This window comes from Taudactylus pleione, unplaced genomic scaffold (genome assembly GCF_031769625.1).
Source record: "Taudactylus pleione unplaced genomic scaffold, aTauple2 ptg000032l, whole genome shotgun sequence".
NCBI classification, from domain to species: Eukaryota; Metazoa; Chordata; class Amphibia; order Anura; family Myobatrachidae; genus Taudactylus; species Taudactylus pleione.
Window position 1 is genome coordinate 37,161,302 of NW_028284434.1, and position 72,089 is coordinate 37,233,390.

General features: G+C 44.2%; 2 protein-coding genes across 3 annotated transcripts in view; both read right to left on the minus strand.

The window, feature by feature from the left end:
* Positions 1–20,902: 20,902 nt before the first annotated feature.
* TMEM184A (transmembrane protein 184A) lies at positions 20,903–58,220 on the minus strand. Its single transcript, XM_088451885.1, has 9 exons — positions 57,897–58,220; positions 41,386–41,640; positions 36,793–36,958; positions 34,205–34,295; positions 34,046–34,121; positions 31,915–32,006; positions 31,325–31,494; positions 27,100–27,297; positions 20,903–24,075 (listed from the first exon to the last, which is right to left on the minus strand). Exons 2-9 carry the CDS (start codon positions 41,638–41,640, stop codon positions 23,828–23,830), a joined length of 1,296 nt encoding a protein of 431 aa, XP_088308011.1. The 5' UTR covers positions 57,897–58,220; the 3' UTR covers positions 20,903–23,827.
* A 13,552-nt stretch (positions 58,221–71,772) lies between these two features.
* Positions 71,773–72,089, minus strand: part of PSMG3 (proteasome assembly chaperone 3) — a 5,883-nt gene continuing 5,566 nt past the window's right edge. For both annotated transcript variants that reach the window (XM_088451886.1, XM_088451887.1), the window contains exon 3: positions 71,773–72,043. In XM_088451886.1, the coding sequence (XP_088308012.1) occupies positions 71,891–72,043 (153 nt within the window). In that variant the 3' untranslated portion in view covers positions 71,773–71,890. The remainder of the gene's footprint in view (positions 72,044–72,089) is intronic.

Consider the following 72,089-nt stretch of genomic DNA (forward strand, 5'->3'; position numbering starts at 1 on the left):
TGCCACATGCAGTAATGCCCTGTATAACACATTATGCCACATGCATTAATTCCCTTTATAATACAGTATCCCCAATTCAAATTACGCCACACATTAGTCCCTTATGCATGTTATGACACACAGTGGTGCCCCTTTTACACAATGCCCAAATTAGTGCCCCTTATACGCAAGGCCCACAGTACTGAGTAGTAGTGCCCCAGTAATAATGCCCCCTATAGTAGTGCCCACAGTAGGAATGCCCCCTATAGTAGTGCCCAAAGTTGGAATGCCCCCATTAGTGCCCCCAGTAGGAATGCCCCCTTATAGACTTGTCCCCAGTAGTAATGCTCCCTTATAGACATGCCCCCAGTAGTAATGCCCCCTTATAGACATGCTTCCAGTAGTAATGCCCCCTGTAGTAATGCCCCTTATAGACATGCCCCAGTAGTAATGCCCCTTGTAGACATGCTCCCAGTAGTAATGCTCCCTTATAGACAAGCCCCCAGTAGTAATGCTCCCTTATAGATATGCCCCAAGTAGTAATGCCCCCATGCCTCCCTTCTGAAAAATAAAAAATACAAACAAGACTTACCTTAGGCCCCACTCCTGCGTCCGCTGCCATCCGGTCCGACCACGGCTCCACCACGGATCTATGGGAGAGACGTCATGACATCCCTCCCATAGTGCTCTATGCGGGAGCCGGAGCTCTGGAGTGAGCTTCGGCTGCCTCTGCAGGGAGGGAGCCGGGTGCCCACTGATAACAAATATCAGCGGGTGCCCGGCAACACGGGGGGGGCTGGCGCTATTTTATTTTTTTTTATTATGGGATTTAATTTTTTTGTTTACCTTCTGGGGACTCAGTGGCGCCCTCTAGGGGCCGACGCCCCGGGCGACTGCCCTGTTAGCCCACCCCTAGAACTGCCACTGCCCATTTATGACGATGTAGGGGTATTCCTAGTGAAGTGGGCAGAATGGAGAGAATCTTACCAGCAATCTGCGTTCTGTGCAGAGGGGGCGGGGCCTAATGACCCAATTAAATGAATCAGTTATTTGTCCCCTCCCCTATTCAAATATATGCGATTCACGGGATTACCTACACAAGATAACTGTGGTGCACTGAGTGACAAGCATAGTGAGCGATTCCACCAAGACATTTCAGCAATGGAACAAAGATATCAGGGTAGGTGATCACTACTGTTGGACAGTGACAAGAGATGCCCCAGAAGAGGAGTACAAGCGACAAGCGAAGAGAAAGAACCCCCATGAATAGGCCACTATATTAGATAGTACTTTCGTATGCTGAATGTTTGTATCGTATGCTGTATGTTTGTTTCATTTTGTGTTCTTATTTGTAATTGATAGAAAATAAATAACAGTTGTTTTAATTCAATCAAGAAAATAGATTATTTTAAAATAGCTTTTCACTATGACTATGTTACTAATGTACATACAGTATAGTGCAAGTAGTGTAGCTCAAAAAATAGAGCTAGAAAAAACATTCTGAAATCATTTTAGGTTTTCTTGACCTCAAATTAGTAATGTATGACTAGTTTTAGAAAGGAAACAAATTAAAAACATTAAGTTCAGTTCATCAGGTCAGAGTATTTATGGCTGACCGTATAGGTCTGCCAGTGGCAAAGATGATTACTAAGCTCCATTTTTATTTAATAGAATTTATACTTGTAACCATCTCTGGCCTTATTCCTAATGCAAGGGATGAAAGCATATATTTTACATCCATGTACTCAGTAGAAAAAAGTGGTTTGTTTTTTTTAACCTCCTATTGTTCCTCAGCAGACTGAATTGTACCTGCAACAAATACATGAAGACTATATGGTAATAGAAATTCAGAGATATTAGTTGCATGCATTTGCAAATCCATGGGAAGCTGCTAGGCCACGTCACGGCTTCTCTGTTACTAGCAGTCCCTAACACTAAGGGGTTCACATCCAAGTACTCGCCATCATAACGTGTCATTGTAGACAGGTGAGGGCCTGCCATCACAGAAATTACATTTCTGCCAGATCTCCTGCTATGATAGCGATAGTTGATGTGTAGTTTTGCAGAAAATTAAGTTTAATGCCAAAAATCAGGGCCGGCTCTAGGGGTGTTCGACCAGTGCAGTCGAAAGGGGCGCCACCCATAGAGGGCGCACTCCTCCCCAACATCCCGATTTCAGCGGGATAGTACTGTCCCGTTGTTACACCCATGGGCCGAAGTGGCCCGCGGGTGGTCAGTTCGGGAGGTTAGGGACCCCCACGCCGCAGTTGTGCATCGGTGCCGGAGTCTGAATGGATGCTGCGCGCATGCGCACGGCATCCATTCATTGAGAGAGGGCTGGGGGAAGCTCAGCTAGTGAGGCTCCCCCCCAGCCTGAGGTTGTTTGGAGGCGTGTCATGCAGGCACACCTCCAAATAACGTCACGTAGGAGGTGTGGTCTATGGCAATTAGGCTACGCTCTCATTTTTGAGTGCGCGTGGCTGTGCCGCGCACAATGCAGGGGCAAACTAGAGAGAGCCGGCACAGGGTGCTCCGACCCCTGGAGCCGGCCCTGCCAAAAATATACTCCATTAAGTTCACCTAAAAAGTTCTGGCATTTCCATGGGACAGCTGTTCCACGTTGGGCAATTATTTTTCAAACCTCTCCAGTGCGATCAAAAGGGGAAGGTGGAGTTGTGGGGACAAAGCATTTTAAACCCTCCTTTTTTTTTTTTTTTTATTATTATTCTAAAGAGAGTTGTCATTTTGGGGACAATCTAAATAGATTGACACTTATTATTCAATGCTATTCCCAGCTACTTTCTATGTAACTGAAGTGTAAATTAGTACACACACAAGATAAGAGTGCTACTGTAGGTGTGCAAAGCAGCTAGTGAGATAGACTTCTAAAGAGACTTTCCTCTCCACTCCACCAGGACACACACAGAATTAGAAGAAACCACTAAACTAGCGCTATACAAGAATAATAGGAATATTGTCATTTCTTGGGTTAGCACTTCTCACAGAGGGGTAGATGTACTAATACTTGGAGAGAGAGATAAAGTACCAACCAATCAGCTCCCAACTGTCATCTTACAGGCTGTGTTTGAAAAATGACAGGAGCTGATTGGTTTGGACTTTATCTCCAAGGCTTAGTACATCTACCCCAAACTCCTGTGCATGTGCACCAAAACAGAGGCGAAAGTGGATAATAGTGTAATACAATTTAATAAAACATATTCAAAGCCATAAAATACATGGACATTCAGCATATCGGATATCCCCAAGTAGCCGAAAGGAAACCATTACCTTTGAATTTCTGAAGGATTAAAAGGGCGGTTTTGTACTATTTTTCTTGTATAGCGCTGGTGTAGTGGTTTCTTTGTGAAATGTAAATGAATCTGTTTTAAACCCTATTTTTTTCATTGAGCGTTTACCTATTATTGTGTTTACCTTTTTTATCTGTATCATGGAGACTACTTTGTCATATTAAACCCTATTTATTTCTGTTGTATCTTTAAATGTATCCATGTGCTAGGGAACTCTTGGTAATGCTACAATATAAAGCTGGGTACACACTTTTACGATTGCAGGCTGATCAGGTAAAGCTGTCCCAATCAGCCGTGCAGTCTGTCCACAGTGTGAACCCCTGACAGCCGCGTACACACACAGTGTGTAGGGGCTTCTATGGGATCGGGAGGTCAAACCGACGAATATTAAACTGTACATAAGATGCGACCTCCCGATCCCAACTGTTGCAGGGGCGTTAAAAGCCGTTTATCAGCTAACGCTCCTGCATCGGGACAGGGTACACACCGATACAATCCAATGGCCGTTCTCTCGATATTGGATGAACGGCCCGATGATTGTATAGGTGTGTACCCAGCTTAAGGCAGGTCTTGTCAGGATAAGAATAGATCTGATAGATAAGTGTGGGCGAACTGAAGACCCTCTAAGCCAGTGTTGGCTAACCTTGACACTCCAGCTGTTGTGGAACTATATATCCCAGCATGCCCTGCCACAGTTTTAGCATGCCCTAATAGCAAAACTGTAGCAGTGCATGCTGCGTTATGTAGTTCCATAACAGCTGCAGTGTCAAGGTTAGCCAACACTGCTCTAAGCCAACTTTTCGATATGGGAAGAATATGGGAAGACCAGTCTTGTGCTGGCAGATTAGACTACATAAAAGTAAGTGTGGGCTATTAATGAGGGTATGTTAAACATTACACACCCTCACTTGTCACGCAGGCTCGGGTGAGTCAAAGTTGTGACGGGTGTAATCACCCTACTGCCAGCATGGTAGAAGGATATGAGTTTCAATTGGACTGAAGGGAACTTTTTGCTCAAGTTCCTTTCAGACCATTTTTTGTGGCTAAAGGTTCAGGTTTTTTTTTTTTATGTATTTCTTTCAACCAGTACTCCTTCATTGTGACTCTCACACAATGGTTGTTTTTGTGAAAATGCCTTGGATGACCCATGTATACTATTCACCATTGCAGCCACTGGGGGAAATTCAAATGTTTAGCCGGCGGCTTGTTTTTTTAGATGCCCGACAGAGCAATTCAATTGTTGCTCTATCGGGGTGCGATAGCCGCCGGCATTTCTGCACGCACTCAGGAGTGCGTGAGCAGATATGTGTCTAAAACACCCTGGTTAGGGAGCGCTAACCGCAGATAGCGCGCCCTAACCAGGAATTAAGACTGGTTTAGCCATTTTAGATGGCTAAACCTCGTCTTTTAGGTGGCGAAGAGGGTGATAATTAATGAGTGCCCAGAACAATTGAATAGCAATCTGGGCGCTCATTAATTGTCACTCCCAAAAAAACAATTGAATCGCCCCCACTGACTGCTGTATCTCATTCAGGGGTATATTTACTAAAGAGCATTTTTAGAAATGGAGATGTTGCCCATAGCAACCAATCAGATTCTACTTAACATTTAACTAGCACCTTCTAGATGATGATAGCTAAAATCTGATTGGTTGCTATGGGCAACATCTCCACTTCTGAATACTCTCACTTTAGGAAATATACCCCTCAGTGTCACAGTTGTTGACAAAGTAAGATTAGTAGGTGGCCTAATCTAAGCAGTGTAGCTGTAGTTTCATCCTTCCATTTCTTCACAGAGCTTTGAGAGTTATTGTAAACGCACCGACAAGTTAGATATCTAAACATATCTAACTTATTTTAAATACCCTTCATTTTCCAATTTTGTGTGGAGCATGAAGGTTCTGCAAGGCTGCTATACTTAACAGAGGGTGGGGTCAGTGATGGAACTTCCACCAGAGCAGAACATCTGGCGAGTGTGGCCTGGTGATGCCAGTCCTACGGAGTACCCGTCTCTACCCTTTGAATATGGGCTTTCAGTTCTAGGTCAGAGGGAATTGTTACCTCCATTCCCCCACAAAGCAAAACTGTACTATTGGGCCTGGTGATTTAATGCAACACCCCTTCAAGGATTACTTACACAAGAAACAGGAATCAGGAGACTTACTAATTTATTACATAGGTGGGGTCAATAAAAAAAATTGTGACTTTTGAGTTATTGTGTTACGTCTTGCTATTACAAAACCTAATCATTTAGGCTTGTTATTTTTAGCAATTAGTGGAAGGTTTGGAAATATTTTGTTTGGATATGTTACTAAAACCTATACTAATATATAATTATTTTTTTTTGAGAGCTCTGACTATGGGCCTGATTCAGAGCCGTTCGCTATTTGTGGTCGTTCGTTCAAAAACAAGGGGTGGCTATTCAAATGATCCGTTCGCAAATTGCAGTCTGTTCCCACCTCTAAGTCTGAACAAGCGAGCAAAACATACGCTCGTTTATTTGATAAAAACGCCCCCTGGCCGCACGCACCATACGTCATGTCCGCTATTTATTAGATTAATCGAGTACATCGTACAGCGTATGAACTGCTCGCTATTCTTGTGGTTGGTGTTTTCAACCGCTATTTTGCGAGCAGTTCTGAGTTAAAAAAAACCAAGTGACGTGGTCAATGACGCTGCTGTATTAAATATGCACTCCCTTAAAACGCCCGTTTTGACCTTTAAGCACGCCTGCGTTCGGATCTCCACTCCCCGTTTTCAAGCACCTTCCCCTGTTACCACCCACATACGCCTCATTCTGTCACTCAAAATAGCAGGCCCTCGCTATATTGCGTACCAACGATTTTCGGCCGCACTGACTGGTTCGCGCATGCGTACTAAAAACCGTACGCATGCGCAGATGTGCAAACATCGCTCGGAACGAGCGTACTGCCGCTAGCGAGTGGCTCTGAATGAGGGCCTATATCTGCTATGCAGTGTTCTGACAGGAGATGGCAGTGATGAGGTTTGAACTTATGTGCAGATTGTGGAGTTATGTCTTTAAGAATTACCAGAAAGAGACAACACCTCAGTGTATATTATTATTAGTGACCTATTGGTGAGGCAACCAAAAGTAAACTGTATCAATGGGAATTGCCTTTATTAATATAGATTATATAGCACGATTTCCTACTGCTGTACTGTTTTACATAGTATACATAATACACGAGGGCCTAGATTCCTTGAGTGCACAGCTGTTTGTTTAAATGCAAGTGAAAACAAATATAAACTGCCTTGCATTTATGCACAGTTGGTATGCATTTACAAATATATTCAAATTCACTTCTAAACATACCTCTGTGCTAACTCTATGTCTGTCTTGTGTTTTATTTACTGCCAACTTATTTTTTCACCAAATATATATATATATATATATATATATATATATATATATATTCCATAGGCAAAAAAAACTTTACGGTTCTACATGTCCCATTAAGGCCTCTTAGACATGATCTGAAACTTCACAAAACCTGATTTTTGTGCCACTCAAACTAAAAAAAAGCAATGAAATTACGATCATTAAGAATGACACCTTAATGGACGTGTTCCTTGCGCAATACAGATATGGTATGCCATCGCACCCTGTGGTTAACTGCAGGTTCAGCACTCTCACAGAATGAGATTGCTGTCACTCACAAAATGGTGGAGCTGCTAATTCACAGAATTGTGTGCTCATTGGAATACACACATGCAGTCTATGCAACTGAGGTTTGAGCAGTTATGTGGCACACACATCCCACTCAGTGCCCACAATCTTCCCATTTGATCACCACAACAATCTCACTGGCTTCCAACATCCTTCTCACTGCATACATGTATCTCATTTAGAATACCCTTATTTTAAAACTATCATACTCTGTCTATGCATGTACACTTTCTTCCCATATATGCCTCCATGCTGCTATATATTCCCCAATCCATACTGCTGTGTGGTCTCCCAACTGTGCTAGTTTGTGTTCCCTCAACCGCACCACCCTGCATCCGTGCCTTCTCCACAGCCATGTTGCTGTCTTTCTCTCATCTGTGGCACTCTTTCTTCCTCCATCTGCACTACTCTGGTCCCCCCAACCGTGCAACTCTGTCTCCCCCCACCACCCACTCCACGTTGTCTTCCCCATCCACACCAATCTGTCTCCCCCAATCCCTACTGCTGTGTGGTCTCCGAACTGTGCTAGTGTTCTCCCATCTGCACCAATCTGTCTCCATCCGCACCGCCCTGCATCCGTGCCACTCTGTTTCCTTCTGCACCACTGCCTTTCCCTAAGCCACGTCGCTTTGTCTTCCTTTCCTCTGTGGCACTCTTTCTTCCTCCATCTGCACCACTCTGTCCCCCCCAACTGTGCAACTCTGTCTCCTCCCCCCATCCTCACTACTGTGTCTTCCTACCCATCCACTGAATCTGTTTTCCCCAATCCCTACTGTTATGTGTTCTCCTATGTGTGCTACTCTGTATTCCCTTATCCGCACCAATCTGTCTTTACCCATCTGCACTGCTCTGTCTTCCCATGTCTATGCCACTCTTCCCCCATCCACGTCGCTGTCCCCCCCCAAACTGTGCCACTCTGTTTCCCCCCATCTGCATTACTTTTTTCCTCCACCCCATCCGCACCACTGTTTTTCACCCATCTGCATTACTTTGGCTACCCCCCCCCTCTGTACTGCTTAACCTTCCCACCTCTACACGCCTTTTTGTCATGCCTATCCACGGTGCTTTGTCTCCTCCCCCCATCCACACCACTTTTATCCCATCTGCACCGCTGTATTTTCTGCTTAGACCTCAGTTGCATAGACTGCATGTGTGTATTCCAATGAGCACACAATTCTGTGAATTAGCAGCTCCACCATTTTGTGAGTGACAGCAATCTCATTCTGTGAGAGTGCTGAATCTGCAGTTAACCACAGGGTGTGATGGCATACCATATCTGTATTGTGCAAGGAACACGTCAGCCTTAATGATCGTAATTTCATTGCTTTTTTAGTTTGAGTGGCACAAAAATCAGTAGGTTTTGTGAAATTTCAGATCATGTCTAAGTAGCCTTAATGGGACATGTAAAACTGTAAGGTTTTTTGTCTATGGAATTTCATAGCTTTTCTAAAATGATTTACTATCAGGGTTTGGAAGAGCAAACCGGGCCACCTGCAAGGGAGAAGGGCAACAAAATGGTACACTAACGCAGGTTGAAGAGGGGACAGCACACAGGAGGTGGTTTGGGAGGTGCAAAGTGCAAGACGGCTGTAGGCATGCGGGGTAGCGGCAACAGGTGCAGAGCTGTGGTAGCGGTCCAGTGCAAAGGGGGCATCAGAGGGCTCACTGGTAGTGCGCATGCACCTGAGAACTTAAAATCAATAAGTCACAGATGCATGAATGCAGCCGTGAGATCCATCTATGTTAAAAATTGAATGTGTAAAATAAAAAAAGGTGTCTTTCCCCCCCACCCATATCCAGGGCTTCCGCGGCATCTTCTTGCTTCAGCCAGTCTTCTCTCCAGCTCCCCGGCTGACGACTGACTGGACGGGGCCTCACGCTGGCTGTATATAAGCCAGCTGAGGGGGCGGGGCGTTAACATTGCGAACCGTTATTGGCTCGCAGTGGCCATCTTTGAATTTCAAAAATGGCGCTGAGGCACCATTTTTGAAAAGGGCACGCTCGGTCTCACCATTGAAGTCAATGGTGATAACAGCTCATTGGCTGAGAGGCGGAAGGCTCTCCTCTCTCAGCCAATGAGCGCTCCGCACCAGGATTTCTGGACTGAAATCCCACAGCTGAGCTGTCATTCGGGTACTAATGTCTGTGGGCTCGCATAATTGCGGGGTTTTTTTCTTCCTCGGGGTCCATGGGGTCCACAGCCATTATGTTGGGGTATGAATCCCGGTCACCAAACAGTTAATACAAATGAGCTCCTCGCTCCCAGAATGCATCGGGTTTCCTCCTCATATACCCCACCTCCTGCCTCAGGTAGCCAGTTCTTCCTGTTTGGTGTGTTCACCACATAGACAGCAGGACTGCTGGAGCAGTCCTGCAGACGAGTACAAAAAAAAAAAAAAAAAAAAGAGAGTTTTACTCTCTATCTCAGCGGGTGGTCTGAGCTGTCCTGGAAGCAGCCTCGCGCCTGATTGAAGGCGCACCGGCCACACGCTGCAACTACCACCGCTAGCCTCGGCAGGTCCTTGGCAGGGGATTCGGCAGGGGCTTTCTGGCCCTGGACCGCAACCGGATCAAGGGGATGGCAGGTAAGCAGGTGGTCGCGGCGGCGCCGGAGGCGCGCTGCAGTCAGGAGGCATACGGTTTGTTCTCCTAGCCTAGACCGCCGGGATTTGATGTTCCTGAGCAGCCGAGGCTTGTGGCGGCGGCCAGGTCAGTTTACCGGGCAGGTCCAATTAGAATAGGGGAGGTACGCTTCCCTGGCGGCCCCTCCCCCAATCCACACGCTAGTTCAGTCCTCTGGCACAGTTGATTGTGGATTGTTCCTCCCAGCCTCCATATAGGGCAGCCAGAGTGTATGTCAGTTGCTATCTGAACGCTGCTCCTACAAGAGGGACGCTGGGCAGTCTCCCTGTATACCTTGCCTACTACTGGTCTAGGTTTTTACAGGGCTCTATCCTACCTAAGCTGAGGCTGATTATGGTAGTGAGAGCTTATATGCATATGGCTCGCAGAGTATTTATGCATGACATGTGATTGTTGTTTATGGATACTGTTTCTTCTGTAAAAGAACTGTAATTCCTGTATACTGTCACTGTCTCTCCCCTTCCCTTGCTACAGGTGTGTGGGTTGAGAGTAGAAAGCAGCACAGACACTCAGAACCAGTGGCATAGTGTTATGTCTAAGGAGTCTGAGGGTCAGGTGGCGGGAGCCCCGTTGCTGACATCCTGTGTAGCCTGCAAGGCAGGTTTGTCCCCACAGGACTTTCTACAAAATGGGCTTTGTGGGAACTGTTTCAGACAGGCACCACACCACTTAAGTTTGCCTGTTTCAGGCCCTAAGTCTCCTTGGGCATCATTTTCTCAGGTTATGGCTTAGGTGGCGGAAGGGCTGGCTGCCCCGGTACCACCGGTTTGGGGTGTGCCTCAGCAGATGCATCCTATGCCCATGATGTGGCCGCCTTGGATGGACCCTGGTGCTGGTAAGGTTATGGCATCATCCTCGGGGGTTTTTCAGCCTCAGGCTGTCAAGCCAAAGCAGCCTAAATCTAGGCGCCATGTACCGCCTTACAAGGGTGAGTACTCGACTGCCTCCTCCTCCGAGGAGGAACAGGCACAGGACTTTTCGCAGGAGTCTAGCTCCGAGGAGGGTGATGATCATTTCCCAGTAGCCGATGTCCCTTTTCTGATAAGGGCTGTAAAATCAGTGTTAAATATCGAGGAAGGGGATCTTCCGCTTAGGAAAACCCCACTGTTCAAGCGCCAAAAAGTGGTTATGGCAAAATTCCCAAAGTCTGAACATTTATTAGAACTTATGGAGGAAGCCTGGGTCCGTCCGGATAAGATAAGCCATTCTTCTAAAAGAATGGTGCTTCTATATCCTTTTCCAGCAGAGGACTGTGCCAAGTGGGAGAATCCACCATCAGTTGATGCGCATGTGGCACAGCTGATTAAACGTAACACTTTGCTAATCCAAGCAGTTTCGCTGAAGGAAACCCCGGATAGGAGACTGGAGTCTTGTCTCAAATCAATTTTTTCGCTGGCAGGAACAGTCACCCGCCCAGCTATGGCCACTGCCTGGGTAGCAAGAGCTATTGAGGAGTGGGCCAAAACTCTAACAGAGTCTTTACCAGATGCCTCTAAGGAGCAACAGGATATGATCTCCTTTATTAGAGAAGGGGCCTCTTATTTGGGTGATGCCGCCTTGGATGCAAGGATCCTTTCCTCTAAAGTTTCAGCTGAGTCTGTGGTGGCACGTAGGATCCTCTGGTTGAAAGATTGGAGGGCAGATGTCGGGTCCAAAAAGGCCCTAGCATACCTTCCATACCTTCACAGGAGGTGTGCTCTTTGGTCCAGAACTGGACAAAATTGTATCCTCCATGGCAGCCTCAAAGACGGCAGGTTACCATCAGCAACCTCGTCTAAATTGCGGAGGTCGTCCTTTCGGGGGTTTCGGCCACAGGGCAAGGCCAAAGGTCAGCCCTCAGCGAGATTTCCACCAAGAAAGGCAGGACCCAGGAAGCCCTGGCAGAACAAACGTCCAGGATCTAGGGTCCAGGATAAACCAGTGGCCTGATGGGATGGGCCTCCCCCTTGGGGATCCCAGGGTGGGGGGCCGACTGCTTCGGTTCTCAGAGCCCTGGCACCTCACAACGGAGGATGCCTGGGTTCGGGGAGTTGTTTCCCGAGGGTACGCCCTGACGTTTTAGAGGACTCCTCCTCAAAGGTTCTTTTGTGTAAACCCGCAGGTGGGTTCAGAAAGAGCTTTGGCCCTTCAGAAGGCTATTCTTGCCTTACTAGCATCAGAAGAAGTGATTCCGGTGCCAGAGAACCAGTTCCGAGAGGGGTTTTACTCCAATCTGTTCTTGGTTCTGAAACTGAATGGGTCATACCGGCCTATTCTAAATCTGAGAGAGCTCAACAAATTTGTTCGAGCCCCCGGGTTCAGAATGGAAACATTGCGATCGATTGTGTTGGCAATGGAACAGGGGGACTATAATGGTGTCCCTAGACATACAAGATGCCTACCTTCACATCCCAATCACAAAGGCTCATCAAAAATGTCTTCGTTTTGCGGTAGGGGAGGAACATTTTCAGTTCCAGGCCCTGCCGTTTGGCCTGTCCACAGCCCCTCGGGTATTCACCAAGGTGATGGCAGTGATGACGGCATGCCTCAGGCGCCAAGGCGTCAGGATTTTGCCTTACTTGGACGACCATCTGTTGCTGGTGCAGTCCCCACAGCAGTTACAGGATCATTTGAGGCTGATAGTATCATGTCCCGACAGTCACGGCTGGATCATAAACTGGCAAAAGTCGTCACCCTGTCCGGTACAACAGATGTGTCATTTGGGAGTGAGATTGGACTCGGTGGTGCAGAGAATATATCTGCCTGAGGAGAAGATCCTTGCTCTACAATCACGAATACGCAGGTTGCTTCGCAACAGGCAAATATCCGTTCTAGTAGCCATGCAGGTCCTGGGGTCGATGGATGGCCACCTTCAGGATGGTGGAATACGCTCAATTCCACTCCAGCAATTCATTCTGTCTCGCTGGAACAAGGATCATCACACAATCAGGTCCCCGCTGCTGCATCTCTCTCCAGAGGTATGGTTGTCCCTGACCTGGTGGTTGCAGACAAAGCATCTCAGGCAGGGTCGCCCCTTTTGGGTGTCGGATTGGACATTAGTCAAAACCGACGCCAGTCGTCAAGGTTGGGGGGCAATGACTGGGTCACACACTTTCCAAGGAAAGTGGTCAGTGACGGAAAGCCGGCTACCGATAAATATCCTGGAACTAAGAGCTATATTCAAAGCTTTAGTGCAGGCTCAGGAAATCTTAAAGGGAAGGTCGGTGCAGATACAGTTGGACAATCAGACCGCGGTCGCCTACCTAAATCATCAAGGGGGCACGAGGAGTCGGGCCGCCTTGGAAGAGGTACCACAATATCTGCCGTGTTCATTCCAGGAATCCTGAATTGGGAGGCCGATTTTCTCAGTCGGCAAGAGATAAATGCAGGGGAATGGGCCCTACATCCACAGGTTTTTCGGAACCTTGTGGACCGGTGTGGTCTACCAGAAATAGATCTGATGGCATCAAGAAGGAACAATAAGGTTCCCAGGTACAGATCCTGGACAAGAGATCCGAGAGCCGAGTTTGTAGACGCACTGACAGTAAAGTGGCGTTCCAAGCTGGTATATCTGTTTCCCCCATTTGCTCTTCTGCCCAGAGTGGTCAGAAAGATCAAACAAGAGGACAGCACCGTCATATTAATAGCTCCGGCGTGGCCGAGACGGCACTGGTTCACAGATCTTCGGTCTCTCTCCATAGACACTCCATGGAATCTGCCATTGAGACCGGATCTGTTGCTACAGGGTCCCTGCTGGTACCCGGATCTTCGGCTATCTTTGACGGCATGGCTCTTGAGGCCTCCGTCTTGAGGGAAAAGGGGTTTTCCGAGTCTGTTATACGGACGATGCTGAAGGCACGGAAACCATCCTCAGCCCGTATATATTATAGGGTTTGGCATACTTTCTTTCAGTGGTGTGAACTGAAAGGGTATGATCCACATAAATTCCTAATATCCAGAGTGCTGGATTTGCTTCAAAGCGGTCTGGAAAAAGGGCTACGCCTGGTCTCTTTAAGGGTACAGGTGTCAGCTCTTTAAGTCTGGTTCCAACATAAAATTGCTCTGAGACCGGATATAAAGACCTTTTTTCAGGGGGTGTTGAGGATTCAGTCTCCCTTCGTTTCCCTGGTTGTTCCGTGGGACTTGACTCTAGTTCTGAAGGTTTTACAGGCTCCTCCGTTCAAGCCTTTAAATTCAATAGACATCAAGTGGCTAACAGCAAAGACGGTATTCCTCCTTGCTATGGCATCTGCACGTAGAGTGTCGGATTTAGCTGTGCTTTCCTTCCGGGAGCCGTTCTTGATATTTCATCAAGATAGAGCAGTACTACATACCTTCCAAAAGTGGTGTCTAAATTTCATATTAATGAAGAAATAGTATTTCCAGCATTTCAGGGCACAAGTCTCTCACAAGGTGAGGCTTCCCTGGATGTGGTCCGTGCGCTGAGAATTTGTTAAACGCACTAACAAATGGAGGAAGCCCGATTCACTTTTTGTGTTTTATGGTTGTCATAAGCGTGGCTGACCAGCCAATAAACAGACACTGGCCAGGTGGATTCGCATGGCAATTTCATTGGCTTATACACAGGCTGGTATGCGTGTGCCGGATTCAGTGACTGCACATTCTACTAGGGCGGTAGGTCCATCATGGGAGGCCCGCCGGGGTGCTTCTGCTGAGCAATTATGTACAGCAGCCACATGGTCTTCCATCCATACCTTTGTCAAATTTTATGCCTTTGACACTTTTGCCTCTCAGGATGCCTCCTTCGGGCGTAGGATTCTCCTCTCTTCCAAGAGTCAGGAGCGTCCCCGCCCGTAGGGTTAGTGCTTTGGGATATCCCCAACGTAATGGCTGTGGACCCCATGGACCCCGAAGAAGAAAATAAGAGTTATGGTATAACATACCTTTAACTCTTTTTTTTTTATTTTTCTTCGAGGTCCATGGGGTCCACAGGACACCCACCCATACGCACCTGTAGTTGTGGAGGAGGTTTTCCGTAGTTTCTTCTCTTGAGAGTCTGGGTCTTTTCTTTCTTACCCTTTGTTTGTCTCTGCCTGCTTGAGCTTGGTAACGAACTGGCTACCTGACGCAGGAGGTGGGGTATATGAGGAGGAAACCCGGTGCATCCTGGGAGCAGAGAGCTTGTTTGTATTAACTGTTTGGTGACCGGGATTCATACCCCAACGTAATGGCTGTGGACCCCATGGACCTCAAAGAAAAAGAGTTAACAAAGGTATGTTATACCATAACTCTTATTTTTTTGCCAAGACCCTGGATTGCGTACTTTGGAACGAAGAGGACAGATCCACGCATAGGAGGAGAGTATGGAATTTTTATTACAGGTGCTCCATTGGATTGTCTACTGGAAAAGAGTACAGATTAGCTTCAGGGATACTAGGTGAGTATGTGAGATAGTGTATGCATGTGTGAGTACATGTGTGTGTGTGCATGTATGTTTTAATAAAATTGTACTTTTTTACGGTGTTTGTGTTGTGTGGTTTTCTATTATTGCTTTTTGCTGTGGAACTACAGGTACCAGCAGGCCCATAATGCCCCACATGCTGAAGTCAATATTTTAACTTTACTTGCACTACACTTTACACAACCACCCTGGCCCCCACCGCCCAGGGGTGGTGGGGATAGCCCCGGGCTATCAGCCTGGGGTTCCCTGGAGAGGGGGACCCCTTTAATGGGGGGGCTCCCCAGGGATCATCGGCCTGGGGTGATGTTTTGGCTGGGGTGCCTGGTGAATGGGCTCCCCTGGCTGTGGCATCACCCTCACCTCACACCCCCCTCCTCCCTCCTGCTACAAAGAGTGTGTGCTGGTTCTGGTAAATACACGGGGACCCTATGCATTTTTCACCCTGTATTTCCAGAACCAGAGCCGGCTCAGAGCCCAGTGCTTAATACGGTGGTCCCCTGTATTTTGGCAGCCAGGACTGGTTCTGAAAAGCCTGGCGCTGGTTGTGCTTCATAAGGGGAACCTCTACACAGTGACATCACAAGGGGGGTGCGGGTGGTGACACCAAAGACCGCACACTCCCCCGCCGTTACACTTACCGCAGAACCTCAGAGAGGGGGTGGAGCACACCAGTAGCTAGCCACTGCATGGTCCTGGGAAGGGGATCCACCCGCTGCCTGCCCATTTCCCACCTTCTTCCACAGCCGCTGCAAAACCCGGCTGCACGTGAAGGCGCGCGGCGCGTGACGTCATGGTGTCAACCTGCGCCTCCGCTGCTGGATGAGAGGAGCCCGCCTGCCTGCCGCTGCTGGAGGAGAAGAAGAGCCTTCCTTCCCTCCCGCCTGCCGCTGCTAGAGGAGTGGAGCCCGCTGCTCGTCCGCCACCGCTGCAATAGAGGAGCCGTCAAGGTAAGGGAAGCCAGAGTGCTGCTGTGGACAGAAGAGGGGGTGACTGGCTGGGGACAGAAGAGGAAGTGGCTGGCTGGGGACAACAGTGGGCAGTGGGGGTCGCTGGCTGGGGACAGAAGAGGGGGTGGCTGGCTGGGGACAACAGTGGGCAGTGGGGGTCGCTGGCTGGGGACAGAAGAGGGGGTGGCTGGTTGGGACAACAGTGGGGGTCTCTGGCTGGGGACAGAAGTGTGGCTGGCTGGGGACATAAAAGGGGTGGCTGGTTGGCCGGGACATGTGCTATTTTCTGGGAGGGGACCAATGTTATTTATCTCTATGGGGAGCATTGTTATTTTTTCTATTGGGGAGCAAAGTGTTTTTTTTCCCTATGGGGGAGAATGACTGATGGTGTACCATGGAAATTTTAACAGGTATTGCTGTCCCTAATCCTATGGTTATGTTAACGTAATTTATTCATAAGGTAGTCTTTGAACACGTCTCTTATTGTGAGACCACTTTTACTATATTAAACTTGCTCTCCGGGCCAGCCTAATGTTCGGTCTGGACTGGTACTGTTGTGTTATGTGTCTATCATAGTTAGTGCCCACTGTATCTCGCCGATGCGTAGCTACAGGTCCTGTGAGATGATGTGTCATCTCTCTCTCTGCTCATGCCCGCTGGCATTCTAGGTGGAGCACTGCAGTGTGAGTACTGGACTGCGTGACTGGTAAGGGGGGAGAGAGTGTGGAGCTGCGCACCTTGGTCCTGATTTATTTATTTTTTTTGGTGGAGAGGGAGGGGGAGTGTCACCATGAGATATAGCACTGGGTGACACCAACCCTAGTGACGCCTCTGCCTCTACGTCATTTGTCCCTTGTATCTAGCACAACCAGTACTGGCTTTCCAAAGCCCGGTGCTGGTGGTTGCTTTTGTGGAGGGGGCCACACCATTTTTTTTTTTAAACAGGCTTTTATTTTTAATTAAACACAGAAGCACAGACGGGTCTCACTGACCCGTCCCTGCTTCTGTGTTTGTTTTTTAAAACACAGATGCAGGTATTATGGATATTCCAGATCAGAGTCTGCATCGGTGTGCTGACTCCTGGTACACTGCCGCCGCTAACACCCGCTGCCATAGCTAACCCCTACCCCCTCTCCCCCGCATCCCGGCCAAAGCAATCGCCGGCTTCCTCCTCCAGCCCCGCCCCCCCTGCCGCAAAAGGCAGCCATCTTGCTGCACTCAAGTGAAGCCACAGTGAGTACTCTTGCTGAAGGCTCCTACCTCTATAATGGCGGGTTCGTGAGGTAATAGTTTAAAAACTGTAGCTTTCTCAATTACCTGAACTCCAAAAGGCCCTATTCTGGAACAATAGCTTCCTAATAAAACGGAATTGGTATGAAATACCATGTGGCCGGCGGTTCGATTCCCGGCAGCCCGACACTGGAACAGATCCCGGCAGCGGCAGCCCGACAGCGCTGAAAATCCCGATCGTCCCTAGGTAAGTATTAACTAACCTAACCTCCCCCACTAACCCTCCCTTAGGGGTGCCTAACCTCTCCCCCAATTGCCTAACCCTAATCCCCCCTCTAAGTGCCTAAACCTAACCCCCCCTTCCCCCGCTGCCTAAACCTAACTCCCCTGGGGGGGTGCCTAACCCTCCCCTTCCTCGCTGCCTAAACCTAACTCCCCTGGGGGGGTGCCTAACCCTAACCCTCCCCCTAGCTGAACCCTAAGTCCCCCCTGGGAGCCCAAAACCCCACCCCTGCGACTGTCCGCTCGCAGCACCCGGCATCCCTTCGATCGGGAAGCCGGTCTCCCGGCATCTACATCTAGACTCCGGGCATTTCACCCTCACCGGGATATGACAGTCGGTAAGCTGGCTGTCAGTATAATGTCAGCCGGCTTCCCGATTGCATCCCTATATGACACACCCCAAGTCTAAATTCGCCGTCTACCCTGAGTTATGCCTTCCCAAAAATTCCCCATAGAGAACAGCTGAAAAAGTGACAGTTGGAGCTTTAGATTACTCCCAAATCCTAATTTTTTGTATGTTTTTGCCCTGAAACTCCGTACCTCCAATAGCTTTTGAGATGAGATGTATCCCCTTAAACACCCAGCCCCCACTTCAGAATTCTCTATAGAGATTTCCGTTTTTTTGCTATTCAGCCTTAATATAAGGGCACGACCGTGCCGTTATAATATACACACACAAAGTAAAAAATTAGTTGTCTGCTTATGTTGCTTACATAATCAAAGTGAGTGAACGGGGGTAAAGGCCCCCATACACGGTGCGATTTGCAAACGATCCAATGTCGTTTGCAATCTCCCTTGAACTCTCTCCAGCAGTTGAAGTGAATGAAGTGCAACAAAAGCTGCACAATGTGCACCCAATCTATCGTGCACGATCTAATGATTCGCATCTTTATTAGATAGTGTGCGATATGACACAGATGCAGGCTTGGAGATCTGTGTCAATAAACACAGACGGGATCAGTGAGACCCGTCTGTGCTGCTGTGTATTTCAATGACACGGATGCACGCACGCAGCAGGGAGATCTGTGCTCCATGCATCTGTGAGATCAGTCTGTGCTGCTGTGGTTAGAAAAGGAAAACAAAAACTGTGGCCCAGTGCTGGTTGTGCAAAATACAGGGGACAAACGACATAGGGGTCCCCTGTATTTAAGCACAACCAGCCCTGGTTGCCAAAATACAAAATTATATAGAGCAAATTCTTACCTCAATGTGATTCTGGACTAATTTTACCATCGTGAATTCTGTCTATTCTCTTTTCTACACATAAGATAATGTACTGTATCTAATTAAGCACAATACCTATTTGTTTTCTTACAGAAATAGATACCTGTTATCATACGATCACATTCAATAATTGCGGCATATCCCCCTAAAACACCTGGTCTCATGAGATAGCTGCAAATATTAAGGATCATTTCAATGTAACAAAGAGGGACTGTAGCAGATACTGAAAAAAAAAAGGGGGAAAGCTGATGCACACTCTAAGTACTAAGAATAATAAATATCAAAAATATATAATAAACTATCAATTAACATGGTGTTATATAAAGGTTCTTAGTACATGTTTGGCCAAAGATGTTTGCCCACCTACCACTTCACGGTGACCTCATCAGGTGCGTCCCTAACATCCATAATACTGACACATTGTATACATTTATCTAGGCCTTACCTGTAATAAGGTGCATACACACGTAACTATTTTAAAAAAAATTTAATTAATGACGTCGTTATCGTTCAATCGTTAAAAAAAAATCAGTTTCTGAGTTATAACTATGAACGATTATCGTTCATGCGCGTTCCCGTTTGTAGTTCATTCTGACTGACCAACCAAACGATTTTCATTAAGGGAAGTTACACAAATCGTTTGTAGTTCAAAAAATCGTTCATTACACTTTCAAAGATCTGACAGAAAATCATTCAGTGTGTATACATATACACCTATAGTGCCCATGTATATACTGCAATGTAAGGACCAATACTAATTACAATCACCTGGGGCAGGTAGGAGGCGTGCTAGCCTAGGAGGAGGGGTCTCACCTTCAAGTGTACCTTAAATACACACATACATAGGAAAAAAAGTAGGGGATGGGCTGTCAACCTAAATTACAACATTATAAGAGGTGCTACCATGCTGAGACCTGTAGTTCTACTGCAGAAAATTAGGGGGAAAGCTGATGCACACTCTTAAGTACTAAGAATAATAAATATCAAAAATGTATTATTGTTAGTACTTAAGAGTGTGCATCAGCTTTCCCCCTTTTTTTCTGCAATAGAACTACAGGTCTCAGCATGGTAACACCTCTTATAATGTAATTAGGATGTGCAGCCCAGCCCCCCCCCTTTTTTTCCCCATGTATGTGTATTTAAGGTACACTTGAAAGTGAGACCCCTCCTCCTGGACTAGCACTCCTCCTACCTGCCCCAGGTGATTGTAATTAGTATTGGTCCTCATGCATTGCAGTACACACATGTAATGGGCACTATTATAGGTAAGTCCTAGATACATTTATACAATGTGTCAGTATTATGGATGTTAGGGACCCACCTGATGAGGTCACCGTGAAGTGGTAGGTGGGCAAACATCTTTAGCCAAACATGTACTAAGAACCTCTATATAACACTATGTTAATTAATAGTTTATTATATATTTTTGATATTTATTACTCCTAGTACTTAGAGTGTGCATCAGCTTTCCCCCTTTTTTCTGCAATAGAACTGATTAATTTCTGACAGCAGCTACCACCGCTGCCCCCAAAGGTTTCTATGGGGGCTGTAAAGCTGTCAGATTTACCAAGCTCTTAATCAGAAGATACATCGGGCATCTATCGGGGCAATTCCCTGTACTGTCGATGCTTTGGTTGGGTGGTCAAGTAAAATCCAACATGTTGGACAATCTCTATTTGTTGATTCAGTCCCCAAAATGATCGTAATCAGCAATTCAGGTATATTAAACGTGTAGTATTTTGCAGATCCCCCAAGAAATCAGCAGTCATCGGAGTCCAACGATAGGCACTGTCCTGCTAGCATTAACCGCTGTAGCCTATGGGCTACAAATTGCAAAAGTTACCAGGAGAGGGTTCTGATATAGCGAAGTGACTGCAAATGCGATCACTTAATTACTAACACCTAGCAAAAAACAACCGCCTGTACCTGAATGTAATATTTTAGCTTTCTTTTATACATTCGGAAGGTATGTAATCTCTCATTGCCACAAATAGAAAATACAGTTATCGTGTCTAAAACCCAATAATTGATACATATGCCCCTTTGTCACATACAGAAGCCCGCTTAAACCATGAATGCATTGCTATTGCGGTCTTTCATCATATTAAAAAAAAAAAATATAAAGTTCCGGTCACATGGTTTGTATCTATGTATGTATATTGCTGGTAGTGGTTGTATTTAACACAAGAATGATACATTAGGAATTTTGTTACCATTTTATTATATTATTTAAACAAATAAACCAAAACATAATTTATGTTCTTGTTTTATTTAAAAGGGAAAAAAAAGCTTTCACAGGATTATTTAGGGAGAGCATCCTGTCTCTCTGTTAATCCACTTGTGCATAGTGGAAGGACTATAATGGGGCTGGACACAAGGGCGATTTCTACAGTAGATAAGCCCAGCTTGTGGTCAACTCTGGGCAATACCATCTCTGACTGAATTAATTTAGCTGGCTGAAGAGAGAAATGAAGCATTGGGTACTGCGCAACCATAGCATCTGTACCACTCCAAAATACATGAAGCTTAGTCATAGTATGGCGTGATGGAAGTATGTTCTAAAATGAACACACAAAGATATGAGGGTAGATGTACTAACCAATCAGCTGCTGTCATTTTTTTCAAACATTGGGGTACATGTATGACTGTACGTTATGGGGATTACCGGTACATGCGCAGGTTATGTGCCACAAATACCGCATCCCCGGATGTGTGATGACTGCGGTGTGTGTCCAATGCCTGGGGCGCGAAGTGCCCCAGTTTTCATTGGCGCTTTAACCTTTAGCTAGACAGCCATTATGATATGTATGAACGGTCTCTTTGACAGACGTCCGAATCTGACCTTTAACGATTTTGTCATGCTGGACCAGTGCTGGCAGTCACTGCTCCTGTCTTTTTTGTTTGTTTCTTTGCAATAAACTTTATTGTTATGAACAGTTGTTTGTACTCCTGCTTAGGAATGACCATTGGGAACAAATAGACCGGTGCATGTGCACACAATAGGGAGAATAAAATAGCACATCGCAGAGGTGCCGCAAAGGACATCCGAAAGTTGGAGCCACACAGGTGATTTAGCACTCTCATTTCAAAATTGAAAGCACTCATACATGCCGCCGTTACCAGTACCCGCTTCACCACAATATTGAGGGTCCACAGATATAATGAACTGTACCAGCATATGAATGCATCTCCCCCACATTCTGTCAAATGAAAGTTAGGAGCAGATTGGTTGGTACGTCATTTCTCTCAAGGCTTGATACATTTACCCCTTTGTTTTCTTTGTCACTCCCTGACATTACAAGTAACCGAATCTAAAGATTAATATTTAACACTTAGATAGGCAGTGGTGGATAAACTTATCCATAATGAGAATTAGAACTACTAAAAAAAATAAAAATGCTGAAATACAAGAAATGGCCTAATTTGCAAAGCAGTGTGATTTTCTGTACATATTTTGCCAAAGCTGGGTATATTCATATAATGTTGTAATGTGCACACTAAAGGCCCCCGTACAAGGTGCGAAATAGCAGCCCATCCGACGGATTGGAACGATATCGCTGCTATTTTGATCCGTGGCTATGATATCGGCAAGTGTGCGCTCCTGTGCGATCGTACATCGCTCCTCCAGATCTTACATGCTGCACAAGAGATCTGGTGATGCGATGTACGATCCCATGAAGCGCTAGGCGGGGGGCATGGCCATCTCTTCCATTGGGCAGTTGCCCAAGGGCCCAAAGCTTGTAGGGGCCCTCCAACCCGATCCCCTGCAGCCATGGCCAGTTGATAAATTTGTGATATTATTATAAGCCGGCCTCCGATGCACTGTATTCTGATCTGTAGTCAGACAGAGTCTCTCTGCATGTGTGGGATGTCTGTTGGGCATGCAGGAGGGTTTAATTTTATTGACCAATTAAATTTTTTTTTCCCCCGTGAATGGGTGGGTAGGGGCCCCAGTGCATTGCTTTGCCTAGGGCCCACACTGCTGTTAAGACAACCCTGGCGGGGGTGGGGGGGAGGGATGGAAGAGAGGGGGTGCCGGCATATCAGGCAGCAGATTGCTCTGTGGGTGGGGACTGCCTGCTATGTCAGCCGTCGCATCGCAAGGTGCACATCGCACAGTCTATGGGGCCCCTAAGTATATACCCTGCATATTAATAGTCTGATTTTAATAAAAAAGGTAGCACTCCCAGTGGTTTGCATACTTACATACACTCACATGTGATGTACTGGATAATGCTAATTGGTTCCTAGCTGGTGCCCTGAAATCAGTATCTAGCGTTGCCAACCCTCCTTCAATGCTAAACCAGCAATCGGTCTCATCTACTCACTCAGGGTTATCAATAAGAACACAAACATAAGGTAATAACTTATTTTAAAAAACAGTTGAACTTGTTTACTGAGCTCCAGTTGCTTGTTCAGTGGAACATTAAAAGCAAAACCAGCAATAGGATTGGCTGCAAACAGTTGTCCAACAGTCCAGGCGAGCGGAAAGGTGTCAAAAAGCCACAAAATTCTCCATGAGATCCTCATACCCATCTTCTTGTGAAACATCCGCTCTTATGAGTACCAGATGATATGAAATGATTTTGACGCATTGTCCCATTATTATTCTGCATCTGTTATTGTCGAGTGTGAGGAGATTCTCAATGTAAACCGTTAATGACGACTCCAGCAGCAAAACTGACCTTGGCCGCAGACTCAATGATAACACGAATTAGGTCACGTCGGGCTTCAAAAATTTACTTTTGGATTGCAAAAGAGAAATGAATCCCATCGTTTGTACAAATGGTCTGATAATTATTTGGCATTAAAAGTTATTAAATATACACACAAAACAATTACAATATAAATGGTCTGCTAGGCACAAATTAAATACACCTCAGCAATGAACAAAAGACATTTGGCTACAGGTGTCATTATAAACATATAATCGGGTTGCTCCGTCCATGGCATGGTCATGAAGTGCAGCCGAGCGATACATTTACACAACAGTTTTCGTACACTGCGGGTGGACGTGTATCCCACTTATTAAACGGGTCCTTTTCAAAATCCACCTATTTGAAATATCCGTAAACAAAACCAGTTGCGATAACTGGGGGTAGAAGGGCCTTTTTAGGTACCAAGCCCTAGAGCTCGTCATCTGATATTATAAGCATCATTTTTTCATTTTGTTTCTTCTTTTTGCTGGAGTGCCCATGGCTGGCTCCTGTGTGCCCATTCTGTCCTTGTGCTTTGTGCTCAGAGTCCTGCATGGACTGTTGTGTGTACTGCTGGTAGGCTGGCGAGAAGTTGTGGATTGCATCTTGCACGATATCATGGGGGCTGATTGTCTCCTTTAAACCACTGGAGATGCTCTGCATGGGTGCTACATTTGCTGAGAGAGAGAGAAAAGGATGAGAGATCACGACAGAAAATACTTTGTTTAGTCTGACAAAGTCATAGGGACACATTCAATTAGTAGCGGTAAAAAAAATAGTTTAGAGCGGCTTGATGTAACACGCATATTCTGCCTTAAATTCCACTTAGCGCATCTATTCGTGCTCCCAATTCCAGCGCAATTTAATTGCATTAAGCACTCGCTCAGTAATTTGGGCTGTTTATAGCAGAGTTGCGTGTAGATAAATACAGAATTCAGCCTGTACTCTATACTGTTTTCCAATATTTGTTTTAACTTTTTTAGACGTCTATTATTGGCCAATAGCAAAATATGTGGGGCTCTTAAAAGGCTTCAAATTACTGATTTTTGATTCTGCCTTTTATATAGTACATTCTATAAAATAATAGCTAGAATCTGATTGGTTGCTATGGCTAACAATCTGGATTATCCTCTTTAGAAGGTTTGATGACTCTACCAATAAATATTTAAATGAGGTGGTCGTTGTAGAACTTAGGGCTGAATTAAATTAGCCCCAAAAAGCCACGTTTTGGCAAAAAGTTTTCGCACATGTGAACTTTCGCACAAAAATGCGTATCATGCAATCCTTTTATGTGCGAAAACTCCATAGACAAAAAACAGTGAACTGTTTTCACCATCCTAGAGCAGGTGAAAAGTTGTGCTTAAAAATGTGGGGACTTGGGCCCTTATTCAGAGCCGGACGCTCTGAGCAGAGCGCACGCTCTGAATGAGGGCTGTCCTCCATAAAAATGGAGCGTCCTCCTGGACGCTCGTATAGCTGTGGGTCACCACCCAAAGCCTATACGAGCGTGCAGGTTGATGGCCGCGATGGTCTTGACCATCGCCACTGCGAGCCGGAGCCTGCGGTTGAGTTTCTCAACCGCAAGGCCCGGAGTGATTTTGGCTATATCAGAGCCAAAATCACTCCCACTGACATCACTAGTGATGTCAGTGGGCCGGCTTTTGACGGTAGGCGTTCCCTTGGGAACGCCCCCGTCTGGGAGGCACGCCCACCAAAGGGGGCGTGCTGTCAATCACCATCGACAGCACGCCCCCTTTGATCAGACACAATGAGCGAAGGAAAGTCCTTCGCTCGTCGCGTCTGGCGCATGCGCACGACGGAGCTCCCTCCGTCGTGCGCATGCTCAGTGCACACCATCGACCCACTTGCGAGCGGACAGCCGTTCGCGAGTGGGTCTGAATCAGGCCCTTGGTTCAGAACCCCTTAGATACCCCCCCCTAAAAAGTGTTGGAAAATGGGTTTAAAGTGGTGGGTCAGGTATTTTGGGGGTTGGATGGATAGGACAGGTGTTTTAAACATTTCAGGAGACTCCATGTGTACTTTTTTGACTCAAAAATATATTTGCACCCATTTTAATGTACCCCTAGTTTAGCTGCATTTATTTTCTCCCCAAAAAGTTTTTTTAAATAATTTTTCCACACTTATGCAAATATGCATATAATAGCCATTTGACACAATTTAAGAACCCCAAATACTTGTATTAGGGCCACTAATACACTTCTAAAATGGTTACCTATGTCAATTACCTATTTTAAGGGGTACAGACAGATTTCCCCAAATTCAACTGTACTTTTCGCTGGTTACTCCATGAACATTTTTGTGCGAATGCGTTTTCACGACCTTTTGTAATTAGAGCGAAAAATGGGAGCGCGCATAGACAAAAGATGCGAAAATATCACACCAAAACACACTAATTCTGCGAAAACTTCACCGACGTTAAGTTTTCGCGTCTGACTGAATTCCTACCTTAGTATACAAAATAGAAAACACTATCCTTCATGGATGAGCCTTAAGAAGGGTGAAAGTGTCTGGCTGTGGGTTGGTAGAAATTCTGTATCAGACATGCTTGGAAACCTTGTAGGTGCAAGCATTGGCTGAAAGGGTTACCAAGAGTATTTTAATGTAATTTTTCTAATGATTATTATTATATATGCAAGTAATTTATAATACATACCAAACATTAAAATACTATTAAAAAAAACAACAACATTTGTTAGTTAGAAGGGGCAGCTGCACCACTTAAATCAGTCTCTTATGCCCCCATATGGGATTCATATCAGTCCTTACTGTTGATGGTAACAGACAGATAATGGGATACTGCAATAAACTCAGCATGAATGTCAGTGGTGGCTGAGTTGGAAGACAGAGCATCCTACAAGGGAAGACCACAGGAAGGAACATCGAGTGGTGAATGTGGATCGTCTAAAACAGTTTTGACCGAAGTCAGGACCCAAATTGGGATTTAAAGATCTATTGTTGGAATCCCCTAATCATCACACATGCAATACATTCTATCAGGAACCATCTCTTTGACAGCCTAAAAACAATGGTACATTGTCAAATTGAGGTTAAGCATCAATGTTCAACAAAAGTATATAGGTTTGGGTGGATCACACATTTTTAGGTCTATCCGTTCTCAGCCATGCATTTCCATAGGACAGAGTCACTGTTCATAGTTTAAACTTAGTCCATGCTTTGTTAACCATTTGGTCCGAGGAATGTAATGGGTAGTTGTGTCTCCAGCCACAGCTCAACAGAATGGAACCATTGTTGTCCATTGAAGAGTGACTGAGTTACTTATTTCTGCATTCCTCAATACTAAACATCAGCCAAAGAGGAAAAAAAAAAAATCTACCAGGCTGATGGCACCAACACTTATTATGAGGCTCCACGACACACTCATTAGTGGTAAAAGTGGTAGACTCAGTACAATGGACGCTGATTGCTTTGTGGGTTGTCTATAATTAGGTGCCTACTCCAGAGATCCCCTAAACCTATCTCAAAGGAATTCTATTTATACAGTTGACATTTTTTTAATATTAGTTAATGTTATTCTAGTTTTGGGAGTTAATATACATACCTAAGTTTTTGGAAATACCTTAGCACAGTTATCATTGACTCATGTATTTTACCGACCAAGGCAACAAATAATTAGCCACAGTCTATCGGGCATTCACCATAAGTCAAAGATATGACAGTACCTGTTGAGTTCTCCTTTTTCTCCCGGTAAACCTGGCAGGTGAAGGCATAACGCAGGGAAATGGCTGCAAACAGCATTTCAATGGAAATTATGAAGTTCTGATACCCAGCAGCCACTGTCCCAGCACCTACTGGTTTCCCGTTAATGATTTGAACCTCCGGAATGGCACCAGCTCTCTCCAGTATTGCCAGGAGCATTCCTACCGAAAAGAAATGACAGATGTTTAGTGGTCTGTCCAGCTGTATCTGAAGTTAAAAATGATCAGAGAGGATTTAAATAATTGGTTACATTGAATAAATTGTAGGTAAAGACAGATAGGCATATGAGTGGAATCTGTGAAGCTATGCGTAAGCTAGAATATCTAGCAGCATAGTGTCAGTCTAACCGTTGTGCATTAGAGATGAGGCTTCGACTCAAAGCACGTGTGCCTCGCTGAAGTGCTCACTGAAGTTGTTGGTGGGCGGTGTGAGGCTGAAGATATACAATGGGGGGGGGCATGAGGCTGGAGAGACAACAGAGGTATGAAGGTTGGATAGAGAGAGGGGAAGGGGGCATGAGGATGGAGAGAGGGCGGAAGTGGGCATAAGACTGGAGAGACAAAGGGGGGCATGAGGCTGGAGGGACACAAGGGTGTGAGGCTATATGATGGCAAGAATAACTAACAACCTGGCAAATTACAGATCCAAAATACTAGTGGTGCATGTTTGTTCTAAAGAAATTAAATATAATAAGAGAATGCATACAGTTTTTATTGTTACAATATGCTGAGTTATATAAGAAACATAATAAATAAATATATTTTATGTAAGTTAACTATTGTCTGTAAATTCCTGGTGGTGCAGATAGGTGGCGCTATTTGCTCATTTAGAATTTATCCTGGTAAAGCTAAATGGTGCATAGTTCTGAAAACTGGCAAACATGAAGAAAGTACTGTATGTAACCTAGTATTTAGACAATGTAAAAAAAGTCTATGTTAATTTTACAGCACCTTTGTCCTTTGCCATAAGGTGGATGAACTTTAAACAAAGGAAGCAGGTAATTTACCTGAGGATGGATTTATTAAAATGGATGTGTGAGGTGTTGTAACCAATTAGATTTTGGCTATCATTCATCTAGTACATTCTACAAAATAATAACTAAATCTGATTTGTTGCTATGGGCAATACCTACACTTTCTACTTCAGGGTCCATAGAAGGTCCACAGGAAACCTTGGGGTATAGGTGATGAAGAAGACATCTGGGCACTATGCAGTTCAATTCTTTCTCCCAGGATGCAACAGGGCCTCCCTCTATACCCTGGGCCGGAGTCGGGTCACTGTATTGCAGTGGGACTGTTACTAACAGCCCTGAAAATGTAAAGTTTTTTCTAAGTGCGTTCAGCGTGAACAGTCCAGTGGAAATTCGCACGGCCGCATCACCCTCCTGCTGGTGCCGAGACGCCGGTACTGATCCGTGCCTCTCGGCGGGCCTCAGCGGTTTTGGCTAGCAGGGACCCCGGAGGATTCCTAGACTGCGACTGGATGCTACGGGGTGCAGGCAAGTAACACGCACCGTGGTGGTGCGTGCCGAGATGCAGTCTTTTTCCTCTAGGGTTGGGGGACACCCTGGGGATGACAGCAAGTGTGGCCAGGCACTGAGTCCTGAGTCCACACTAAGCTGCCTGCCCCCACAAGAGCATTCAAGTCTAGCAAAGTTGCACCCCACCTGCCCATGACGTGATTTGCGATGAATTGAGTCATCGTAGCCATGCCTCCTGCTTTACAATGCTGATCATCTCAGCATTATACAGCGGTGGGGGGGCCACAATGACAGAACTGCGTTGTCACACCCAATCCTATGCCGGACCATGCCTCCTGCTGTGCCTCCCAGAGGGGACAGTCTGAAAGTCGTCAGGAATGACGGAGAGCAAAACCAAATGTCCGTTGATGCACCACCAGTGTCCCTGCATTACTATCAGAGTAACCTGTGGCCTAACTGCAGCCTTATGTATATTTTAAAATAACAGCAGTTAAGAAAAGACAAGTAAAGTTTGGATGTGTACAATTGCTCTCCATACTGCTTCAAGGGATCCTTTTATTTTGAAATAATAATAATTAAAAAAAAAAAAAAGAAGACTACCACACCTATTAGACCTGATGTTAACTCAAACCATAAAATCCAATTTCATTATAAGTCCCAAATATGGTAGTAGCCTCCTTGTGCGTTAAACAGCCCTTCTAGTCACGCCATGCCGTGGCACGACTGTAGCGCAGAGCATCTTTTGTGCAGCCCTTTTCCTTAAAATGTCTTATTCGCAAAAAGATGCGAATAGTACATACAAGCAGCTAATGCTGATTACAATATGCGGCATGCCTATATTCTGTGTGCGACTGGATCTGCATCTGAAACAGCCGCTGACACTGTAACATAGCATGATATAACTGCAGTCGCACACAAAATATAGGCATGCCGCACATCTTTTTAAATCAACATAAGCTGCTTGTGCATCCTATTCATATCACTTTGCGAATAAAATGCATTTTAAGGGAAATTATTGCACGAAAAGCTCGGTACTACCGATTCGAAGAGCGCTCACAAGTTATGTGTAATGCAACTTGTAGCACACTGAGAATAGATATATGTGGATACATCTGTACATTATAGATGTCTAATTGTATTGCCCTGTTAAATGTAGGTTTATTAGTTTACTAGGAGATTAATTAGTGAGAAAAATCAAGATAGATAGATAGATAGAAGTGCGAGACTCGCACACACTAACAACAATTAGTTTCTGGGTGCGGGGTTGAAGTATACAATATACAAGCAGACAATCCACTCAATGCAGCCCAAAGTAGGCTAATCCTTAAAGGATTGCTAAAATTTGTACATGACTATGGCTGTCTTTATGATAACACAGTAAAGATAGTTTTTTTTGCATTTTCCATGGAGTGCTGGTTTCTATCTGTTTATGTAGCCAACTTTGGGCAGCATTGAGTGGATTGTCTGCTTGTATATTACAGATAGATAGATATTTAGCTTAATCCATATATGGCTTCTGTTTTTACGCCTTATTTAAAAAGTGTCTAATACATACTTGCCTACTTTCTTTTCTGGAGAGAAAATGCATCTGGCTACTTCGGGGGCAGGGCTTTCACATCATTGGGGCGCGATTGCAACGTCTTAGTCCCCCCCCCTCTATGCCAATCACTATTCCCATTGGTTTTATCTCCCCATCCCGCCCACTTCACTAGCTAGTGGGCGGGATGCGGGAGATCCAGCCTCGCTTCCGGGAGTGTGGGGAACTCCCCTAAAAAATGAGCCTCCCTCACCTTCTGGGAGAGTAGGCAAGTATGGTCTAATATTATTGTATAGGTAGATGTAAGTAATAACTTTTTGTTAACCAACAATTGCCATTTTCTTTAAAGACCAAGGGGTCTATTTACTAAGCAGTGTTAGGAGACAGAGTGAAAAGTGATAAGGTGCCAGCCAATCAGCTCCCAACTGCCATCTCACAGGCTGTGTTTGAAAAATGACAGTTGGGAGCTGATTGGCTGGCACCTTATCACAGGTGTGTGACATGTATTTAAATCCCGACAGCGGCTGCCAGACAAAAGAGGAAATCCTGATCATCCTAAAGGTAAGTATAAACTAATCTAATTATGCCCTCTAACCCTAACCCTCCTTTAGGGTGCCTAACCCTAACCTTCCCCCCTGTGCCTAACCTAATCCCCCCTCTAAGTGCCTAAACCTAACCGCCCCTTCCCCGCTGCCTAAACCTAAGTCTCCCGGGGGGTGCCTAACCCTAACCTCCCCCCGGGGGTGCCTAACCTTCCCTCCCGCTAGCCTAACCCTAACCTCCCGGGGGGATGCCTAACCCTAAGTCCCCCCGGGAGCCCTAAACCTAACCCTCCCCCCCCGCGTCTGTCCGCTGCGGCGCCCGGCATTACTTCGAACGGGATGCCGGCCGGTCTCCCGGCGCCAGTAAAATGACAGGCGTCTAGATTTAGACGCCTGTCATTTAACCCTCGCCGGGATTAAGTAGTCTGGAAGCCGACGGTCGGCATTTAGACCGTCGGCTTCCAGACTACATCCCTATCACAAACATCACTTTTCACTCTGTCTCCTAACACTGCTTAGTAACTAGACCCCCAAACCTCTTCCCAAAAGTCCATAACTCAATATTCACACACATATATTGTACATTGTGGTGCAATATTGGCCAGTGGACCTAGAACAATTGTACCAACCTTGCCAGAATGATAGAAAGATGACCGCTTTTATTGTGAGGAACTTCAGCACAGGCTCAAATGGATGTAGCAGTTCTTTGGTTGCAAAGTAAAAGAGAAACAGGGCGTAGAGAGCCAGACTGACTGAGAAGTTGTAGATGATGGTAATGTACAGATAGCCGCTCTGCACGCTGCAATGAGAAGGAAAGGTCAGACAGCTGCACAAACAAGTCCTATTCCAGCAACATCTTTCAACCAATTCGTTATTAGTCCCAGAAATACACATTTTATTATCTGCCTCTTTTCTCTCCCATAACACCAGTAGCATTCTAGTTTAAATAAAATGTGGGGGCTCAATCAGAGTTAGACGCACAGCAATTTTATTTTGCATGATGAATACGGATATGTCCCCCTATCAGTGGCGTAGCTATAATGTGTGCAGTGTGTACGGTGCACAAAGGCCCCTGGGCGGCCATTTTACAAGAGATTTATGCATGCGCCATAGAGAAGTTACCAGGAACATGGCACGGCTGGGAACAGTTGTTCCATTCATTGTGCATACACACATATTAAAACATTAAAAGCAATAATGTGAAAATAAAATCTCTTACTTAAAATCCCCGTCATGATATTTCCCAAAAGCTTGCAGGATGATTGTGACAACAGCCATGATGGGTTTCACTATGCAGAACTGCAGGGTTGCCTGTGGAATAAGCAATACACCTTTATTAATGAAATATAAAGAACCCTTCCACAGTCATTGCAATGTACTGGGGGGTTTTCACTCTCAGGGCCCCATTTAACAATGATCTATTCCGTTTAGTATCGCAGTGATACAAACGAATTTGCCACTGGTATTCAACATTACTTACCTCTCTGGCAAGATCCAGCCATGTCCTCCTCATTGGCGGGGTCCTCTGCTCACCTGCTGGCAGCCTATCGGTGCCAGCGACGGGCTAGTCTCTCATGCACATGACTGTTTAACCCTGCGGGGACCTGGCAGTGCCAGGAAGGCTTCGCTGAAGCCGGAAGGGCTGTTGCGGGCTCCCCTATTGCCAACAATGGAGACCACATCGTTCTCGCCATCTAAAGAGCAATGCAGTGACAAACAGCCATGAAGCTCAAAATTGAGCTCAAGTGCATCCTGTTACCACTGATCATCCTTGAGCTGTTCCTACAGCTTAATTGGAGTCTACCTGTGGTAAATTCAGTTGATTGGACATGATTTTGAAAGGCATACACCTGTCTATATAAGGTCCCACACTTGACAGTGCATGTCAGAGCACAAACCAAGCATGAAGTCCAAGGAATTGTCTGTAGACCTCCGAGACAGGATTGTCTCGAGACACATATCTGGGGAAGGGTACAGAAAAATAGCTGCTGCTTTGAAGGTCCCAAAGAGTACAGTGGCCTCCATCATCCGTAAATGGAAGAAGTTCAGAACCACCAGGACGCTTCCTAGAGTTGGCCAGCCGTCTAAACTGAGCGATTGGGGGAGAAGGGCCCTAGTCAGGGACAAAGAACCCGATGGTCACAATGTCAGAGCTAAAACATTCCTCTATGGAGAGAGGAGAACCTACAAGAAGGACAACCATCTCTGCAGCAATCCACCAATCAGGTCTGTATATTAGAGTGGCCAGATGGAAGCCACTCCTCAGAAAAAAAGCACATGGCAGCCCACCTGGAGTTTGCCAAAATGCACCTGAAGGACTCTCTGGTCTGATGAGACAAAGCTTGAACTCTTTGGTGTGAATGCCAGGCGTTATGTTTGGAGCAAACCAGGCACCGCTCATCACCAGGCCAATACCATCCCTGCAGTGAAGCATGGTGGTGGCAGCATCATGCTGTGGGGATGTTTTCAGCGGCAGGAACTGGGAGACTAGTCAGGATAGAGGGAAAGATGAATGCAGCAATGTACAGAGACATCCTGGATGAAAACCTGCTCCAGAGCGCTCTTGCCTCAGACTGGGGCGACGGTTCATCTTTCAGCAGGACAACAACCCTAAGCACACAGCCAAGATATCAAAGGATTGGCTTCAGGACAACTCTGTGAATGTCCTTGAGTGGCCCAGCCAGAGCCCAGACTTGAATCCGATTGAACATCTCTGGAGAGATCTGAAAATGGCTGTGCACTGACACTTCCCATTAAAACCTGATGGAGCTTGAGAGGTACTGCAAAAAGGAATGGGCGAAACTGCCCAAAGATAGGTGTGCAAAGCTTGTAGCATCATATTCAAAAAGACTTGAGGCTGTAATTGCTGCCAAATGTGCATCAGCAAAGTATTGAGCAAAGGTTATGAATACTTATGTACGTGTGATTTCTTCGTTTTTTTTCATTTTTTTTATTAAATTTGAAAACAAAACTTTTTACACGTTGTCATTATGGGGTATTGTGTGTAGAATTTTGAGGACAAAAATGTATTTATTTCATTTTGGAATAAGGCTGTAACATAACAAAATGTGGAAAAAGTGAAGTGTTGTGAATATTTTCCGGATGCACTGTACTGTATTAATCCCGCTCCATCCTGTGTCAGTAGAGCCAAAGTTGTACCACAATATCTCATGCCACAGTGAGGTCACTAGTTCCAAGTTAATTAATAGGCTGGATATTGATTCATCACCCAAAATGACTGCGCAGTCAGCGGGGGAACTATGTGAATTGGAATCTACTCATATTATTTGTAAGACTCGCATACAATTGGTGAACTCATCCAAGCTCCGCCCCTGGCCAGTACTTCCTACCTGTTTGCAGAATCGGAGAAAGCCAATAGAATACGACATTCCTTGGAGACAGCAGGTGCCATAGAAACAGCTAGATCTGAGGGAAGGAGATATACCATAAGGCAATTCATCAATTGGGAAATCTGCACACATAACATATAATGACTCATGGCTGCTTACTTTACAGGCTTCCCACGAATCTCGGTCATAATTGCACTCTCTCCACCAAGATACTCAAAGCAGAGGCTGAGAAAACTGTATATGACAAATGCTGTTGGACAAAATATTGGAAACAAAGTGTGAGAAGACATCTTAAAACCTCAAACCATGGGGCTTAATAAGTAATAATATGGGTGCAATGTACTGTATATAATGTATGTGACCCATTTTAAACAATTACATTACAGCTGTTATTTTTGTAGCTGAATCTGGAATATGAAAGATGACAACTGATTGGCTGCTATGGGTTGCATCATGTTTGTGCATTGAGCTATTATATAAGACTGTTGCTTGTAACAGAAAATAAAATGAAAATAATATATTTTATAGAATTAAGGGGTAACGCCAGCTGCTGTTCAAACAAGTTACGTTATTTACTGGACCAATCAACTCCTATGAAACAAATATTAGGTTGGGTACTGCCACTGAAACCAGATGTGAAATGCATATGCATTGGACAGTGATTATTACCCTGTGCTTTTTCTTTCAATCAGGAAGTCAATGGAGGTTACTCCCCTACTCTCACCTATGCGGCCCACACTAAGGCATCCTTACCCTCAGGGCCATAACTAGGCTTGTGCAACCTGTGTTGCCTTGGGCTCCTGAATGTGGCTTGCAGGGTGCCTGGAACAGCACACTGCAGCAACCAGCGTTAGTTCATAGCCGCCGTACCCTGCAGAGCTGGCCAGCATGTCCTTGGGAAGCTCCAGGTAGTGCTCTACTTCCCTGGGTTTGGTAATGACATTGCAGATTTAGGGGTCGAGGCCGGCACAGAAAGCACTGCCGTCCTGTTACGGCGCTGCTTACCCCTACCTGACTTTACACCTATACTACCCACAGTAATGTAGCCTCACAACTATCCTACTCCCAACTATACTATACAAATTTCCACCTATATTACCCACAAAAATTCACCCTCACACCTACCTTACTCCCATCTTTAATTCCAATACACCCTCACATCCCCCTACTCCCCTTTACTACCCACACTAAATGCCCATCACACCTACCCTACTCCCACTTATACTGCCCACACTATTCTATTTCTCCCTATACTATCCATAAAAATGCACCCGCACACTTACCCTACTCCCAGCTATACTACCAACACCAATAGACCCTCACATAACCCTACTCCCCTATATGACCCACACTAATGCCCATCACACCTACCCTACTACCACCTATAATACCCACACCTGTCTTACTCTCGCTTATGCTGCCCACACTATTTCCATCTATACTACTGACAAAAATGCACCCTCACACCTACCCTACTCTTATCTATACTGCCAATAGACCCTCACATCACCCTACTCCCTTATACTACCCACACTAATGCCCATCTCATGTATCCTACTCCCACCTATACTGCCCACACCAATGCACCCTCACACCTACCCTACTCCCACCTATACTATCAACACACCATCCTACACTGCCATACTCCCCAAACTAATGCTCATCACGTCTACCCTCCCACGTATACTGCCCACACTAATGCACCCTCACATCTACCCTACTCCCAATTCTACTACCAACACACCCTTACACCATCCTACTCTGCCATACTCCCCACACTAATGCTCATCACACCTATCCTACTCCCACATATACTACCCACACTAATATATCCTCACACTAATACATCCTCACACCTGCTTTACTCCCGCTTATACTGCCCACACTATTTCCATATATACTACAGACAAAAATGCACCCTCACACCTACCTATACTGCCAATAGACCCTCACATCACCCTACTCCCCTATACTACCCACACTAATGCCCATCACACCTATCCTACTCCCACCTATACTGCCCACACTAATACACCCTCACATTTACCCTACTCTCGCATATACTACCCAAACTTACCCTTCACCCACCTACAGAATACTACCCACACTACTACCAACACTAATGCACTCTCACACCTACCCTTCTCCCACCCATACTACCCACACAAATACATCCTCACACCTACCCTACTCCCATCTATACTACCAACACACCCTCATCCCATTCCTACTCTGCCATACTCCCCACACTAATGCCCATCACACCTTTCCTACTCCCACCTATATTGCCCACACTAATACGCCCTCACATTTACCCAACTTTCGCCTGTACTACCCAAACTTACCCTTCATCCACCTACAGTATACTACCCACACTAATGCACTCTCACACCTACCCTACTCCCACAAATACTACCTACAGTAATATAGCCTCACACCTACCCTTCTTACACTAATACTATCCACACTAATGCCTACCCTCTGGTCAGTTCAAGTATGTCCTAATCTGGTGTTGTCTTGCTGCTCAGGCATATAGCCACCCGCTAATTGTATTAATATTTTACTAATCTCCAGGGGACCACCCCCTTCTCCGAACATCACCTCCATCCAGGACTCTCTGTGTTCAAATAGAAATAACTGCACATGATTGTCTAGTAGAAGCCCAGAAAATATCAGGGGAGTTTAAGGCTGCCATGGATGATTAGAGGACTAGTTACATACAATTTGTGAACCTAGTGTATGCTCACCTTCATAACAATCCCTGACTGAGTCAAAATACACATAGTACTGGTCGTTGCCAATGAGTAAGAGGCTGAGCCAGGAGTCGAAGGAGTAAATGGGCACAATGAACAGTATCCGGATGATATAACGCTGCTCGTTTGGAATGGTGTAATTTCTGAGATGAAGGTAGATCTGAAAGCAGAAAATACAAGTTAATAACTAATGGAAGTTATTTATATATTCTCAGATTCATACAGGACCGTGAGATAGGTGTGCTAGAAATGACCCTGACAGTTTGTGTTGATAGAATTACTGATAATGAACAATAAAGACCAATCAATATGTGGAGTTAACAGGAAGGGTACAAAAGAGATATCCTGAGCTGTCAGCGAGCGCAGTGCAAGGGTCAGTTCCCTGATCAAATATCATTTGGGCCTGTGACAGATGGAGATATCGCTGTGTGTATGACAACACTCGTCAGGAAAGAGTAATAGATAATAGAGCATGTGATCTGCCTTATTGGACATGCCAAGCTAATGATTAGATGGGATCTACAGTAAGCACAGTAGTGCAACCATAATGCCATTATGACTCAATACCTCGTGCTAGGGTCAACCATTATCTCCTGCATTTCCCCCACACACTTAATGTATGTGTCATGGAAAGGAAAATATGACTGGGTTATAGGCTGCATGGTACAGAGGAGATAGAATGATACTTCTCTTTCCATCATGTTAGTGACAAATACATATATAATGAATATACATTGGTGAATAGTGGTGTCACATGACTCATGCTGACAAAGTGCTCCATGATGGAAAATAGAGATGTCAGTAAAACCTACCGGATGTTAATGGATTTTTTTTAATCAATGATTTGACTTATTTTTAAGATGCAGCTAAGCCAGGGGCTCTCCTCTCCAGTCCTGAAGTACCAGCAACAGGTCAGGTTTTGTGGACTTACATAATAATGCACAGCGTTAATCTATTTTGCTGGGTCAGTAAATGTCCCATCTGCTTCCACAAGCAGAAATCCTCAAAACATGACTGGAGGGTTGAGGTTGAGAACCACCGAGGTAGGTGATTGTATAGAGATTCTTGCCTCGAGACACCTTAGCACTACAAAACCTTACCATAGCGGCAAGTGAACGTCCAAACCGGCTTTCTCTCTCTCTGGACTACAATTCTATATTTCACTTTCAAAATCAGTGACAAAAAAGTGGATGAGAGCTTTTATCCAGAACAGTAATTGGTAACAAACGACCCTTCAAAGCTTCACTAGCTCTTTCCCCCAGCTCTTTATTCCGCCACTGACACATTTCTTTGTTATAACTTCTTTAAAATGCATGTTGTTGACATGTTATTACAGATAGAGCAGGTCTCTTTCTTTGAATAAATGTATTGATTTAATTTATTAGTTATATTAAGAAAAATTTATTGAAAGTTAGATGACCACACAATGCTGCCCCAGAGTGTATAAGTTTGCCTGATGCAGAACACAGGAGTGATAGAGGACAGAGCAAAATATAAAACAGGCCTAAAAATACTTGTGGTAAACCAGCACAGCTTAGTATACTGCTGGAGTTGGGGAAAAATAAAAAAAATAAATAAAAATTATATATATATATATATTTATTAGCCTCATATTGCAGTTTAGTGTTGAAAATAAAGCTATATTGGAAGCACATATTGTGCTGTATGTCGACTCTGACATGCATGAGAGACTGTGTAGCTGCTCTAAAGTGATCTTTGTAGCAATTTACGTGTACTTCTTAAGTAAATTACAAGCGCTCATAGAAATGACTATATATGAAGAAGAGATAAGATTAAACACTATAAATCAGGGCATCCCGGTATTTATGTTGTTAATTGCAGTTGTATCTGCTTATAACCTAGTGGTTTAACTTTCTAAAGAGTTGCCCACTATATATAATTAAATAGCCACGAAACAAAAATGACCACTTTATCTAAGAAAAATATCCATACTATGATAAAACTCTATTAGGGGTATTCAATATGGGAGCGAAAACATTGTTTTTGCGTTAATATAGCACTTTTGACGACATTATCGCAGGTTTTACTTTTACACCATATTCAATTTCAAAGACTTATCACAGGTTCGAAAAGTCTTTGATAAAAAACGGGGATAACTTTTCACCATTGAATAGGTGTCAAAAAAAAGTGCAGAGTTGGGGTTTAAGGGTGCAGGCTTAAAAAAAAAATAGCCTGCACCCCTGGGAATGACATTTATAAAAGAACTGTGTCAAAAAAAGTTTTAAAAAAAAATAGGGACACCCCAAAAAATTAATTTAAAAATTGGGGTGAAAAAGAAGAAATAGGAAAAAATTGTTTAACAATAGGGAAATAGGTTCAGGGCTATTCTGCAAGTATGCGGCAGATGTTTTCTAGAATAGATTTATAGCGGCAGGTGCACAATTGCAGAATTTTTAAAAACTTACTTTAGGGACTTAAAAATATGCTAGTACCCATTTTCATGTACCCAAAATTTGATGGGACCACTTAAAAAAACGAAAAAATAACCTAAGTGCTCTTCTGCATCACTTCTTCAATGTCGGGAAAAAACACCTGCAGCGGCTATTTAAATCCCTGACTTTCATTTAAAGGCTAAAACGGGGGTACCCATAGTGATCCCCCATGTTTTTACAACTTTAGGGGGGTCCTACAATTTTTTTAAGGAAAAATTCGTAACTTTACGCAAATCCAACTTCGCAGACTCCCGTTTTCGTTAATTTCATATTGAATACGGGGATAAGCGGGCGCGCACCCGATACTTTAACGCAGGTAAAAGCTCCAATATGAAATGTAAACTTCGACAGCGATGTTTACATTTCATATTGAATTCCCCTCAAAAAATTGTAGGACCCCCCTAAAGTTGTAAAAACATGGGGGATCACTATGGGTACCCCCGTTTTAGCCTTTAAATGAAAGTCGGGGATTTAAATAGCCGCAGCAGGTGTTTTTTCCTGACATTGAAGAAGTGATGCAGAAGAGCACTTAGGTTATTTTTTTCGTTTTTTTAAGTGGTCCCATCAAATTTGGGGTACATGAAAATGGGTACTAGCATATTTTTAAGTCCCTAAAGTAAGTTTTTTAAAATTCTGCAATTGTGCACCTGCCGCTATAAATCTATTCTAGAAAACACCTGCCGCATACTTGCAGAATAGCCCTGAACTTATTTCCCTATTGTTAAACAAATTTTTTCCAATTTTTTTTTTCACCCCAATTTTTAAATTAATTTTTTGGGGTGTCCCTATTTTTTTTAAAAACTTTTTTTGACACAGTTCTTTTTTAAATGTCATTCCCAGGGGTGCAGGCTATTTTTTTTTAAGCCTGCACCCCTAAACCCCAATTCTGCACTTTTTTTCGACACCTATTCAATGGTGAAAAGTTATTCCCGTTTTTTTATCAAAGACTTTTCGAACCTGCGAAAAGTCTTTGAAATTGAATACGGTGTAAAACTAAAACCTGCGATAATGACGTCATAGGTGCGATATTAACACAAAAACTATGTTTTCGCTCCCATATTGAATACCCCTAGTAATGTTTGAAACTTTAGATGTGCTGTTGTTAAGATGACCACAGACAGCGCAATCTGGTTGGTTTGCAAAGCTGGAGTGAGCGAGTTCCGCACACGCGTGCCATTTGTCTGTATGGCAGTTAAAGGGCATTAGAAGGGGGGATCATTCCATGTCAAATCAACACACTGATTTTACCTCACCAGCCCAGATTTTGTTCAAATTTGGTATATGGAAAGTATATATGTAGTCTCAGAAAAAATACAAAATATTATTTAAAAATATATCATGCCGTTTAAAAAATATTTTGAAAAACATTTAACATTAGTATAGACTATTTTCCAGAAATTTTTTGAACTTTTTTGTTGACACATTTTTTCAGATAATCATGATCAAAAATTTCAGTTTGAATTTGGAAAAAGTTTTTCCTCACAAAGCCTATTGTTTTGTATATCATAGGAAAGGGCATAAAGAAAGACAGTAAAATGACACCACTCCCACCTGTCTAGCTTAATTAGGAGAGCTTCTATGGCGATTTGAAAATATGCTGGTTGTGCTTTTTTGACAGATTTTTTAAAATTTTACATTTTACGGCATGAGATATTTAAATAAAATCTTGTATTTTTCTTAGACTACATATATACTCTCCATACACCATACTTGAAACAAATGGGCTGGTGAGGTAAAATTTTAACAAAAAGTGTGTTGATTTGATACGGAATGGCCCGAGGGCAGCAGCAGACATCCAATCCGTGACATGGCCACGCCATCTGTCCCTATCTGCTCACCTCCAATGCTGGGAGATATGCAGCCATTAGTTGTGCTTTACCATTATTCAGCCTATCAATTCACCAGGAACTAGTGACATCCCTGAGGTACGAGGCTCCAGGTGAATATAGAGGCATCAGTCAACTCTAAGCTCAGCCCATAAACATCAACAGTATGTATAAGTGACTGGTAGAGTACACTTTACCCAACTATTGTCATTGAAATAGTTTATATATACGTATAAGCATTCCTATATATTTTAATTTCTACATATTGCATATATTCAGCTACTATCAATATTCAAAACTTTTCTTACCTGGTGACAAGTTAACAACAGAGCTGTCCAAACAAACACTCCTGAGATTCCTTTTGCTGCAGCTGTTGTCAGGAATAACTGATCTCCATCTGCAGAAGTGTTGGAAGCAGTCCCCTGCTGAGAAGCAGTATCAGTATTCACATTCAGTAAATCAATGAGGCTGCCCAGTGTGGTCTGACCTGGGCTGGGACGCAGAGTAGTATGCGATATATTTGCCGACATCGTTGAAGACTGTTCTGACACTGTACTGTTCATCTGTGTAATATAGGACCAGAGAGCAAAGGTAAAAATCAGCGACACCATGAGACACAAGGAAGGCGCAGGTTAAATGATACAAACAATATCCATTGCAGAATAGGGAATAATTAGATATGTATCAATGTTTGCAGTATCAGTTCTTCTATGGCTAGTTTTATTCCGAATGTCCTTCCTAATTGCTACATTTTAGTTACTAAAGCTGCCATTTATCTTAAAAAGATTACTTCAATATACTTCCATGATAAATGATATAAACCACCTGACTGTTGATGCTCTCCCCTACCCTTTTTTAACCAAATTTCACCAACTTCCAACATTTAGCCCAAATAAAGAACAAGAGACCAGTTCATAGCTTTATTTGTCAAAACTCGGCAAAAGCACAGCAATTGCCAACTCCATTCATACTGAACCATAGCAATTTTGGGTCAGCCATCCACACCCGGATTCCACCCACTTCCCCTGAATTTGCAAAAAGAACCCCCCACAAGGTTGGTGTTGTGCACTTCAAACTCAACGTAATAGGGGCATCCCCATACTGGTCATGACCATGCATGGTGAGACATGCAATTTTGCTTATATACAGTATATGTGGGGGCATTTGCTTTAAACTTTTCATATCATCTGCAAACTGTGACATCTGAATAGCATTTACACAGATTTATTTTCTAACTCGCAAAAGTTCACAAATGAAACTGCCCATGAGAAGTCTGTAACAGTTTCACGTCTTCTCTTATCCTTTCTGTAGATCACATCACATCACAATATACCTGAATTATTTAGCTGTATTATTATATTATAGGGATGGCCATTGAGCATTGATGGTTAGCAACCATCGTTAGCTTTGACATCAATGGCAGGGGTCTGATGTTTCTCCACCATCGATGGCAGGGATGCAGCAATGTTTTCTTTTTTCTGCCACACGGCAATTAGCCTGCCTCATTCCCATGTCCCACAGTAGTGATGCCCATCAATGGCTTTCCAGGGATTGTTTCCCCCCATCGATGCAAACTACTGTCGGCACCATCGACGGAGCCCATCAATGGTGAACCATTCAATGGCCATGCCTACTAAAGTGGATTCAAAATATTGAATTTAGGAAATACTTTCTACTTTTTATACCTCCTCTACAGGATATCCAAGCATGATGTTTTTGTGTGTGAAGGGGGGGGGGGGGGGCATGGCAATGTGACTTGCTGCTCGAAAGCCATGCCCCCCTCCATGTAATGTAGCAACACACTTCATTATGGGATTTCCTTCTCCATGGTCCCTGCAAACGAAATTAATTGTGGCATTCCATTGCAGGGTCGCAATGACACAAATCACCTAGCCATGCCGCTGGCACTTGCCAAGGGCTTCCCCTCCAGGATCTTTACATCTGTATATTAGGAAAACTTAAAGTTTTGTTATGGGGTCAACAAATGTCTAGATACACTCCTGCATAACAAAGAAGAGTGAGGGTGATAATTAGGAAGAAAGATTAAAAACATTCTGCATTCTGTACAGATAGTGGATGTGTGAAATACCTTTCAGATAAACAGCTATTTCCCTGTTCACATCATCCTGTCAGCCAATCAGTAGTACCCCTTTTACACCAACCGAATAACCCGGGTTATTGCCAGGTCAATCCGGGTCGAGCCTCAGTGTGAACGGCTCCCAAAAAAATCACCCGGGACGATTTACCCGGAAATCTTACTCAGATTGAGAGCAGGGTTGAAAACAGGTTATTCCCAGGTCATGCGGCAGTGTAAACGGGTGCTAGCCAGATTATTTGATAAAAAAACATCTTTTACAACAAACAGGCGCTCAGTGGTTACCACATCACCTCAGTGGGATAAAAAAATAAATAGACGATATTCACCAATAGTTCATATTTGTTTGGTACATGCAGATCCCAATATCGTTTCTTTTCTGCAGATCTGCAAAGACAAATGTCTCCCCTGCTCTATATAGAGCTCTATAATAAAGTCCCAATTGTACAGATTTCAGCGGGACAGTCACTATTTGAAGGCTCTGCAGTAGCCTTGGCAGGAAACCATCAGTGACTGATGGTTTCCTGCCAAGGCTTACACACCATTGAGGTTAACCACAGATTAACCCACCGATGGCCATCCCTACTGCAGAGCCTTCCCGGACCTGGGATTTTGGTGTAAAAGGGGTATAACTGTCCTGAAACATAGTAATATGTACTTGGAGGCAATTACTATTCTCTTGGGGTGCAGGTCAACACAACTGCCCTCAACGGAAGCCACAACTTATTACTTCAACTTACACTGACCAAAGGCAGGGGAACATTCACTGGTTTATGCATCGATGATTATCTTTATTAACCTTTACTTAAAAAATAAATAAATAAATATATATATGTTTTAATAAAACCACAAAATGGCAAACCTTAGAATTTGCTAGACAATAAACCAGACAAATAAGGAAAGGGAATGTGTTTGACGGGCTGTGATATATAATTATTTTGCAGTGAGTGGACTTAAGAGTCTGTTTCTTTTGATTTTTGACTTGACTAACAGGTTGGAGCGGTGTCCCATTGTGATTGTCAGGCTTCTGCTAAGCAGTGTACAAGGGATGTTTTATCCCAACCTGTCACACGGATACTGCTCAGACACAAACAGCAAAGGTGGCAGCATTGACCAGCAGCATTTACTGTAAATGTTTAACCACTGTCCAGGGCATTGCCCTGATATTAACCCACATTACACATCAAGGATCTCAGCAGACAGTTAAAAGAAAACAAAGGACTGTTCCATGTGCAAGTGTAAAGAACAGGCTATGGAATGTATAGGTTACAGACAGAACACAAGTGTCTAAAGCATTATTTACCATTAATAGTTATCATTCGCCCTTTGGTCGTCCCTTAATAGTTGGAGATTTCCTCTGGTATTAGTAATTCCAGCATCAAGTCTCAGTATTGTAGGAAGGCCAGACATATCCCTGGGACTGGCAGAAGTTGCAAATTGCTGCTTCACATTAAAGACAGATGTGTGTCCTTTAACCCCCTTCCCTGCAATTCTATTGGATAAGGGCTGTAATGAGTTTAATCTTATTTTATATTTGTTACAGAGTGGGCTATTGTGGCAGACGGGATGTAGTTATGAGATCGGCGGCCGTGATGCCGCCGGTCTCAAAACAGACAGGGAAATCCCGACAATGGACTTAAGATAGGTGTCTAAATACTAACACCTATCTTAATCCCGACGCCGGAACGACAGCCCGAACGAGGCAAGTCCTTGGCGCCCTTAGCGTTAGCCGGGGGGGGGCAGGAGGGTTAGGTTAATGGATCATAGCGGGGTTAGGTTTAGGCACTAATGGGGAGGGTTAGTGTTAGGCTACAGAAAGGGGGGGAAGGGGGGGCGGGTAAATATACTTACCTGACCCCAACCATCTGGATGCCGCTGTCGGTATTCTGACAGGAGGCATCCCAACAGCCGGCATTACATACTGATTCCCATTCCGTGGCAGACACCCCGTGCAATTACAGTAATAGTCTATGTATAATAACTAATGCATACTTGCCAGTTTTGGGAAGTCCCCCTCCGGGATCCAAGTGATAAGTACAGGGGGAGGGGAGGGTGACATCATCATGACCCAGCCCCCACTGAGTAATGTCTCAAATTATGGCTTCGTGATGTGAGAGTGGACACATGATTATGCAATTTGCAGTAAATTGTATACTCATCTCTTGACCACTTAACTAGTGGATTGAGCAGGATCAGGCTGGGTTCCCTGTTCTCCCTGGAAAGTCAGAAGTCTCCTGGACATTCCTGGAGAGTAGGCAAGTGTGCTATAGTATAAACACGTATTATAGCAAGTACTTTTATTAAGAGGTGGGAAATCTTTTCCTACGACTGAGGACCCTTTAAATCTAGATCTAAAACTTTATATGAGATGTGACAAGAAAGCTGGATTTGTGTTGAAAATCACCCCACAATTGGAAAAGTAAATGTATAATACTTATTGTCTATAACTCTATATAATTATATGTGTAAGTGATATGTTACTGCAGTGCAAATATTTACTTCTTTTCATTTCCATCTAACGCAAATCATTTGCTTTCTATATCTTTAAATTGGAACAATGCAACAGTCAATATACGCACAGTAGTAATACACAACTAATACCGCTGCTGGGGTGACTGCTCCAGAAGCCACAATGGGACATGTCAGTGTTTACGTAGACAAGGGCCATAAACACCTTCCAAGCCATGTTTGTGTAAGGTAATATTTCCAGCTACTGAAGGACCAGTTTGTTAAAGAAACAGCTGAACCGGAAATGCGAGATGATTTATTGTACTAATGAGTTTCCAAACACAATTACAACCATATAACTCCCTCTATCAAGTCTGTTTTTACATATCAGGTCATACTTAGTTTATTATTAATAGTAACACGAAATTTGATCATTCTAATGTGACAACATATATTTTCCTTTGTCACTATTTATTAAACAAAAAAATAAAATAGGAAGAAGCCACGTGTGAAAAACTAAGTACACCTTTACCCTCTCCATATCAATACAGGAGGTGATTTGAGCCAGGTGCAACTAATTTAAGTACACTTCATTATTTGATTACCAGGAAGTGAACCCACCTCTATATGAAAACTGAGCCTGGTGATTCACGTTTGTGTTATATAGAATACCACGGAGACAAGAAACTTATGGGCCCCATACATCTGCAACGGATTGCCGCGATCCTGCAACCAGGCATCGCAGGATCGCAGAAATCCAACATGTTCGATTTTGACGATCGCGATCAAAAAATGTTTGCGATCGTCAAATCGGGGACATTTAACATGTCAAATGTCAGCGATCCGGCGACGGATTGCTGAACATCGATGGTGGACGATCAGAAATTTCCGATGGGCGATCGGAAATTTCTGATTGCATCCCTGCATCGCAACAATCCGTCGCAGATGTATGGGCACCTTAACAGCGACCTCAGACAAGCAATTATTGCTAATCATCCTTCCGGGAAGGGATCAGGACTGTCATAATTGTTTCATGACTGTGTACCTCCAAATTGTCCTGATTTAGCCAAGACATCCCATATTTGGTCTTGGCCAGTCGGCGCCTGTGTCCTGATTGCCAGGAACTTGGAAAAATAAATCCCAGCCCAATATGGTGACTGGGCGCCATACACACCTCCCACTGCAGAAATGCCAATGTTTATTTTTTTATTTCTTTTGGGGGGGGGGATGGGGAGTAAAGTTGGGGGCAGTAAAATATCCCAGCAGGGTACAACTATGCCCATTATTGTGAACACAGCCGTTGGCGACTTTTCCTTTGCCCTTCGGTGTCCTGCAAATTGCATAACATTATATTTAGTGAGATCTCCTTGCCCAGCTCAGCTGTCCCTGCCATTCACATTCACTGTGCTTGTGTGCGACATTGTGACATACTGTCTTAGCTATTGTTATCCTAACAGTGAGCTTCTGGGTGTACACCCATACACACACAAACCCATAACGGGGAATTTGTGAATTATATATAGGATAATGTCCATAGAGTACAGTTACATGAGTATACCATATACAAAGCATGTAGCACTGACCGATGGCACCTATATATGTTACAGTATTAAAGGTGACCGGATGTCATTGGTAATTTAACATAAGAAGTACATAATTCTTAATTTTACTTATAAAAAAAAAAAAAAAAAAGCACCTTAACAAACTGATAAATGGTAACACATTGCAATCACCTCCGGGCTGCTCTGTCCTGCAGCAATTATGAAGTCATAGGATGTGGCATGTGCGACTTTCTGTGTCTTACTACACAGTGCATTCCTGAGCCCTACAAGTAACGTGTTTACAAACAGAGAGCAGGGGAAGGACTACAACCGATAAAAAAGGTATGCAGAGCATCTATGGTCTATAATCAGGGTGTCAGAACTGATAGATTAAGGATTATACTGTCCAAACACTATTTACCAGAACGTCATTACCCCAACATTGTCAATGGGTTAATGGTTAAACTGGACATAAAGGGACGTGGCCGCATATCCCAGAGCCTGCTACAAATTGCTTTGCAGTTGTGCTTGATCTGGATTCTCATTAGCTCTACACACAATGAAGTCTATGTAGACTTGACAGCAAAGGGCCTATTTAAGAAGCTCCAAAAAGTGCAATCTCTGGCAAAAATGGTTCTACAAGGATAGTTTTTTTCCTACTTATTAAAGTCTACCACCAGTGGTATCTGTTGCCGAGGGAGTCTCATGCTAAACAAGGGCAAGTCTGTTTAACAAGGACAGCAGCGGTACACGATCGCTATCTCAGGATGGCGATAGCAAGATCTAGGAAAGAAAAATGCTGTATTCTAAAAATTAAAAGGATATTTTTCCCTATCTAAGATATATTATATTAATGATATTTTTTAATGATTTATTTTTTTACCATTTATTTTGTTTTTTGTTTTTTTTGCAGGGGATGGGGGGGTAGCTGCTATAAAAAGCCCAAGTCTGTGACACAGCACAGTTGGGTCATGCATGCATATGGAGAACCTGACACTGTAATAAGTCACTTCTCACTGCTGCTCAGCTCCCCGATTAGCTTTTACTGGCAAATTGAACCAAAAATAGATCTATCACGGAGATGAACAGTGATAGAAAACCTTTCTTAAATTATCCATAATACTTGAGTAATAAGAAATACTGCGGTTGAGAGCTGTGCAGTTATAACTCCGCAGTGCCTTGAGACAAATTAGTAAAACTAGCATAATAGTACTATATAGCAGAGGTTCTCAAACTCTGCCAAATCCTTAAAACCTGGACTGTAATGGCAAACAATCTAGTGCAGAGCCGGCCCTAGGCATAGGCAAACTAAGCAAATGCCTAGGGGCATCCAAGCCAGCTTAGAGCAGGTCAGGTGAGGGGTGTTGATACAATGCTGTGCTGGGTGAGGGCCGGAGTGATGGGTTTTGTGATTTGTGCTGGAAGAGGGATGATGTGCTGTATTGGGTGATGAGTGCTGTGAGCTGTGCTGGGAGGGGGGTGAAGGGTGCTGTGATCTGTGCTGGGTGAGGCCACACTCCTGATGTGAGGCCACACCCCTTTTTAGAATTCCTTTGTTGAGAGGCACCACCCAAAATCTTGCCAAGGGCACTAATTTGCCTAGGGCAGACTCTGATCTAGTGTTCATTCTAGCACCCTCACCTGTCACAACCCATGCAGTTCCTCTTTCTTGCCTGGGATGTTGCTCTCTGCTCTGGTGCTACTAGATGGAGATGTATACCTGCCTGTATTTTTCAGCATTGAGGACACCATTAATCCAGACCAAATCCCCAAGTCCATTTGCTGAAATGCAGCCCCAAACTTGCAAGGAACCTCCACCATGCTTCACTGTTGCCTGAAGACACTCATTATTGTACCGCCCTTCAGCGAACAAACTGCCTTCTGTTACACCCAAATATTTCAAAATGTGACTAATCAGTCCAGAGCACCTGCTGCCATTTTTCTGCCCCCAGTTCCTATGTTTTTGTGCATAGTTGAGTTGCTTGGCCTTGTTTCCACGTGGAAAGTATGGCTTTTTGGCTGCTAGTCTTCTATGAAGATCAGTTCTGGTCAGACTTCTCCAAACAGTAGATGAGTGTACCTGGGTCCTACTGGTTTCTGCCAGTTCTGAGCTGATGGCACTGCTGGACATTCGAAGGGAAGTAAGCATGATGTGTCTCTCATCTGATACACTGTTTCCATGGCCGACCACTGCATCTATGGTCCTCAACGTTGCCCATTTCTTTGTGCTTCTTCCAAAGAGCTTTAACAGCATATCTTTAAACCCCAGTTTAATTTGAAATATTTACCTGGGAGAGACCTTGTTGATGCAGTATAACTACCTTGTGTCTTGTTGCTGTGTTCAGTCTTGCCATGGTGTATGACCTGTGACATGAAACTGTCTTCCACAACCTCACCTTTGTAGCAGAGTTTGGCTGTTACTCACCCAATTTTAAGCCTCCTACACCACTGTTTATGTTTCAGGTAATGACTGTTTCAACCTGCATATGAAAATGATGATCATTATCACCTGTTTGGTACGATTGGTTAATCATACACCCGACTATAATTCTACAAAATCCCTGACTTTGTGCAAGTGTACCTAGAAAAATTGATGCGGTTTTGAAGGCAAAAGAGTGGGGTAGATGGAAACCTCCAAACACACAGCAGCCAGGAAACAGCACACCAGTCCAGTTTTCATGCAAGCTAGCTGCAGCTAGTTTTTATTGTGCAGTATAAAAACATAAATAAATAAAAATAAGTCCTAGCCCGTCTGGACACTAACTACACAACAAATTCCCTCTATCAAAAATGGTAGGGCCTATTGCCATCCCCACAAACACAGCCATATGCACAGTACTTACAATAAATAATACACAGTGTCTCTGAAATGACTGCCTGCTTGCTCTCCCCAGGTGTGAGACTCTGAGCCATACCCTAATACAGCTTATATGAGCCTCCTTCAGGTGCAATCACTAATCAGCCTGCTCTCAGGCTGAAATGGCCCTTTGGATGGAGCCCTCACTTCTCTTCTCACATCCCCAGGAACATTTATCCGGCTTTTACTCAAAGCCCAACTCTCTTAAGCTCAAGCACAAACATTTCCTGGGGGTTTTAAAACATATATGTTAGGAATCTGGGACACACATATACCATCCAGCACTTTTCGAGTGCTTCTATCACAGTGGACACACCAAATATTGATTTGATTTAGATTTCTCATTTGTTCATTCACTTTACATTTTGTTAATTGATATAAAATAAACTATTAGCACTTCTATTTTTGAAAGCATTCTTACTTTGCATCATTTTTTCCACACCTGCCTTATACTTTTGCACAGTATTGTACCATATATTGAATATTTAAGTCTACTCCTATACCTAACTATAACACTAAAATGTACTTTAGAATTTCTAACTGTCGACATGTAGAATGTGGACATAATGAAAATGACGACAATTTGTGGATGTTGACATTCTGACCGGATACCGAACAAACCATAATATCAAATTGAAATGAAAGTGAGAGGTAAGTGTTCTTTAGCGCTTACAATCTAAAATGAAAATAAAATGACCATCCACAAACAACCAACATAACTGGTCTGAGGATGGCAGCAGTACAAAACTAGGTTATTCATGCTCCCTGTCTTATGTACTAAACTGCATAGATAAGCTTCATAAATGTTTGAACAATCTTCTTCTTAAGGTTGGTCTTATAAATAATTGAATATCCACTGTCTGTAACTCATCAGCTATCCTTTTCTCCATGGGTATTGAGGATGTTAACTTCTGTTTTATATAACATCTGAGTGAGGGGCAAAGTGACGTAATGTCACGTACTCTTTCATACACAGCATCATAAACACAACACATCATAAACAAACAGATGTATTTTCTGTCTAAAATTTGGACAAAACTGAGGAACCTGTGGAAGCAGTCAGATCCCTGCTGTAGTTGGAGGAGAGTACGGAGTTTGGATAAAGAAACAAAAAGAAATTCCTATTATCATCATTAAATTATTCCCCTTAAAAGAGTTTTACCACCTTTAGCTAAATCCTGCTATTTACAGACACCCATTCCCATTAACCTTTTTACTGCAGGTTCCCGACATGGGTATGGAAAAAACATGGCTCCCTGTTAACTTGGCTATGGATTATTTTCCTTCGAGAGCCACAGTTACCATATGCTATTAAAGCTAGCCTGCCAGGCTGGAATCCAGAAACACAAGGCCAGCGCAAGTGGTGTAAGCTCCTTAGGCAATCCCCCTCTTAGAAGCAGCGCCTCATGCAATGCGCACACACCCCGGTTTCTTTGTACATTGACAGACGGGAGGTGTGCAAGACGGGCTGTAGTCAAAATACCGACGGCAGGGAAGCAGTCTGTCAAAATCCCGACTCGGTACTAAAGAAAGGCTTTGAAATCCTGATGCCCGTCTAGCTCCCGATGCCAGAATCCTAACAGATGGCCTCCTGAAGGAAGGTAAGCAGGCCCGTCTTAAATGTTACCTGCAGAGGGGAGGGGGGGAGGGTTATAGGTTTAGGCACCCTTGGGGGGACTTAGAGTTAGACTCCCCCAGGGGAGGGTTATGGTTAGGCTGCGGGGAAAAGGGAATAGGGTTAGGCACCCCCAGAGCCAGATTAACGGGGGGGGGGGGGCGACAGGGGTGGTTTTCCCTGAGCCCCCACACCCATCGGGGTTAAAGTGGGCAGGAGGAGACTGAACCAGGTCCGCCTCCTCTGGCAACCTAATCCCGGCACCGCAGGGAGGCTCAATTTGCCAGGCGCCCGCTGTAAATGTAACCAGCGGGCGCCCTTTTTCCTCCCCGCAGCGGCAGCCGGAGCCAGAGACTGGAGATCACCCGTTCCGGCTCACGCAGTGCACTATGGAAGAGATGTCATGATATGTTCGGACGACAGCAGACATTGTTATTGTCCCGCGGGAGCGTGCATCGTTGGACGTTCGGACCATACACACTAGACGGTATGAATGATATCGTTATCTTTTATCATCTAGTGTGTACACGGCATTACTGTATTTATTTGCTATTTATGCAGGCGTTTATACTTTATACTGCGCATGTGCAAGCAGTCACTGCCAAGGAGGAATCTAACAGATCCTTCTACAGTACTAGTAAATACGGGCATGCTGAAGCCAGCTTAACTGGCCCTGACAGTGTGATTTCACTGTACATCCTGTCTAACCTGAGGGTCACTCAGATATCCCATGTTGCACCTTTGGATGCAGCAGCTGATCAGAGTAGCCTATTTACACAAGACGCCTCCTGCAGCATTTACATATTTTACAGTAGCAAAGACGCAGCGGCTGTGTACATAGGTCTTTTTAGATTATCCTGTGTGACACATTTCTTATTGGGATGTAGTTAATAGACCAGCGGACTAAATGCCGCCGGTCTATATCCTGGCTGTGGAAGCCAGACATGGGACTTAAGATAAGCGTCAAAATACTGCCACCCATCTTAATCATGATGCCTGAGTCCTGAAGGACGCCAGACCGAACGAGGCAAGTCCGGGCATCCTTAGCAGTTAGCCATGGGGAAGTGGGGGGCTTAGGTTTAGGCACCCCCGGGGAGATTTAGGGTTAGGCTAGGGGAAGGGGGGGGGTTAGGGACCTCCCCCCCTGGAGGGTTAGGATTAGGCACCATCTGTGGGACTTAGGGCTAGGCACCACCCCGGGTGTTTTAGGGTTAGACACCCCCAAGGAAGGGTTAGGGGGGAGAAGGGTAGGGTTAGGTGACTTACCTGCGCCACCGGGATTCTGATCCTGATGGGCTTCCACTGTCGGTATTTCACCTGGTGGCTATTAAACCGCCGGGATTTCACATCCAACCCTTCTTAAAGCTGTCCATCCACTAGGCAATTAAACTGAGCTGGTCGTTTAGACATCTATCATCGGGCAAACTTGCTGGACAACCTGACGATAACGTCAGGTTGAGCATGTTAGCAGATGACTGATGTTCCTGCACTGGACGACTGCTCATTCAGTGTAGGCTCATCACAGACTGACCGATTACAATGTCGTAATCGTGCAATCTTTTGCCTGTCTTCTAGTGGATGGGCAGCATTAGTTTATGCAAGTAGAAGTATAATAAAACATCTGGCTAAGAAGCTATAGGAATTCTGGGAGTTGTAGTTCACAAACAGCATTTCCGTTTCTAGCCTACAACACTTACTATTACAGTGCCTATCTACACTAGCAGGCAATCTCAAAGTAGCACCGAACAATATGTGCCCATATAATGGAAGATATGTAGATTGATTGTGTGTCAGACAGCCCAGTGACTTGATCAATCTAGAAGGTATTTAGCTGATGCACTAACCACACACAGAGACACTTCTAATGGTTTTCTATTGTATTCAGTATCTACTGTATCACAGCATTTATAGATTGGGTCGGCTCTGATGTACATTTAGAAGAGTGGATGACATTTTGCACTGTCAAATACAGTTAAATGGGAAGACACAAATATTGAATACCCCGCTGTCAATAGATTTCTACATTCCCAGCAAGTCTCCTGTGCCCATTCACCTTCACCTTAACTCACATCGACTGCCTGGCCTAATCCATTTATACTTGCATTGAAGTATAAAGTTTAAGGCAAACTATAGACAGATTTGTTTTACAGAAGACTACAATATATATATAAATATATACGTTTCATATTGAAACCAATCTTCTAATATTTTTTTTAACTGTATTTTTTTCTGGCACCATCTCCTGGCCCTCATACACATCTCTTTCTCTTAAACAGTGAAAAAAAAAATAATATCAAATATGTATATTTTATTAATAAGTCTTTTTTTAGGTTTTATTTAAAAAAAAAATATCTGGGACACCAATTTGACATGAATGTGTTCAATCTGTAACTAAGCCACTATACTGTTTTTGATGCCTGTTAATCAAGACGTATATATATTCAAAGGTAACAGTTTCCTGTTGTATACTGGCACTATACGTAGAGGAAAATTCAATTCGTTTTTCACGTATGCTCCCCCGTCTAAAGTGACAAGGTTATTGGGGGGCGATATTCAATTGTTTTGGGCACCCATTCCTTTTTGTGTCATACCCAGATGCACCAGGGTTAGACGCGTAAAGCAGCTAAACCCGTGCAAAGTCCTGGTTAGCTCGCCCAAAAACCTGACTTTTCGTGGATTTCTGCCTGCCACCTCAGTAGGGTGGGAGCAGAAATCTGTGCACCTGCGGGACTCGTGCCCAATCCGAGCAACAATTGGATTGTTCTGTCGGGCGCCTAATAATAATGGGCACACACAAAAAAAAAATTAACTCCCTACATACCCCAATAAAGGGGAAATGGGCGCGGGCTCACAAACAAGTGTACAATGTAGTTATCATGGATGAACTGGGGAATGGTTTAACTCAGAGTCGGAATATCTATTAATCAACCTAGGCTTTCACCTAGAGCCTAGTGGGTACTAAGGGGCCTGGAATGGATTATTCTAAACATTTTTAAACTTTTTTCCTTATTGACAAATAGTGGTTGGGAGGAGGGTGATTAGTGCAAAATCAGCATGTTGCCCACAGGGGCAGCCAGGGGGAGAGTACTAAATACCCGGGCTTGTTGGAGGGGCTCGGATCCATTGCCGCCCACCCTCCCGCTTTGCTGTCAGCAGCCTCTCTCCCCAGCCCAGCATGCTGCCGTGGGGCCAGGGAAGCTGTTGCCGCTGAGCAGCAGCATTCTCCTCTGTCACACCCCCCGCTGGTTGATTGCCCCCTTCCCCCTGTTCAACCCACGGAGCTGCAAATATGTTTTTCTATGGGGTGTGTAGCCACGCCCCCCACGATTAGGCCACGGCCCCCAAAAAATTAAGTGCTGCAACAATCGTGACCAATGGAGATCTGATGCCGCGACTTTGGACGCAGCATTGGAATCTACGGTGCAGGCAGGAGGTGTCCGTTCTCGTTACCTCCTGCAACATTAGCATATTTGCACACAAATCAGGCCCATGATTTCCAACTGTACAAGCACGGAAAGATAATGGAATGGTTTCCAATGGTGAATGTTAGATGTTATTTACGCCGATTGTCAGTTTAAGTATAAAGGCGCCATTTACTTTTAATTTATTCTTGGAGCTAGAGATTAATTGGTGCCCATGTGATATGTGGAGTCATATGACAGTCTTAAGCTTTAACTGCGATATCAGACCTCTCTATATATTACTAGGATGCTGCAGGACCAAGTCTGTATATTCTGTATTGTTGCAGTCCACTCCCTCTTGCTATAAATCACTGTAGTCCAGACCCTGCAAAGACTCAAGAAGAAGACTTTCGTCTTGGATTGAGACACTTTTTAGTTTTTTACACTGTTGTATAGCTCCTCTTGGACAGAGAGAGTAACTTTAACAGAAATAAATTATCTTTGAACGGTGCTTTCATTTCTGTCAATACGTAGAACCTGGTAATATTTACAGTGGTTTTTGTTACAGTGAGGAATGGAGCTGTGGAGTGTGCGGGTCTGATGGCCTCAGTCATGAAAAAGGGGAAAGTGAAAAATGTATTTCCAGTAAAATGCTCCAATAAGCATGACAACAACTTATATACACAGAGGTTTGTGTGGAAAAGAGTGTTAACAGGATACGTAAGTGAGCGTAGATTGTAAACACTGCAGTATTTGGCTAGTGATTAGAGAGATATGCAATCAAGGCCTAACTGCGACATTACGCATACACAAACCGGCGCTGTAGGGAGGGATGGACAGTTAAAGGAAACCTCCATTCATAGTGTATAAATCATATTATGCTAGCAATTTGGTGCGAATAATTAAGAATCTAAGGCTGACATGGTAGGAAAGTTAATAAATAAACATAGCTTTTATTCAAATGGATTAGCACTTAAAGACAAAACCAGAAAACAATGAGATAGTCCCTCCATAATATGTAGTTAGAGGTTGTATTATTTACTGAGCACATGGATTATGTGTGCTCCACATATATACATTTTAGGTATATCCTTATGTTGGCTGCCATACTGGGCCCCTTAAAGGCAATAAACACAAAGAGGCATATCCATTTAGCCGCAGGGTTTACCCCGCAGCTAATTGTTGGTGCTGTGACGCTGCGTGCTAAACTCCAGAGGCAAGATTTTTCGCAGCTCCAATCCACGTTAAAATATAGGGATCTATTTACTAAGCAGTGTTAGGAGACAGAGTGAAAAGTGATAAGGTGGCAGCCAATCCGCTACTAACTACCATCTCCCAGGCTGTGTTTGAAAAATGACAAACGATTGGCTGGCACCTTACCACTTTTCACTCTGTCTCCTAACACTGCTTAGTAAATAGACCCCATAGACTCTACATTATAACGTGAGGGGAAACCCATAGATTCCAGCACTTTGCACAAAATCTATGGGTTAGTACATGTTAACCCATGGTTAACTATGCAAGGAAAATGAAAAAACCCGGGGTTATTCCCCACAGGGCAAACCTGGTACCTAATTGAATTCCCCCCAAAGTATTCTAAATAAATACCAGACTGTGGCCTGCTCAGAAGGTACTGTATTTTAAAATACAGTACAACCCAAAATATCTGGGAGAAAATCGGGAGGAGAGGTGTGTGGATAATCCAAAAATACATGTACAGTAACTAACTGTATTGTATTCAGCCGTTAATCTGGACATTGTTCACTGCGGAGCCAAAGAGCAAAGTCAAAATACATAGGGGTGCGCGCCAGGGATCAACACAAGCAGGATAGCGTGCATTGTAAATTATTCATATAGCCCCAGGGAGAAGTAGAAAAATAAAATATTTTGACACACACACACACACACACACAACTAATAAAGTTAAAGTTATTAGTAACTTTTTGTTAGGTAAAAATTTTAAAGAAAATAAAATGCCTCGTAAAGCTTAACATCAGAAATTATTATAGTACTGTAAGGCCAGCATAGAAAACTGATTTATATTACACAGGGTGTATACTGCCTTTAAATATTGCATGTTCAAAATCAGTGTTAATTTAGCTTCAATTAATAATACGAACTTTGGTTCTAAACACTATTATTTTGGCAACTACATAAAGCAAACCTAACCAATTCAGTAAGTCGGTTCATCGTAGTATATAACACTGTACACTTTATTATAAACTTTTTTTGGGAAAATGACATGTACACAAGAGCACCTGCACAAGACTCATGAGAAGTTATACTGCAGCTATACATTATAACGCCAAATAATTCAGTAAGAATAATGGGGAAGCCTGACTGTTGTCTGATGCAGCAATATAAAGTCACATTGGTCCTCCCAAATCTCCCTAAACAATACACCAGCTCACTTGAAAGCCAGACAGCCCCCAACGATGCACAAATTCAAGATTTAACATCAAACACACAAAGACTAACATTGTCCTGCCCCTGTCTGTTACTTCTCAGTCACTTCCCCTGTATACTGGGCTTTAATACAGTGAAAGTATAGAAAAGGAACATATAGATAAACCAGGTCTGCTGTATTCAGACAAATGCAATAACAGGGAATGGTTATCATTATGACAGATTTGTATACACAAGACAACCTGTAACTTTCCAGCTGGTTGGCAGAGCATGCTGGAATTTGTAGTTCCATAAGAGTTGTAGAGCCACAGGTTTCATAACTAATTCTACATAAGTCATGTGTTTACCAAGAGAGATCAGTAGGACAGGTGTCAGTGAGATAATAGTGCAGGGTGGTTTAGTAATCTGGCACACTGACCAGGATATATGAGGAGAAGTGTAAATGTCATACTGTACCTCTATACACAGCAGCAGCAGAACTTATTAGTGTGATTCCTTGCTGAAGGGGCCACACTCCTGGCTATAGGCAGTCTCAGAGTGACAAAGTTCCCCCTGGTGTGAGTGCTGGGAATCTAGGACAATTCATGGATCTCACAGGACTCTCCAGGGATCCGATATGAGAAAGCTTCCCCCTTCCTGTCTCTCCTCTGCCCGCCTCCAGCCAGGTGTAATCTCCTCCTATTCTGCTTTACCTGCTCTGCAGGACTTTGGCCGAGTCAGACATCCACAGCCCTCCCTATACCTGCTGCATATCCTGGACCACTTCCCCCGGAGATTGAAACGTCTATCACAGGCAATGTTTCTCATAATCACTAGATTGTAACACTTATAGAAAACAGGAGCCAAGACAGCCATTTGGTAATAAAAGAGTACCGTAATACAATCCAATGTATTATTACTAAAATGAAACCTAAAAACAAGGAAAAAGTCTACATCATACATTTTTGGCTCTAATTGTAGAATTATTTTCAAGGTGATCTGTAACATAGAGCCTGATTTAGAGACGGACGCAAAGGCTATTCCGCACGCAATCAAGCAATTGTTTGCCACTGCGCATGCGTATAAGTGCTGCGATCACGGACGCACGTAGAAATCCATCGCAGAGTGACAGGTTATCAGGGTTTGGGGGTGGTGATGGGGGGCGGTCAGAGAAACGCAGGCGTGTCTGTCCATTTAAACGCTGGTACATGGGCGTGCATAAATTAACCACTGCTATTGCATACGCAGCTCTGCGTGTCTGAAGAGCCCCGAGGCTGTGGCAGGTCAGACCTGCTGCAAGGGCAAGATGGCCACCGATGTGCGGCGATGTTACTGGTATGCATCGTCGAAAGCAGTAGTGGGCGTCTATATGCTCGGGTGATCTTTGCTAACAGCATATTTTCGCAGCTGACTTGCGTACGAAATCGCAGCTGGAATCAAATTAACGTCCATCTCTGATCAGGCCCATAGTTGTAACATACATTGCTGCAGACATGACAGTTTATTCAATAATCTGGCACAAAGACTAAGGGGTAAATTTACTAAAGTGAGAGCTTTTAGAAGTGAGTTTTAAAAGTGATGTTGCCCATAGCAACCAATCAGATTCTAGCTATTATCTTCTAGAAGGTGCTATTTAATTAAGTAGAATCTGATTGGTTGCTATGTGCAACATCACTTTCAAAACTCACTTCTAAAAACTCTCACTTTAGTAAATTTACCCCTGTATGTGAATATGGCAGTGTGTACTGATCAACTTCTGAATACTTTTCTAAATGATCAGAGCTGTATTCAGTCAATTCAGGGAAAAGCAAAATATAAGAAAATCATTTTTAAAAAGAACTAACTGTGTTTCTGCAAAGCTCTATCTTAGGCAGAACTATAAATATTTAAGGTGAGTTTTATATGCTCAATACAGGGGTACAAGTGTTTATGTTTATTTGTTTATTTTGTTGTGTGATTGATGTACAGGTATTACACTATCATTTTGTGGCGGTTGGGTGTGAAATGACGCCGGAAGCCCGAACAAGCAGAGTCCCAACGGCTAAGGTAAGTACCCTATCCCTACCCATCTCCCCCCCCCCAACCCTAACCCTCCCTTAGGGATGCCTAACCCTAAAACTCCTGGGGTGGTGGCTAAACCAAACCCCCCTTCCCGCACCCTAAACCTCTCGGGGGGGGGTGCCTAAACTTAACCCCCCTTCCTCTAGCTTAACCCTAACCCCTGCCTAAACCTAACCCTGCTCCCCCCCGTGGCTAACGCTAACCCTGTCCCCGCTTACCTTCGCTCGGTAAGCCGTCTTGTCAGGATTCCGTCATTGGGCTAAAGATAGGCGTCGGGATTTAGACATACTTGCTAACATTCAGCTCACTCCTTCCGGGAGGGAGCTGAATGTCTGCTTACAGCGGGGGGCGTGGCCAGGCAATAATGAAGTTTTGGGGGCAGGGCCAGGGTGTGACAGCGTGATCGCATCATTGTGGCCCCACCCCCTCTTCACAATTCCAGAATAAACAGCATTGCAAAGCAGGGGGCGGGGCCACGATGACGCGATTCAGGGGGGAGGTCGGGAGGGTCGATGGTTGCCTGCCTTTCCGAGGGGCCGGGAGCGGCTCCCAGCCAAATCGGGAGGGTAGGCAAGCCTGGATTTAGACACCCATCTTTAGTCCTAAATTGGGATTTTGATGCTGGGATTCCGCCAGATGGCTTCCCGGGCGTCGGTATTCTGACTACATCCCTTTCGTGCTGACCCCAATCATTGCAGAAATAGTTGCCAAAAATCAGCTACAAATTGCAGTTCAATACTTATTAAATAATGATAATTATCAAATATCATTGTATTGTAATGTATTTACATTTCTCAGAAGTGATTTATCCTTGGTGGTTTAACTGGTGGTTTTTCAGAACTTTAATGTTATCCTTATGCAGAGTGAGTACTATGCCAGTTGGGGTATAGTATTTTGCACAATATCTGGATATAGACATATGCACCCATGCAGATTGCATGAATCTGGCACCTACACCAACCTGCACCCGGATACATACATGGGGCGGCACAGGAGCATTATAATTTTTTTATGAAAATATCCCCGCTATGTCCAAAAGGGAATTCACAGGGACAGTGGTTGCGTTAAACGCTGTCCCTGCGAGTTATATTCCCGGCAAATTGGAGAAGTCGTTCACAGAAGTGAAAGACTTCTCCGGGGGAAGCTGACACTGCGCATGGTCACAGCGCCAGCATCCGGGGCCGGCCGGGGGTGGCGAGATCAAAAGATCTCTCCTGCACCTGAAGCCTCCATAGGCTAAAGGCCCCCATACATCAGAGATCGATTGCAGCAATCGTGCAATTTGCAATCGATTGTGTATAAAAATCTTTCCCTTTTTCAATTGATTGTGGCATCTCTGCAATCAGCAATCGATTGAAAAAGGGAAAGATTTTTATACACAATCGATTGCAAATTGCACGATTGCTGCAATCAATCTCTGATGTATGGGGGCCTTTACAGTAGTTTAACTACTGGGGCTAAACTAAGAAAGTTTTTTGCTTTTTGGAGTTTAGCATATAGGGGTTCAGATCGCAGTCCCCATTGATAATAATGGGGACTACGTTCTGAAGCAGTAATTCGCACTTTGCCGGAGATTTCTGTGAAATCTCGAGCATTGTGCTTTTAGTACATAACGACAATACTTAAAATTATGCAGAAACTGTAGTTCTGCATAATTTTCTGTAAAAAAAAAACAGCTTGATACATTGGCCCCTTAAGCACTTGAGAAAGCTGTATATTTTTGCCATCGGACAGGTGCAAATAACGTACGTTGATAGTGGTCCGCAGCACTAGCGAACCACTTGTGATTGTCTGATGCTAATTACTTATTTATTAATTTCCATTAAATACTTTTAATGTGATAGTTAGATACCATTACTTCAAAAGTTTTGATGGTGGAAGACCAGCCATTCGATGTCCATCCCTAGTTTGCACTGTCCCATCTGTAAACTTATTATTATTACCAATTATTTATATAGCGCACACATATTCCGCAGCGCTTTACAGAAAATATTTGGCCATTCACATCAGTCCCTGCCCCAGTAGAGCTTACACTCTATATGGCTTATATAAAGTTCTCAAGAAAAAATGTGAACCACCAGGAGAGCTCCTGCGAAAAATGAAACCCCTCCAGCGATACAGACTTCCTTATGAGATGATGTAAAGATTTAACCACAAGCAGCAAAAAGTTAAGCTTTTCACCACCAGATAAATTCTCCCAGTTTGCCGCACCAATAAGCAGCACTGATCTGCAATGTTAGGAACAACTGTACCGTACAGTAGGTTCAAGATGTGAGGATTAGGGAAAAGGAAATTGCAAGAGGTATTTTAAAATTACTATGTGTGGATAAATTTGCTTGTGTATACTGGTCCCCCCACTCAGGGGCGGTTTAAGAGAGGAGGGGGCTTCCGTGTGGTCTCCATGAGTGGCCTCCACTCTTCCGGCGCATGCAACAAGTTAACTCTGGCACAGTGCAGTGGAGAGTAATGAATTTAGACTAAAGAGGCCCATACATCTAAAGCCTCAATTCCCTGATCTGCAATCTGATTGGCGGATCGATGGCCATCGATGAACGGCAATCCGTTGGCGTACCAGGGAAATTCTACCTTAAATATTTCTGACTTGCCGTCTCTGACCATTTTCATATATTCCCGATTCCCCAACCCACTGTTAGCAGTATGGGGAGTTGCGGCAATCAATCGATGTATGGGCCCCATATGGGTACAGAGTGTGTGGTGTGGGCCCCCTGGTCAAATTATATTTTATAAAATGATAGACAGAAACTGGAGTCCACAGTGACTCCAGGGGGGGGGGCTAGGTTAGAGGCTCCCAGGGGGGACTTATGATTAGGCACCCCCCGGGAGGGTTAGGCTAGGGGAAGGGGGGGTAGGGTTAGGCACCCCTGGCCTGGCTTCGAAACTTCAACTATTTAAAAGACAAAATGTTTTATATTATTTCTGGGCCCTGTCTAGTCATAAATGAATCATGCACATGTAGTATACAAGGGATAGGCAAAGTCCGTCACTCCAGCTGCTGTGGAACTACACATACCAGCATGCCCTGCCACAGAGGTGTCACTAACCTTAATGACACCTGGTGTGGATGTGCTATGACCCTTTGTGCGCCGCAGGCGCGTGGTCCCGGGAGGGGGCTTGGCTTCCCTGAAATGGGCGTGGCCTCTACCCGCGAAGCCACGGCCCTTGTTTGCCGATCTTGGGGGCGTTACTACCTCCCGTTCTCTCAAGACAGTGGGCTTCCCCAGCGCTCCTGCAGCTGCTGGGGCAGCCCACAGTCTATCCCTGCCTGTCTCCGTGTCTTGACTTCACTGTGACACCATCCGTAGGTGGGACACCAAAATAGCAGAGCAGCTCTGCTATTTTGGTGTCATCCTCTCAGATGGTGTCACCCAGTGCGGCCCGCACCCGCCTAGTGACGCCAGTGCCCAAACCAGTGTTAGCATGTCCAAACAGCAAAACTGCTATAGTGACAGACTTTGCCTATCTCTGTCACAAACACAAACAGGCAGCAGTAGCTCAATGCACTTTGCTGTGTTTCTCTCCAATTTCCATAGTTACATGTAAAAAAATACCTGCTCATTTAAGGCATTAGTGGAAAAGGGGTACATTTTAATTTTTCATTGCTAAATTCTTAAGTAGATCTGTCATAAACATTTTCCAAATACCCATAGATGACAACCTTAGGGTTTCCGGTGTTACAGTCAATGTGGGAGTGATATACAGTACTTATCTATTGTGGTGAGAGGGGTGGTCTCTCACCTGAATTTCCCACATTCTGGTGGGATCATCTCCCTCCAAGGGAGAAGAAAAAAAGACCGGCACATTCTGCACCTGCAATAGTAGTTTGCAACTCCGAGTTTTTAGGGGCGCACAGCTCAAGGTGGAGATTTGGAACTCCGGGTTTTCCAGGTCGCCCGGAGTCAGCAGCACAGGAAGGGTTTAAAATTGTCATACACATAATGCTCTTTGCCCTATTATTATTATTATCCTTTATTTATATGGCGCCACAAAGGTTCCGCAGCGCCTTACACAGTACATAAATGAGCACACAAGACAAAAACAGTAATAGTAGTACAAAACAATGCAGGACAGGCCCTAATGCTGTCTAGCGGCCAGGTAGTAAAATTAAGTGTCTGTACTGCCAGGGACCAAGGGTTATGCTGGGAGAGCATGGCCGATTGTGGCTGCAAGCCACTGCTGACTACTGAGTACGATGAGTGCTGGGATTTTTATGTTTAGTTGTTAATTTGTGTTAAAAGACTTTACCGAGTAGCCGTCTGTCTGGATTCCTCATTTCTACATCCAGTGTTACACTATATAATCTTTAAATAATAGTGAGCCAGACCGAGCTGTCCAAAAATTTCCAAACTATCCATAGAGGATATCTTCATGTGTCTACTTTTTAAGATGGTGGGGGAGATGTCAGGGGATGCAGTCAGGAAGCCGACGGTCGAAATGCCGACCGCCGGCTTCCCGACTGTGCAATCCCGACAGGGGACTAGGTAGGCGTTGAAATCCCTATGCCTGTCATTATCCCTATGCTGGGATTACGCAGGTAATCCGGGTGGCAGGTGTGGACAGCCACGGGGGGGGGGGGGCTAGGTTAGAGGCTCCCAGGGGGGACTTATGATTAGGCACCCCCCGGGAGGGTTAGGCTAGGGGAAGGGGGGGTAGGGTTAGGCACCCTTGGGGGGAGGTTAATGTTAGACACCCCCCAGGAGACTTAGGTTTAGGCTGCGGGGAAGGGGGGGGTAGGTTTAGGCACTTACAGGGGGGGTTAGGGTTAGGCACTTGCGGGGAGGGTAGGGTTAGGCACCCCTAAGGGAGGGTTAGGGTTAGGGGGGGAGAGGGTTAGTAATAGTTAAAAAAACTTACCTGTCGGGATCTTCTGTTGCTGGACTTCCGGTGTCGGGATTTGAACCACCGGACATGCGTCCAGCGGTGTTTCATAAATATCCTGATGTCAGGCTGGGTGGGAGGGTACAAGGGGTAAACTGAGGGGCCCCAGCCACTCATGAAACTGCCAGGTTCTAAACGCTGCCGTCTTCCCTAACTGTGCTGCTGCAGTGTACTGTATACTGCAGGGCGCAGGCGTGAAGAGGGACCTCGGAGGTCAGCAAGATCAAATTTTTTTGATTGTAAAGATGCATCGCTGCATGGCAGATGAGCCATGAAGAGAAGCAGCAAAAGACAGAGAAGGTAAGTCAGTGAGCCAGGGGGTTCCTGGAGCAGGAGAGACAGAGAGGGCGATGGGGCATGAGCTGGGAGACAGAGAAAGGGATAAGGCTGGAGCCGGAGGAACAGAGTAGGGTATGAGGTAGAAATGGAGAGACAGAGAGGGGGATGAGGCAGAGAGGTGGATGAGGCTGGAGATGAGAGGCAGAGAGGGGGATTGTTAGGTCTGCAGTTAAGCAGATCATATTGCTTGGAGTTCCAACTTTAGTTGCTACTGAGACACTTCACTAATTACTGCCTGTCTGTGTGCAGTATCAGGTGCACTAATTGATTCTCCTGTCTGTGCACAGCCCAGGTGCACAGTAGTCTGTCATTAAGGGAGACTTGCTCTGATTGGGCTCTGTCTCTGTTACATTCCAGCCAGCCCTTCACTCCATGCCGATGATAAGAGTTTTTCGTACTTCTGGTTCCTGTCTCCTGCTTGTCAGTCTAGCTGTGTTTCGTGTGTGCTGTTTATTCCATCCAGGCGGCTCCACCTGCATCTCATCCACACATGCTGCTTGTACCATCTGTGCAGCACGGAGCATTTCCTACTAAAGAAACATCTGTCACCATCCGGTGGCTTGTGTCAACCGGGCGACACCAGTCGCAGTTTAGCGTTCCAGGTGCGCAATCCAGAACACCATCGCAAGTGTCATTCCGGCGGTGCTGGCAGCAGCTCTGCGTTCCAGGTGCACAACCTAGCACACCATCACCAGTGTCATCCTGGTGGCGCTGGTAGCAGCTCTGCGTTTCAGGTGCACACACCATTAGTCCCTTGGCCACGACTATAAAGGCCACAACCAGTCCTCAAGGCTGCTCCTACAGCCCACAGGTTTCATCACACTTCTTGCCCTCGGCACAACTAGTCAAAGCAAATGAGCCCCAAGGCAGCATTGACAGCCCAATGGCTGCAACCAAATCCTTAACCCTTGGCCACGTCTAGTACAATACATTCCAGCCCTCAAGGCTGTCATCAGTTGGCTCTACATTAACACCGTCGATTCTCTCCAGGAATCATAACAGGGATGAGGCTGGAGATGAGGCAGAGAGGGGGATGAAGATTATAGCTATAAATATCTATGACATTCTATAAAATGAGAGCTACAATCTGATTGGTTACTATGAAAAACATCTCTACTGTACTTTTCCTCTTTAGAAGGTTTGATACATCTCCTCCGGAGTGATTTAGGTGTGCTAAGGTAAGTGATGGGCAACAGGCGACATTCAGAGATTTTAAAGCTCCCGGCTCCTCTTTCTTTGTTGTCATGTGTGTAGTGCAGCTTGTAATGCTGGTTTATTTGGCTTACTGAGTATTACAGATAGGTGTTTCTTTTATCGATTGAATGTACTAAAGTAACTTGCTACTGAGATTAAAAGTATTTGGTGGTCCTTTGGAAGGTTAGTCGGCCGCCTGATGAAGACCCTAAAATATCAGGTTGTGTATCACTTAGGGTATATGCTGTCAGTGCCTCTTTAGTCATGTCTTTGGGAGAGAATCAATCCATTGGAACCTTGTGCAATATGTAGCTGCGCACATTGCAGCTAATTACAGAAAGAATACCTTGCTCATTTTTGCTCGTGTCTCTATGGAATATGAGCAGCAAAAAGTTCCCCTCCCAGCTAACCCGCAGTATATTACCGTGCGAGATTCTGGTGCAACCTTGCTGCTAATTGAATCTCCCCACGGCGTGAGAATAATCATTACACTTTTGAAGCTAAATATTCGCCACTGGTTCTGCACCAAATAATGTTCTCATATTGTAAATAAAATAAGTTTGGGGGATATTTATACAGTAAAACTAGATCTTCAAATTGATGTGTGGAATTAGGAAAATGTACATTCATTTCACATACTCGCCAATTTACCTGTCCCCAAAAATACTAACACTTTGGTAAACTAAAAAATAAAAGTTGTTCTCTGGCAACTGTGAAAATTAGTCTGATCGTAAAAAAGGGGAAACACATTATTTTATTTTTGTGCATGTTATTGTAGTTTCCTGTGGAATATTATTACTTTAAAAGTTCATTATTCTTTATAGATGCTTTTTGTAGAGGTATTTTTCTTAGTAAAACCCATCAGTGCTAGATGACTCTCACTTATCACTTGCTTACACTGACATTACCAAATCCTGAAACTTCATTTTACATTATTACTTGCAGAGGTTTTACTTTCAGTTCATCTGTCTTCTACTGATATAATTTCCATTGATTTGGTTCATCATTCGGGTTGTGTATCCCATTTACTGTCTGGAATGAAATAAGTTCTTGTGTCCCCTGTAGATAAACAGAGTTGAAAAATATATAAATTTGTAATTGTATAGAACCATCAAACAAGAAAAACAAATAAAATGTTATTTCCTGATTTATTTATCTTGAAGGTTCTACAGAAAACTCTTAACTCTGCATTGATCTGAAATAAATTGAGTGTTATCTGTGTGTATGTGTATATATTTGTACTGTGCCATTTCTCCATAATTACATAAGAATCAATTCATACCTTTATCAACCTAAGATATAGCAGAACACGAGAGAAGAAAACTATTATTCTGTAACAAAACAAAAAAGACAAGTTTCTTTTTTTCCCCCCTTGATTATTCATATGGTTTGGAACAAACTGGTACATCCATATGCTAATGAAGAGCCAATATGATACTAGATACTGACTGATTAATAGATTACTACTGCATAGCATCATAACCTCTAATAGTCAATGGACACTGCGCCCGATATATTGCTCAGTTGTTCGATCATGTGGACACACCCAAAGATGTGAATGATATACCTGAACTGCACAATATATCTCGTCATTCACAGATATAGCGCATGTACCCACTCGCTGATGGTCGGGACGATGTATCGTTCGTTGGCTGTTCAAACGTTATCTGCCAGCGTGACAGTTACGTACTTAAGTTGGGTACGCACTAAAGGATATACTGGACGACTTGTCATTTTGGGGAGAATCGAAATGACAAATAGTCTTCATCGTCTAGTACGCACTATTGCACTGCAGGCAGATCTCAAGATCCAGCGAACAACACCATGCTTCTGGATGCGGCAGGGGAACGTCAGATCAGACCGTCGTACACCAGATTGTGCTGCGTGTACGGACTGCCCGATATATCGTGCTCTCGCATCTGCCATTGCTGGGTACACGCATCATCTAGTTTGTTCCCCGCGTAACTGCTGAGCGCATGGAGCTATCACCAGATCAAGCAGGACTCTCCCTTTCTGGTAGAACATCAGGATGCGGTGTGGAATTTCCAACTAGGTGCACTTAAAGATTTGTCTGACAAAGACACACAGGCCCACTGTTGCTATAAGGCAGAGGTTCTCAAACTCGGTCCTCAGGACTCCACACAGGTCACGTTTTGCAGGTTACCCAGCAGGAGCACAGGTGTACTCATTACTCACTGACACATTTTAAAACATCCACAGGTGGAGCTAATTATTTCACTTGTGATTCTGAGGACACCTGCAAAACATGCACTGTTTGGGGTCCTGAGGACCGAGTTTGAGAAGCTGTGCTATAAGGTAACTGTTTGAGGCACTGCATGGCAACTGCAATAAATGTTTCCTTTTGTGTTTAATTGCAATCTCTCTCTCTCTCTGCCCAGCCTTGCAGATACACTTCTAATGGAGCGTACACACGGTCAGATTTGTCAGACTTGTCAGATTTGTCAGATGAACGATTGAACGATTAAACGATCTGAACGATTTGACCAAAGTTTTGAACGATTTGAACGATTGAACGATTTTTGACTGCATTAAAATGAATGGAATCGTCCAAGTCTGACTGCAAACCCATCAGATGTCAGATATCATTATCTGACAAACGGGAACGCGCATCGTTGATCGTCCATCGTTCAGGCATGTCAGATATGAACGATTTTCCTTCAGATATGAACGACTGAACGATTTTTAAATCGTTATCGTCCATATCTGAAGAAAAAATCTGATCGTGTGTATGCACCATAATAATGGAGCGTACACACGGTCAGATTTGTCAGACTTGTCAGATTTGTCAGATGAACGACTGAACGATTAAACGATTTGAAAGATTTGAATGATTTTACCAAAGTTTTGAACGATTTGAACGATTGAACGATTTTTGACTGCATTAAAATGAATGGAATCGTCCAAGTCTGACTGCAAACCCATCAGATGTCAGATATCGTTATCTGACAAACGGGAACGCGCATCGTTGATCGTCCATCGTTCAGGCATGTCAGATATGAACGATTTTCCTTCAGATATGAACGATTTTTAAATCGTTATCGTCCATATCTGAAGAAAAAATCTGATCGTGTGTATGCACCATAAGTGTGAGGAAAAATTACACCTGATGCACTCCCAATAAATCTAATACAAAGTACCACAAAAAAATTAAATATAACAAATAAATATAAAACAGTGGACGTTTCTTTCCTTAAAATGAGACCAGACTCAGGTGCCAAACACAATATTCTTTCTCTCCCTCACACACTCTCTCTCTCTCTATATATATATATATATATATATACAGTATATATAAAATGTAAAACATTCATGATAGTGTGATTCTGTAGACATTTAATTTTAATAAAATAAATAGTATAGAAATAATTTTCATAAGTGTGTTCTTGTGTATTTTTTTTTTATGTTATCCAGCTGCTTGTGGAGAAGAAATGTTGATGCCTTCAGGGACCAACCCCTTAGGTAACGTATGTAGGTTTAGTAACCTTGTTTCATCTTATCCTAGATAACTCTCCATCCCCACATGTGGGCAAGGTTGGGGGGAAAATGAGCAGAGTATAATGCATTATACTTAGACAATGAGTTTTAAACAAACATATAATAATAATAAAATGCCTAACAAATACACACCATACACATATAAGAAATGAAATTGAAGCCTGCTAAAGGTGGGTCCATACAAACTAGCAGCTTGAAAATGCATTGTAAATGGGCTAGAGAGGCTCCGGGTTCTGCCATACAAATTCAAGGTGCTGTCAGGATGGAATGATGTGTAGCCAAGAAATCCATGCGTTGCCAACATGTTTTGTGCAAACACTCTTATTCAAGGTGATGTGGGCATCATGGAAAGCAAGTTGTTTCCATTATTACTTCCAGGTCAAAGTTCACTGTACCAGAAGTATTATGTTAATAAAATAAAAATCATCATATGGTGCCCAGCTAAAAGATTCATATACTGGATTTCCCTGAAGAAAATTAGAAGCAATATAAAATGTTTATCAAAATGTATTCTGTTTCTATTATCAGTTACTGTTTTTTCTTATTACAATATATATCTTACTTCTCATTGTCAATTACATATTGCAGAAACATCTTGGCCTACAAAGCCATGCGCTTCCCCATAGAACTGAATGCAGTTGTGCACAGGAACATGCATGACTTCACAAAAGGGCATTTACATCGCACTATTGCATTTTGTAAGTGACCCGTTCAGTGTTTACTTGTCCTTCAAGATACACAACACAATGTACAAGATTATAGTCTCATGCTGTGGTGATTTGTTGGTACAGGATTATCTCAGATAACCATTAATTAAAAAAGATCTATGCGTCCCATCAACATATACAGTGCTGGTCATATGCAGCAGACACAGCAACGCAGAGTACCCATACAATCATCAGATCCACACATTGGTTATCATGCCCACCAGCATACCAGGCGCAGCAGTCATCTCGGCTGCACTACACAGGTTACAGTGGAATCAGTATTAATGTCCATTCAAATGCCGACGCCAGAAGACCGGCAGGAGTGAAGGTCAAAACAGGGAATTAAGGTAAGTAAAACTAACCCTACTCCCCGCCCTAACCCTCCCTTAGGGGTGCCTAACCTCCCCCCCTAGTGCCTAACCCTAACCCCCCCTAAGTGCCTAAACCTAACTCACCCCCATCCCCGCAGCCTTAACCTAAGTCTCCCTGGGGGGGGGGGTGCCTAACCCTAACCTCCCCCCTGGGGGTACCTAACCCTAACCCCCCTTCCCCTAGCCTAACTCTAATGCTCCCGGGGGGTATGCATAAGCTTAAGTCCCCCCTGGGAGCCCCTAACCTAACCCTCCACCCCGCGGCTGTCTGCGCCCGCCGCCTGGCTTACTTTCATTCGGTATGCCGGGCTCCCGGGGTAGGGATAATGATAGGCGTCAGGATTTCAAAGCCTATCATTAGACCCCTGCCGGGATTTGACAGTCGGAATTTCGACTGTCGGCTTCCTGACTGCATCCCGTTACGGTGGACGGGATAAACAATACATGGAGATGTGATTCATAAAGGCGAAATACAACAAATCTGAAGCAATTAGTGGACATGTGATATGTAGTGGGGGTAATACAACACATAGCAGATACAATCAGGGAGGGTAGTAGTGGAGGGAGAGGCTGGGCAGTCCAAGCTGTGGAAGGGAAGTATTGACATTGGTCATGCTAGGCAACACAAAGGCACTTGGGGAACACTGATGGGGTACTAGTCCAAGCTCAGCCATAGCAGGTTACAATGCAGAGGCGCAGAATGTGTGGAAGCCTGGGTGTAGCAGGGGCCTAGTTGGTGAGTGTAGACCCATACTGTGTCTCTGTAGAGCCAAATGTGCCCTGTCCTTTTAGTGGTGCGACACTACAACAGCCTGCCATGTGCCTTCCCCACCTGCAGGTCGCAGTCGGCATCTATTCACTGTGAAGGGAGAGCCCAGCACCTCCGTACGTGTTGGGCACGCCCCCAAGTCTGAAAGATTGGGGTGTGTCACAAGGACACACCCCTCCCCATGTGGGCACGCCCTTTTTGGGAGTGCCCTGCTAAGGACCTATGGCCCGAATTCACATGGCAGATGCGGGCAATTAAATGGAGGCCACTAATAGATTTATGTACCACAAGCCACATCATTACATTAATGAATTTCTAATAATATGGCACACTGAGCTTCACTAGATTTTTGTCACTGATGGCAAAAGGTTGTCAACCCCTGGGCTAGGCCCTCTGCAACTAAAAAAGCTCAACGGGAATGTTAATTAGCTCAATGTCATTTTTTTATGCAATATATTCATTATACATAAAGGAAAATAGAAATAATGACACAGCACAGCAGATGTATAAAAAATATTTAATATAAAGTTGATATATGAACAGCGAGGATAATATACAGGTTCCTCCAGCAGGCACAGGAATGACCGGCAATATCCTAAACAGAAAGCATTGCTAGTATCACCAGACCTGGCAGCTCTTTATTACGCCTTTCAGGGTTTTAATACAGTCCGCACTTTTGTCCTTTAATGCAACAGACAGAATGATTGGCTTGTTCTTAGACTCCTGCGAGACAGAGCTCACCAGATTCTTTGCACAGACATGTATAATAGGCTGTGGGAAAAGAAAATACACAAGTTTAACAGGCTAGAATAAATCA

Excerpts from the sequence above, each read along its gene's own strand:
- TMEM184A (XM_088451885.1), bottom strand. The coding sequence starts at position 41,640 with ATGAACAGTACAGTGTCAGAACAGTCTTCAACGATGTCGGCAAATATA. Across the intron at positions 34,296-36,792 it reads AGTCAGGGATTGTTATGAAG|CATTTGTCATATACAGTTTT; the intron begins GTGAGCATACAC and ends TTTGTCCAACAG. Across the intron at positions 32,007-34,045 it reads TTCTCCGATTCTGCAAACAG|GCAACCCTGCAGTTCTGCAT; the intron begins GTAGGAAGTACT and ends CTTATTCCACAG.